This window comes from Coptis chinensis, chromosome 9 (genome assembly GCF_015680905.1).
Source record: "Coptis chinensis isolate HL-2020 chromosome 9, ASM1568090v1, whole genome shotgun sequence".
In the NCBI taxonomy this organism is placed as follows: Eukaryota; Viridiplantae; Streptophyta; class Magnoliopsida; order Ranunculales; family Ranunculaceae; genus Coptis; species Coptis chinensis.
The window spans coordinates 16,934,167-17,006,255 of NC_141464.1; the positions used below are offsets into that span (position 1 = coordinate 16,934,167).

Here is a 72,089-nt window from a genome sequence, read left to right on the forward strand (position 1 = left end):
AAGCCCAAACCTTAGAACCCGAAAGTCTAAACCAACTTATTATTCAACCTGACCCAATTAGATATATTTTAAATTATATGACCAACCCAAAAACCAAAATTGGAAACTGGCTCAAAACACCAATGGATTCGGCCCGGAGAATTTAACTGAAACCGGCCCAACAGTTAAACTAAAACTGGTCCACAACTTAAACTAAACTGGGCCCAAACTAAACCAAATAAACCGGCCCAAAACCAAAAACTAATATGGTTCGGCCCAACTTAATTAGACACAAGTCCAAACAATTATACACCGACCGGGAGCACTGGATCGCTCTCACTGTCATCCCCTCCGCAGCAACAGCCGCTTGCTTCCAGCCACCCCAACATCCTTCACACACCCCCCAATTTCAACAAACCGAAAATGGAGAGGGTACAAACCCCCACCAGTTTAACAAAAGCTAAAACCTCAAATCCTACAATCCAAACTTCCCCCAAAACTAGATCTACAAATTTCGGCCACCATTAATGGTGCTTCAAGCTCCACTCGACAGCCCACCCAACTCTCCAACATTTAAATCCGACATAACAACTTAACCTTAACCCAACAAAGCAAAACAACACACCCAATTAAACCAAATACAGCCCAACCACCGGCACCATTAACGCCTCCAAGCTCTTACAGCCTCGTCCAATCAGTACTCAAACCGATAGCCCGACCACCGTATTTCGTCCAACCACAACACACAACCCAATCGGCAGCCACCTTCCACCCACCATCAATAGCCACCGCCGATTCTACCCCGACAACCAACCAAAACAGTTCATAACAATATATCCATACCCACAGTATTACAGTAATGCATACCGGACAGAGGAGGATTCATTACTGTGGGGCTTTAGCCGCCAGTAACAACCCGATAAGCCTCCACAGTTAAATAACGGATTCCCACAGTTTTCAATAAAACTAAAAGGTATCGACAGAAAACACATAAGTAGAAAACTGATCGAAATCGGCAGTAAAGGTTTTTGTTCACGCGTAAAACTCTAGTTTCGATATAAAAATAAAAACGTAACTACTCACCTTTATGAACAGCTCGACGAATCCTCCTAGTCCGAATCGTCGCGCTCCACCCTCCAGCAAACAAGCTTCTAGCTCTGCCTCCATTTTTAATATTTTATTATTATTTTTAAAAACCCTATTCTCTATAACAATGTGTTTATATACTTGGGTTCAAAACCCAAGCCCAACACAGGTTCGGGCCCAAAAATCAGGCCCACATATCCCAAATCCAATCCAGCGAAATTTTAAATAAATAATTAAATTAATTAATTAATCAATAGATAAATACGTATTTTAAATACGGGCGTTACAGCTAGTATCTCGCCCGTTGTCTAAAGCTGTCTCTTCTAAGGTTATGGTGAATCACTTGGATTGCTTAAGTACCACTGCCCACAGACGATAATCCGTTTGTCAAGATTCAGACAAGAAACACTAGAATTTGATGTTTCGCTGTGTTGGCTTACAACTTCAATTGTTGAAAAGGTCCTAAATGCAATTATACTAGAAAGCAATAAAACTAAACTATGATGCAACTATACTAAGAATGAAGATTCGACTAACCTGGATGGTAGATCTTGTCTTCGAGATGTCCTTCAAGCTTCTCTCTTTCTTAAAAGGATGGATGATGCAGCTAAAAATTACCTCAAGATTCAAACTTCTAATCTTGAAAGAAAATGTTAAACATAAACAACTTAAAACGGGATCAGCGACACCATTTGACACTCCTTCCAGGGCTACAATTAATTATATCCCCGGCAGCGGCGCCATTTGACACTCGCTCCTTTTTGTGTGTAGATGGTGTATGGATGATATAGATAGATGATGGTCGTTGAACAAATAGAAACGTATCAAAACCTAATTATCCCCCAATAAGTAAAGGATGAGTAGGGTATCGTTCCACTTTTAAGTGTATGTTATGTGAAGGACAGGACTGGAAAGGGGGTTTAAGGGATTAAAAACTATGATTATAGAGATTTAGATTCTAATGCTAAACTAAACTAAATTAACTAAACTATTGGGAATTTATAAGAGAGGGAATTCAAGAGATTAGAATCCACCAATACTTTTAATCTATGACCTTCTGCTTCATGGTTGTTCTTATAAGTAGACTACAATTAGGCAATCGAGCAAGTGTCGATGCCCTCTTGGACGAAACATCGTTAACAATTAACTCTACTTAAGGTTGTTCCTATGTTTATGCTATTAATATCTTCTTTCCTTTTATGTAAGCTCGGGCAGCCATTCAATGTATTACCGAGAGCAACATCAAGGAGACTTCTTAATAGGGCGGTCATTCAATGAATCACCACTTAAGGCAAACACAAAGAATACTTCCCTAAAGTGACCACTCCCCCGACCTACCCCTTCTAAGGCAACACAAAGAATACTTCCCTAACTCTAAAGAACTATACTACTAGAAGAAAAATAAAGAACACTAGCATGATATTAATATTGCAAAACATAAACCCTGTTCTATACTTCCATCCCCTGGTGTGGGCAATGGAACTAATAACTAAAAACATAAAGAACTAACTTTGATTGAAGAACACCATGAACCCGGAAGAATCATTAAACCTTAAAGATCGGCTTTCATCTCCTCCCTTGAAGGAGAAGATTAGCCTTCCATAAAGAAGGAAGAACACGAAGAACGAGAAGAAGAAGAGTCGAAGAACATAAGACTAGAAAGACTAATTTATTAAGACTCAGCTAGTTAAAACCGATCTTTTATTATTAATCTCTCTCTACCTCAAGTTCTGGAGACAAAAATATAAGTGAATTGGCCTTTTACATGAGGCACTTAGGTTCTCTATTTATAGGGGTTATAATGAGCTCTAAAAGCATTCCAAACTGTCATTTGTTTCCTAATACAAATAGACTTCTTTCAGAGTCCAACTTCATCTCCAAAACTAAGAAGGAATTGGCTACAGTGTCGATTCATGCGTCTGGATGCACTATTCATGCGTCCCAGACTTAATCAATGCGTCTGGATGCTCGATCCATGCGTCCCAGACTTGATCAATGCGTCTGGACGCTCGATCCATGCGTCCCAGACGCGTAAGCCTATTTTCTCTCTTCTACTCTATCCTTCTATCCTCTTCTGCGGGCTTTGGTCCAAGCAACGAATCCTTTGTCCTTGGGCTTCCAAATAGACTTTAAAATTGGTCCAAGTCGCATCTTTAATAGCTCCAATTCCTTGGCCTTCTCCATGATTGTCCACGGGCCTCCCATGTGATCCTTAATGCTCCAAATTGCTCTGTTTTACCCCATTTTCTCTAATATTCTACAAAACTCTCTTTTTCACCTGTAGAATCTTAAAACACAACTTATAAACACTATTAGTCCACTAAGATGGCTAAACAAGAGGCATAACCGAGGGTTAAATAGCACTTTTTGAGCACTTATCATTAATCTTCTAAAGCTCCTTCTCAAGATAAAGAAGTTGCTTATTCTGATGTCGATGCTGGTCACTAGAAAAAGAAAAAAGTACATTTGATGCTGATAAAAACTCCACAATTCAAACACCTGCTTCTCGTTCTCCTCCCATTACCGACTGATAGGAAATTAAACCGACCTAAATAAATATACTAATTTAATCCTACTTTATAATACTCGCAAGCGCACAAGTTCTATTGTAGTAAGTATGGAAATACGAGGTCGATCCCACAGAGAATGCGTGTTGAGGACAATTGAGTGCTAAAATTCTACTTAACCTAATCCGAACAAAAATTGTTTATGGAGAATTAAATTAACTATTAACTAAACCTATTTAATTTAACTAAGAAAACAATAAATCTTAAACTAACAATTAGAGAGAAATACTAAGACATTCGAATCCACCCTAGACCTTTGTAGATTATCTTAGTTTAACTAATTTAAAGTTCTCTTTGTATTACGAGTAGCACGAGGGAAATGTAACCCTTGCTTGCTCAAAGATATGAACGTGAAGCTCTTATATAAATCTATATATTGGTATGATTGAATTTCAACAAACATACAAAAGTATAAACCCCTAGTAAAAGTTGTTTGTTTAAGGTACAACCTTTCACAGATTTAATTTACATAAAAATGATGCTTTGATAATAACATAATATTAATCCAACTATTAACTAGTCAAATCATGACATAACGTGCAAGATATAATTAATGAAGGTATTCTACTAATACCAATGAAATCAACCAAGTATTATGCTATAAAATCAAGTCAGAGAACAATGAACCAACTAAACAGATATGATCAAAACCTACGCAAGTAGAGGGTTTTATCTAAGCCCTAGCTTGTAACTTAGCTAGACATGGAAAACAGTACAATGAACATAAAATAAACATAACCCATAAGGCAAAACCGAAATTATGCTGTGAAGACTTCCCTTCTTGTCCACTTAGTCTGTTCCAATGCAATAATTGTGCTCCAGAGCTTCGCCTCCAAAGATATAACCTGTTTCGGCTTGTTGAGGCTCCTCCCCTGTTCTCTCCTTTCTACTCTCGGCCTTTCTTCTCTCTTTTCTCTTTACTGCGTTTCTTTGTTCTACTGGAAAGGTTCCTCCCCTCAATCTTGTTATTCCTTTGTTTATATAGAGTTGATTAGGGCATCCAAGAGTTGGAATCCAGTTTGGAAAGGTTTCCTTCGGTGTTCTAGTCCACTTAGAACTGTCTAATTCGAGTTCCAAGCGGTGAGCGCGAAGGGTTCTCGAAATTGGAAAAGAACTATAATTTTGGTAAATCAAAAAAGGGGGCGGGCGCCCTTGACTTTAGGCATACTAAGGGGCGGGCGCCCCTCGCGTTCTTGTTGCAGAGCTTCAGCATTTTACGTACAACACTCTTAGAATGTCTCATACATGTTATTTCCAACCTTGTATTGTGTATGCTCTATGTGATTAAGCCATGAGGATCTTACAACCCCGTAAAGTCCCCAGTCTTAGCCTGTTTCAATTCGTCGTATACGCATCGATTCCTGTAAAACCAATGAAACAGACTAATAAAAAAAAATGTCATATAACTAGACAATATAATATAAATATGGGCATAATTGTGTAGCATTTATGTGCTTATCAAATACCCCCAAACTTATATTTTGCTAGTCCTCGAGCAAACTAACTCTAAACTAATAACAAAAATAAAAATCCTAACTCACTTTCATAGGAATCACGATTACACTCAGCATATGTAACAAGCCTTTTAAACCACTAGGTTACCCCTAGTGGACGAGTTTAGTCTCGTGAGGGTTTTCAGCAATGGTACCCATAAACATTAACATTAACATATGGCGATATAATTTTCTCAAAGATAAAAACTTTTGCCAATTGATAAACAAGTTCAAAAATTATTAATTACCACAGTTTACATCGCCATTACCAAGACACATCGCTACTTCCAAAGATAGAAATCATTGACTACTTCTCCAAAACTAAAGTGTGTGTGTGTGTGTGTGTGTGTGTGTGTGTGTGTTTTAGTGATGTAATATGATATTTTGTGAGTATTGATTTGATGTGAGTTGAAGTTTTGTCCTAAATCTTAAGATGGGAGGAATGATTAATGAAAGAAAACAAACATTTTTTTAGTTCTTCTAATCATCTTTCTCATGCTAAATCTAAGGAGTGTTGAAAGACTAATATTGAGGGATTAAAAACATTGAAAACATGAAGTTGTGTGATTAAAACATGAAGAATGAAGAAGAAAAGGTGATGACTTTCTCACCAAGTTACACTCATTGATGACTTCAATAAGTGCAACTATTCTTGGTAGTGAATGACAAGATTGTAAGACAAGTGTTTGAAATGAGAGATTGAAAACAACAAGAATTGAAAACAAGATTGAATGAGAGATTGAAAACAACAAGTATTGAAAACATGATTGAATGAAAGATTGAAAACAAGTAACAATATAACAAGATAGATTGAAATAAGGAAATAACAATACAAGAAATTAAAATGCATTAAAATAAATCTACCTAAGAAAACATGATAAATTGATCTCAATTTTTGGGTTGTCAAACCAAAAATTGGATAATGCTTTCTCTCCCTACTTTTTGTTTTTATACTCCTACTTTTACAATGACTGATTTGCCCTCTCTCTCTACAATCAAGACACCTCACTATGTTGCTTTTTATTTTCCTTTATGCTTTGTTTTTTCTTCTATTTTCTCTATCTTCTTGAGCAAGCTAGGTCTTGAGCAAGTCTTCTTTTGTGACAAGGTCATCCATCTCCAGTCTTCTGAGTCAAGGACATGACTTTCAATCCTTTGGGTTTGAGTCCTTTGACTTTGACTTTGATTTTTGACTTTTTCAGCACTTTTTCATAGCAGCTTGAGTCTTCATAAGAAGCATTAATATGCATCTTTTATGATAAGTGGTCTGAAATGGATTGTAATCTGCAAAAGGCAGTAAAAACTATGAATTGTCTATTTATTATGCGTAAGAAGGGTTGTAATGCAATAATGTAAAGGTAATAAATCGCACATTTGAGAGCTGATCAACCACCCCCAAATAGCATTTTGCTTGTCCTCAACCAAAGATGAGAGAGAAAACTAAGATCACAAATGTGTGATTTATTATCCAAATCTCGTTTCGTGGAGTGTGACTGCATTGACCATATGCAATAAGGCCTTAAACCACTAAGAATTTCCTAATGGACGAGCTTAAGCCTCGTGAGAGTTTTCCAAAGAAGGTACTCACAAACTTTCTTTATCTAGTACAAAGGGTCTTGTCTCCTTATTTATTCTCAAAAGTCTATACATCTCATTAGCGGGGAATAAGGACAAACTCCTTTGAACTTAGAATAACATATATATGTACAATTATTAAATCATCTAAAGGTAAATGCGCAAACATGAGCAATGAAATGCAAAAGTAGAGTCGTTTCTGAAATTTTTGGAGAGCATCCTTAAGGTGGGTTCTCACAGGGATGTGTTAAAACACAAACTCTCTGATAGATTCACTCAAGTTTTGTTCTCTCAAATGCAGCGGGCATTTATATTCCTCACATACACGAATGACGTCCAAAGGAAACTGGGGTCGATTGATCACACTTGCCACTTACTATCACACCATCTTATTCCTAATCGAGCTAGAGGTCTTTTATTAGGAGTTACGGGGCTAGGGTGATGGTTTAGAAAGAAAAAGGAAGGGAAAACAAAATCTGATAAGTTGAGAAATTGGGTCTTCGTGATACTTGTAACTAGAGAAGAACCTCATTTTGTTCTTTGCTTCCGAATTGTGATTCATTCTTTTGCTCTTTGGTTTTGTGACTCCATATGATTTTGAATTTTGGGAGTTCTAACTTTGCTTTTGTTTCTTTTTGCCTTTGTTTCTTTTAATATCGACTCCTTTTGATTTTGAACTTTTGGGAGATTCGATTTTTGACTCCTTTGATTATTTATTTATTTATTTTGGCGTTTTGGTTTTTGATGGGTCTTTCTTTTCTTTTCTTTCTTTCTTTATTTTTGAAGCATTTAACTGATCTGTTTTTGTACAAGGCCTTCTCTTCTCTTTTTCTGATACTCATCCAATTCTCAACTCGTCAGCTGGGTAAGCTTTTTATTGTGTGTTGTAACGGGTTAGGGGATTGATGGCGAAGAATAAAAAGGAAAGAGGAAAAAGGGATTGATGGTTACATACCCCCAAACTTATTATAGACATTGTCCTTAGTGTTGACATAGTATAGATAAGTAAAAGTATATAAGGAAAGAGGTTACCAAGAGCTCTAAGAACAAAGAAAAAACATATCTGAGTCATCTGTAAAAATTAGTACCTCACAAAAGATGTAACAATGATAATATAGAAAAGGAACCAATTTACTAAGACGACTAAAATGTGTCACGTGTTTGATCCCATAGAGTTACACATCTCCAAAAATGCAGAGAAAAGGTGCTAGAGTGGAATGCATGAGATATGTGCACAAACGACTCTATAAAAATAGAACAAAAATATAAACATGGGTTGCCTCCCATAAGCGCTACAGTTAACGTCTCTAGCAGACGAATACTTCACACATCCAAACCTTGGATTTACACTACCTTATGAATTCATGCAATATTACACAGATAATCAAATAGTCCATTCTCAAACAAAAGATCATGTAATGCTCAATGTAGAAACAACCACCTCCAAACTTAACCAAAACAAACACTTAATTATACCATGTATCACCTAATAAGATATACAAATGCAATAAATTGTAGGCTAACATAAGACAATGCTCTTAACAAATTGTAATTATGCCATCAGATTTTCGCAAATCCGACAACACTTTCAAATCATCTTTTCGCACCCCAAACGACACGCACCTTAGCTAAATGGTGTCTAGGTTGTGTCTGCTTATATTTCACTTCCATTTTCTTACCACGATTCCTAGGAAAATTATAATCACATCTCATAAGTCTATTAGCTATATTAGATATAACAACATCTTTAACAATGTCATGAGATGGAGCATGTGATTGTAGAACCTAGTTCAAAAATGATAACGGGTGGTCATGACTATTAGATTTACGCCAAACTTGAAAATTGTTTTTTCGAACAAGACAATGATACTTAATATGACCTACACCTCCACAATAATAACAAATGATAGGCTGCTTAGTACGATCAACATGGGAGGTGGAAGGGACATTAGCTGGTATACACGTACCCCTAGTTTTAAAGAAGATGGAGCTAACTGAGAACACATAACAAGATTATCACAAACACTTGGACACTTCTCAATACGTACTCAAACTTTCATCACCCCTACAAAAACTAGAAAATTTTATATTGGGGTCCAAATTCTGCTTCAAAAGATCAGACACAGTTTCAATATCTTTTTGAGTTTCTTTAATTATGCTAAATTCACGTTATAAAGAAGTATTTTGATCTCTAAGAGATTCATTCTCTACCTGTAATTTATTAGCAACACACATATTTTCTTTAACTTTGGAACTCAAAACAGTGTTTTCACTTTCAAGAGATATTACCCTTTTAGCCAACCTCTCATTTTGTTCAAGCAATTCATGATTTTTCTTTAAAAGTGCAACATACATCTCATGAAAATTTTCATTTGAATCACTCAACAAACCATCAATGTTATTACTTATACAAGGAGTGCAATTAGTAGAAAGATGATCATTAAAAATAGGACATGAGGAAGTAACATCAAGAGGATCACTAAAAGACAAGTCATGAGATGGAGTAGTCACTACCTCTCTTAGTTCCTCATCATCACTATCACTAAAGTGGCCTAGAGGAACAACTAAAGACTCAGAAGAATCAGATAACCAAAAATCATCCTCAGCGTTATCATCATATCCTAAGAGTTGGTCATTATTCTCAAGCAAATTAATCTCACATATTCTCCGACTCTCCGAACTCGTTATGGAGCTCTCTTTCATTACTCTCTTCAAGAGAGTTGACTAACTGATTGACACAAGTTTCTAGTAGTAGGATAACCTCATAGGTAGCAATTGCCTATTTCTTGGTCTCTTGCATGTTCTAATTGAGCAAGATTGTGCATTAAAGAGGGTAATAGTGCAGAAGGATTGTATGTGTTCGAACATCCATATTCTAATTCCTCTAGGGTTCGATTTGTCGTACCCTTAAGGTTTTCAAAACTTTGCATAATATTGTCTCCAATCTGTGGTTGGAAAGTACTATAACCTCCTTTTATAGTACTCCATACTTGATTTCCAATGATTCGCTGACGCATGTCCATCTTTCTCCTCCGCCTTTCTTCCGGCTCTTTCCTACACCATTCAACTAAAGATTGATATTGACCTTTCTATCGATATCTCGATATAAAATGAAAAAAAGCACGGGCTGAAATATTAGTTAACGATATTTGCCCACGACAGAGTATACAAAGCAATCAGCATCCTACATGCCAAGTGTACAAGTTACCAGTTATTAAGAGAATGCCCATTCTATATCAACATGGAACACTGATACACAATCTTTTTGCTGGTAGAAAATGTGGATGTTCGTACCAGACACGCACTTCTGTTGGCACTAGAATGCCAAGTTAACAGTTTTTGTCACATGACATTGTTGTAATGAAGATACTTTGGGACATTTTTTCGTCCTACTTGAATTGAACATTTTCTAAAGTGATGAAACGGAAAAATAGCAGGCGGTTAGACTAATCCTCAGTCACATCTACTTTGGTCTAGCGCTGTTAGCCTAGTGTCCGTATGATTGTATGAAGTCAATCCACGGTAGAAGATGCTATGAAAGCACTTTTCTTCTGCTTGAACACATCTATATGAGGGGGAGAGCCCATAGCATTGCATCAAGGGTCCAACAGTATATTTATATTTGGACTTCAAATAATAGGCCCATAGGACAGAATTGGAGATTAATTTAGCTTATAGTTTAGGTCGGCAAATAATTATGGCTTAAGGACAAATCGGGTTGATCACTGTTGAAAGACGATATTACCATCGTTTAAGTTTTTATCAGTTAAATCAAAATCCTACGTGACTTTTTAATTCTGTTTTTGACCCTCAACACACTCACATTTTATGTTGACTAACATGAGAAATTTCATTTATTTAATGTTGTACACATGTATAGTGGTGTTTGCATGTTTATTGGACACATGCATACTGGTGTGTGCATGTATAGTAGTAGTGTTTGCATGTTTGTTACATACATGCATAATGGTGTGTGGTATACATTTGCATAATATTGTTATGCACATGTATACACATGTATAGTAGTGTTTGCATGTGTGTTATACACATACAAAATGGTGCGTGCATGTTGATATACACATATAGTGCATATCATACATGCATAATGGTGTTTGCATATTTGTTGGACACATACATACTGGTGTGTGCATGTGTGGTAGTAGTATTTGCATGTTTGTTGCACACATGCATAATAGTATGTATATGTGTGACATACACATGCATAATAGTATGTTGCATGTTTGTTATATACATGTATATACATGTATAGTAGTATTTGCATGTGTGTTATATATATGCATAATGGTGTGTGCATGTTGGTATACACATACAGTGCATACCATACATGCATAATGGTGTTTACATATATATCAGAGAAAGTCATAATTGGTAGTAACAAAAAATAACTTGCTGATATTAGCCCGAAAATATCCTTATAGCGAAATTATTAATGATAGATGTTGATATCAGCCCTAAAACTATAATTATTGGTTAACCAGCCCTAAAACCAAAATTATTGGTCAAGTTATGTGTTTGGGCCTAAATTTATGTTTAGAATTTCGACCCTGTTAAGAAACTTAAAAGACAAACGAAATCGAGGCCAAAAGCATATAAACAGTTACTACAAAACGATTTTACTGGGAAGAAAAGGTTGCTACGGACTAGCTAGATTTAAATATTCCTAACAAAGAGCCACCTATGGAAGTGGTTAATAGAAAAACTTGCAAATTCCAATATAATTAACTTACAGCTCCTCGCTCTCTAATTTATCCTCACTAATTAGAAGATACATTCCCTTGATATTGTGATCACATACATACCTACTTCAATCTATCCCTCAGTATTTATCATGGCGTAGATGGCATTGGGTCAGTACCTGAGACAAATGAAGCTGCGTCCTCTTTCGAGATGGAAACATAGTTCACAGGAGCTACGGGTCTCGTGTTATCCCTCTTTCCTTCTTTAGCCGTGGATTTGAAACCATTGCCAGTGCTCTGGTTAGTGTTCAGTGACAACCGGCGATTGGGAGTACCGTTTGCCCCACCTCCATTTGCACGAGGAGCAGCCACCTTCTTTGGACCAAGAGGTCTACTGGGACTTGGTCTTGCACTGAACTCTTGTTCTGTACTTAATTGCTCGGTGAATTTTTTCTGGTCCTGCACATGATACCATCGTCAGAAAGCTTGGTTACCTACAAAAGGCAACAATACAGAAGATATAATGGGCAATTAAACACTTGCCCTCATTCTCCGCTTCTCTTCCTCTCTTTCATGCCTTAACATGGCATATTCATCTAGCATTGCAAGTAAAGGTACACCATCATACACAAATGACACACAGCGATCCTCTTCCCACACCCGAGTCTTAGCCACCAATGTCTCAACAAGAGCTGCAGCCAAGAAATCACTTCGATAATCAACAGAAAGATCATGCTCACACACACAGTGATTTGACCAAGATAAATAAAATGGTGATAATTGCTTTGAGGTTGTTTACATTTTTCACGTAGGGTACAGTACTTGGGCATGCATTTACAAAAACACCGTACGCCATATAGAATGCACCCTTTGTATACGAGAAGTTTGCTGCTCAAATTAAGATTAACTTAGACATTTTGGGGGCTTTAGTGTCAGTAACTGGTACGCATACCACCTAAAACACCTCTATTGAAAATATTCAAAAGTGTGTGCGCATCTGTGTATGTGTCTGGGTCTGTTTTGTGTTAACTTTGCTTCCATTTGTAAACCTTCATCAATAGCATGACATTGTACTGGGTTTATATCGGTAACTGACCACAGTCTACCCCTACAAGCACACGTCTTGTCACAATAATACACATTTGCACTGCAAATTACAAGGTTTTGCTTCATACAAACCGGACCACTAATAGAGGCTTCTAAGTACTTAAGTTCATAAATCCCATACACGTTTAGCCACTGGAAAAAGAACAAGACAATGATCCACAATGTTCTCCCCAAGTTGAATGGGGATTAAAAAGTTTAGGAAAAGACTATACGTGGGAAGCAAATTTAAATGTATTGTATGAGTGTATGACATCAAGTGCTTATGTTGTCACTTTCAAGTTTGAACAACTATGTTTCCAACATGTGTTTAAATAACGAATACGTACACTAGCAGATCGACTTGCTAGATACGGTGATAGCTCTAACACTTAATCGAGATGGTTGATTCGACCTCTTAGGGTTTTAATTTTTTCTTCATATGGTTACAAGTATTAACAACATGGGAAGACAGACCAACGTCCACATGTAAGGTTTCTTGACAAAAAACAAATAAAAATACAAGTCAAATGGAAAAAAAATCATATTCCTCTATAAAACATGTAGGATAGACCAAAAAGGTCAAGTACTATTAAAAAAAAGGCAAAAGAAGGAACCACGTATAGCTCACACTATCTGATGTATACTCGAAGGCAGATACAATCTTCGATGATAAACACCAATGAAAGTTTATGGAAATACCCAAAAACTAGGGTTTGAATAGAAAAACGAATTCTCTTAATTCAATAATAATAATAAGTCTGAAAATCTTAAGGTTTATATCTTGCTTATAAAGAGAACTAGATGCTAAAAAGAACAAATCCTAATCATAATAGAACTTGGGAAACTAAAATAGAAGCTAGTCTAATTCTAATTAACTAAGGATTCAAAATAGAAATAGAATAAAAGATAAACTCTAGTTGTAGCATTATGCATGATGTGTTGTGCACATGATAATCTATTGCGTCCTCGCATCAATTCCCCCAGCTTGAGAAGAGCTCGTCCTCGAGATTAAGTCCTTGTACTTCGGTAGAAAGTAGGATCCATGAGTTGAAATGCAAAGATCGAAATCCATAAATTTTCGAGAATGGACGGTCACACCACTTCACCAAATAACGATCATAAGTACCTCGGGCGAAGTCGTAGTAGAAGAAACATCAATGACAGTTTCAATCCGATCTGTAGAAAAGATGGTGAACAACACTATGATCTATAGGTAGGGGAATAGGTGGAATACTATCGCCAACAAAAGGAGTGAGATCCGCTACATTATGAGTGCGAGATATACGCATCTCGGGAGGGAGGTCCAATTCATAAGCATTTTCTCCATGACGGACGACAATGGGAAATGGGCCAAATCGTCGCATCATTAACTTGTGAGATGAAGGCCGACGTTCTTTTATCAAATAAACCATCACCAAATCACCAACCTCGAAAGTCACCAAGCGCTTGTATTTGTCTGCATTAGTCTTGTACATGGCATAAGATTTCTCCAAACGCTTCTTGACATCCTCATGAACAAGGTGAATCCGGGAAGCAAATTCCTCTGCAGAAGCACAAACGGGAACAATCGATGGAATAAGAGCAAAATCAAGAATAGTAAGAGGAGTCATTCCAGTTACAATCATGAAAGGAGAAAAGAGTCAGTAGAACGGTTGTGAGTTATTATAAGCAGACTCTGCTTGTGCTAGAACAAACTCCCAAGATTTGGGATTATCATCAATCAAACACCTCAATAGGTCTCCCAAACTACGATTTACAACCTCAGTCTGCCCATCAGTCTGTGGGTGGAAAGCTGTAGAAAATTGGAACTTACTCTTAAAAAGCTTCCATAATGTTTTCCAAAAATAGCTAGTAAACTTGACATCTCGGTCAGAAGTGATAATGCGAGGTAAACCATGCAAACGAACTATCTCACGGAAGTATAAATGAACAACCTGTGCAGCATTTGTAGTACAAGTGCAGGGAATGAAATGAGCCATCTTGGAGAAACGATCCACAACCACAAAAATATAATCCTTTCCGTGTGTAGAACGTGGTAAACCCAACACAAAATCCATAGAGACATCAACCCAAGGTTTGTCGGGAATGGGAAGTGGGAGTATACAAACCAGCATTAGTGTGCTTACCTTTCACTGTCTGGCACACATAACATCACTCAATAAACCGGTTAATATCTCTACGCATAGTAGGCCAAAAGTATTTCTCCCTGATAGAGGCAATGGTCTTTATGATCCCAAAGTGACCACTCAACCCCCCAACATGCATTTCAATCATAATCTGATCACGGAGGGAAGAAACGGGAATACAAAGCTGTGAACCCCGAAATATGAAATCATCATGGAGAAAAAATTCACCAGATACACCATGATGTACTAAACAGTCGATATGAAAAGGACCAAAATAGGCATCCTGAGCATATAAGTCGCGTAACTCATCAAAACCAAACAAAGAGGTACAGAGAGTAACCAAGAGATGCGAACGACGACTCAAAGCATCAGCAACTCGATTATCCTTTCCAGCCTGAAACTGTAAGTGGAAAGTATATTTCTGCAAGAAAGAGTTCCACTTGATATGTCAAGTACAAACATTCTTCTGAGTATTAAGATAACAAAGAGCTTCATGGTCAAACTTTATGAGGAATTCACGATGAATAAAATAATGATGCCAATGTGGTACAGTTTGGACAACTGCATAGTACTCCAAGTCATATGTAGAATAATTCAATTTAGCACCAGTAAGTTTCTCACTATAGAAAGCAACCGGCTTGCCATTTTGGCTCAAAACAGCACCAATGCCGTACTTACAAGCATCACATGTCACCTCAAAGAGTTGAGTGAAATCTGGCAAAACTAAAACAGAAGCAAAAGTCATCTTCTTCTTAATCAAGTCAAATGCCTCATTAGCGTCAGGAGTCCATTTGAAAATTTTCTCACTCGTCAAAGTAGTTAAAGGAGCCATAATACTGCTGAAATTATGAAGGAATCGTCTATAGAAAGAAGCTAATCCATGAAAACTACGAACTTGAATCACTGTAGAAGGAATAGGCCACTCAATAATAGCCTGGACTTTGGAATCATCAACACGAATACCAACAGCAGAAACCACAAAACCCAAGAATACCAGAGTCAACCAGGAAAGAACATTTCTTAAGTTGTAAATAAAGCTTCTCAGTACGCAAAACACCCAAAAGAATCTCAATATGCTTCATATGTTCAGACTCAGAAGAACTGTAAATCAAAATATCATCAAAGTAGACAACACAAAATTTATTCAAATAAGGCTTCAAAACCTGAGTCATAAGACGCATGAAGGTAGAAAGCATTAGAAAGACCAAAGGGCATGACCAACCACTCATATAAACCGTCCTTTGTTTTAAAGGTAGTTTTCCATTCATCTCCAAGGCGGATACGAATGTGATGAAATCCAGATCGCAAATCAAGCTTGGAAAACACCTTAGCACCATGCAATGAATCAAGCATATCCTCAAGGTGTGGAATGGGAAAACGATATTTCACAGTGATTTTGTTAATAGCCCTGCAATCAACAAACATCCTCCAACTCCCATCTTTCTTAGGAGTAAGTAAAGCTGGCACAGCACAAGGGGCATACTCTCTCTGACAAATCTCTTAGCTAATAACTCAGTAACTTGCCTCTGTAACTCGGCATGTTCAGAAGGATCCATGCGATAATGTGGTAAGTTAGGGAGAGGAGCTCCAGGAATAAGATCAATAGCATGTTGGATATCTCGTAAAGGGGGCAATCCTCCATTAATAGGCTCAATACAAACATCAGAATATGAATCTAGCATTGGTTGTAACACAGGTGGTATAGTAGTAGGGCTTGCAAGAAATGACGTAGTAAGAGCAAGAAATATACCGCAATTACGTCCGTCTGCTAGAAAACCTGGTTTCACTAGTGCACGTGGATGAGAAGGTGGGCGGAATGGAGTCAGTGGTGCCAAAACAATTTTCTCACCACTAAAAGTGAAGGTATAAGTGTTCTCACGCCTATTATGAGTAACAATGAGATCATACTACCAAGGACAACCAAATAACAAGTGGCATGCATCCATAGGTGCAATAGAACACCAAACAACATTCTTGTATTTAGGACCAATGGAGAAAGAAACTAGACAACGGCGAGTAACCTTGACTGTGGCAACATCCTGTAACCAAGAAATAGTGTAAGGTTCAGGATGTGGCTCATCCTTGAAGTTTCGACTTTGTCCACCATATCTTTAGAAACAATATTATCACTGGAACCGCTGTCAATGATAACATTACACAACATGCCATTCGAAGTGCAGCGAGTATGGAAGATATTATGACGAAGCCATGACATAGGATCATGCTTAACAACTAGAGTAACTAAAAAACGGCGAACAATCAATTGGGGACAACCGGAATCTGCATAAGTCAAAAAGCCATCAATCTCAGTGCCGTCTTCTTCCGGATGGGTGAGATTTTCTTCATCCTGTGTTAAACCCACGCGTTTGTGCTTAGGACAGTCACTACGAACATGTCCAATTTCCTTACACTCATAGCATGTGATTGGACCCACTTTGGTAGGAGGAGGTTTGGATGACGAAGTAACATGGGTAGAAGTGGCACTAGCAATAGTTGAAGGGGATGAGCGAAACAAATCTTCAGCTTTGAGAGCATATTTAATGGCATCAGACATATCATAAACATCTTTGAAAGCTAATGCCTCTCGAAGTGGTTTGTGCAACCCATTCAAATAACACCCAACTTTTTTATCGACGGATTCAGACAAATCAGCCCGTGTGCACAACAAAAGGAACTCCTCAGTATACCCAGTCACACCTTGAAGCCGTTGTTTCAAGTTTTGGAAGCGCATGAATAAATCCCTTTCATAGTCATGAGGAATAAATTCTTTTTTTAACTCTCGGCACATCTTATCCCATGTAGTAATCTGGCGGTAGTGTTGTGCACGGGTTTGTTGCAATTCATCCCACCAAACGAGTGCATAACCCTTAAGTTTGGTGGCTACCAATTTAACACACGATCTTTCATATTCTTGTAATCAAAAAAATTCTCAATTTTGTTCAACCAATCCACAAAAGCATCGGGCTTCAATTGTCCTTCAAATTCTGGCACATCTAAGCGTATATCACCCATCTGAGTTTTTTCTAAAATTCGCAATAAACGATTTATATCAAAATTACCTGCAGTATCTTGCAAATTTTTCGGAAGCTCACGCTTTTGGTTGCGACCATTGTGGTTATTGCGCCGCGGTGGAGAAGGGCTAGAGGAAGAGTCAGAAGGATCTGGTGGGTCAGGGGCTAACCAAAGAGGTTGTCGACGATTTCCACGTAGTGACATAGGCGGAGAGTCAATGTACGGATCAAGGTCGTATGGTGCACCATTGGTAGTAGCAGGCCCATTGTGTTGGTGGCTATCACGACCATGCCTATTAGTTTGGTGCTCCTTGACTTTATGAATAGGCCCATATGGACGGGTTGGGGTACCTTGGGCCTGATAAGTAAAAGCCCGTGAGGGAATATCCAATTGAGCATGATGGCTGTGTAAAGGAAGGATGGGTCGTCTTCCTCTTTCATGAGGAGCTTGCTGGTAATAAACATTGTCTTCATGGCCAAGATTATCTTCATCTTCATCTCGAACTCTGTGTCGTCGTAGAGTCTGATGTGAATTTAGATCTACTGTGTGAAAAGTCATACCAGGTTGGTGGTGATGATCTGGGAAAGGTGGTAAAGCCTCAAAATTTCGAATTGGTTGTTGTTGGAGAAGTCGGGTCTGGTTTCTCCTTGGTGCACTTGCAACAACACATCTGTGGTGGCTGTGATTGGGTTTGAGTGGGGGTAACTTTGGCAGGGGTTGTGGGTCACACATCCATGCGGCAATGCGATGGTGGTGTAATTGATGTTGTTCTCTAGGTGCTTCAGGTAAAGAAAAGGCAGTGGGAAGGTACGGTGACGAGCTTTGTCGCGAAGAAGTGAGGCTGTCTACATCATAGTTTTGCTCCGATTCAAGAAGGATGGGAGTATGTTGCTGATGATGCGGGGTTGACACCTTCAATAGAATTTTGTCTAGTGCTTCTTCAATGCGGGTAACACGAGTCGTCAAAGTAGGTGGTTTCTCCTTGCTTTTTTTGTGATTTACCATTGTGAAAAACCCAAAATCTTAAAGAATCTAATACCAATTTGATGTATACTCGAAGGCGGAAGCAATCTTTGATGATAAACACCAATGAAAGTTTATGGAAATACCCAAAAACTAGGGTTTGAATAGAAAAACGAATTCTCTTAATTCAATAATAATAATCAAGTCTGAAAATCTTAAGGTTTACATCTACTTATAAAGAGAACTAGATGCTAAAAAGAACAAATCCTAATCATAATAGAACTTGAGAAACTAAAATAGAAGCTAGTCTAATTCTAATTAACTAAGGATTCAAAATAAAAATAGAATAAAAGATAAACTCTAGCTGTAGCATTATGCATGTGTTGTGCACATGATAGTCTATTGCGTCCTCGCATCACTATCACACTCAATTTCAAGCAGAAAATACCGGTTAAGAACCCAAATTGGTACTCTCCAGTAAAGAAAGGTTGAAGGGTTTCGTTTTTTTTTTTTTTTTAAGGGTTTTGACTTTAGACCACAATATCTATGACATAAAACTTCAATGGCAAGGGCAAATTACTGGGAGTTAAACAAGATTTATTTTCTCAGCTGGTGTGAAGTATGGACTGTTGGGATATTTGGCCTTTACAAAGCCAATAAACATTTATTATTTATACATTATGATTAAATACACAAATCTTATTATTATGCATATGGGTGTACTAATATCATATGATGAAACCATAAGTTCCATAAATAATAGAATTAGAACAATCAAGCATATGAAGAGTCATATACGGGAGATTTGATTGTATCTATTTACCTAGAATGCTCACAGTTAGGAGTGAAGTTGGACGCTTCACTTATAAGACTAATATACATAACTGCTATATGATAGGATGATGATATCTCATTCATTTGAGTATGACTCTAAGTTTGTATATTTGATGTAGTCACATGACAGACACTGAGGGGATCAAAATGAGAACATACTATAAATTCGATATTAAGGTTAGTGTGCAAATCTCACTCTACCAATTAATCCCTAGACTTAAGGAATTGTGGAAATTCATTGTGTTTCAAATTTATTACTTTGAGACGTTAATAAATAATGTCTATTCATAGACTAGACTTGACGTTTTGGGTAATGAATGTAGGACGTCTTGAATCACGAATTCTAATGTAAGACGTCTTGAATCTACCACTCTACGGAGTTACGTATTAGGAAATTGTGACATAACTAATTGAGCTCAAACCCGGCCGGTATAAGAAATAGTTTATTAATGCTCAATTGATGTTAAATGTCACATTGGGTCAATTAGACATGGGTGTGACAGCGAAGAACAAATTTTCAATTGTCTAATTGTGAATACAAATAAGGTGAAGAGACTTAGATATTATTAATGGTAGGATAGAACTTTCTTGAAAGTTCCAAGGGCCTTATTGTAAATATGGATTTGTTAATGAGCACTTTCCATATTAAAGAGATATATATTAAAAGTGTTTTAGTATATCAAGTACAAATACTTGCATGGCAAGGACTTGCCCTCTTAAGATAAGAGAGAATGACTTTTTGGAGAAAAGGACCATTAGTCTTTCCAGGAAAAGTACAACTAAAAATAGGAGAAAAACAAAAGTGTTTTGTGGTGTGTTGTGTGGTGAATACTACTAGAAAGCTGAAGACTAAGTGATTTGGATTCAGCTTTGAAAAGTTTATCTTTACTGTCAATCTCCAATTCTGGCTTTAAAGGTATTTTTCTTTTAATTCTTTTTTTTTTATCAATAATAGATTAGCATGTTAAAGATGTATAATTAAAGTAATTCCAACAATTGGTATCGGAGCGGGTCATACTATAATCTATTTTTGATTTGTTTTTAATAGAATAATCAGATTTGATTTTTTTTTTTATTGTACAAATATATATGATATAAAGTAATTTCATATTTGTATGTTCTAATTAATAAAGGTGTTTTTTTTTAGAGTATTGAGACATACAATAAAAGAAAAGAGGGTGACATATATCACATACTGAATAGTGCATGCAATATTTAGTAATATAAGATTGCTTCCGCTGGGTATTATTATTTTCATGCAATTCAGTTACGTGATAAAACGTTATTTTTATTATTGTTAAAGTGGTACTGTAGTTGGAATCTAGAGGATCAAAAGTCTGATTTGGATTGAAGTGCCAATTTACTTGTTGATGTAAAGCATATCATATTCACTAAAGGACAAAACTACTATTCACTAAAAGACAGATACCATTGTTTCATATAGTTAGTTTTGGGCCGTCAGTAATTGTAAACTATATGCCTAGTCTTGTTTTGTCCTGTTATAACACATAAAATCTTTGCACTAAATACAAAGATGATGCATAAGGACTTGACACGTGGCATGCAATGTTTCTTTTCCAGCACATGCATACAAAGTATACTAATTATTAGTAAAGGAATAAAGCAATAGTAAGTAATTACGTTTGTGTTTGTGAGGGAGAATTGACATGTAATAGTATTGACAAGGACCTCTTTTAAACTTTAAGCAAAAAGTTTTCATGCACTGTTTCATATGCATACAAAGTGTACTAATTCTTAGTAAAGGAAAAAACACAAGGACGGAAACAGTGATTAGTTAGTAGACTTTTTGGTCAACACCTTTTATCTACTGACACATGCAGGAGATGCTTATCAAGCTTCTAAGGTTTGTACAGTAAACATGGCTAACGTTTTTCTTGTTATTGACATAACTGAATATGCTTTTATCAATATATGACCGGTAAAGTAACAGTTGAAATTCATGTGCTATGGTATGCTACTATTAGCAATTTGAAGGTACATAATTTGCATGCTAATTAATCTGATGTTTCGGTTAGATGCATACACGACCTGTACCAGAGAATTTCAACATGTATATAATACTAGCGGTTAGCTTATCTACTATTAATTTAGTATCACTATGAAACATTTACTCTTTTTTATTGTTAGCATGAGATACATGGTCCATTAAAATAGGTAGTATATATATCATTGTTAATTAGTGGCATATGCATGGTCCAGTATAGAAAGGTTGAAGGGTTTCGTGTTTTTTATTTTTTTAAGGGTTTTGACTTTAGACCACAATATCTATAACATAAAACTTCAATGGCAATGGCAAATTACTGGGAGATAAACAAGATTTATTTTCTCAGCTGGTGTGGGAAGTATGGACATCCAATAACCTTGTGCAAGTGAGGTTGGAGATAAATTTGAACTTTAGCTTAAAGCCTCAAGGGAGTGAAGTATCAGGTCACCAGCTTCATATATGTCCAACAAGGCGGCAGACATTAAGATGTAAACGTGAGCCTGTAGCCTCGAGGGACACATCAATACAAACTAAATAAATGACAAATGTCAGATAAGGTATAAGCCCTGAGGCTAAGTTCACAACTTAGAAGATGACTCGAGTCACAGCTAAGAACTGCTAAGAAATGTAGACACGAATTTTAACAGGTAGAATTGATGCAGACCAATCAAATACTCAATTGATTGAGACAAAGAAAAACAAATACAGAAATGTGACACCACCAGTGAGAGAAAATTGCGTTGCTGCAACTATGCAGGATACTCTTGACCAAGGAGATTTACATCGAGTATAGGATGGTAAATCCAGTTTCTTTCTTGGGTACCCAGGTATAAGCTATCAAAAAGTAATGGCCAAACTCTTTACCAGTGATCACGTGTTTTAGGTAGCAATAACGTTACACAACAATCATCTAGAAGACATTAGGAAACACAGCCACACAAATCAAACCACCAAATATCCTGCAATATATGCTAAAAATAAAATATTGCAGGCCTAGGAGCACTTCATCTCAAATTCATAAGATGATAAGAGAACTTGAAAACCGTAAAAACAAAAACAGATACGTATTGCAGACTTTCGATCAATTAAAAGATCGCTCCATCGCTCCAACAAGTCAGGTAGTAAAACCCAACAATAGCCTCAATTTTCCATATGCACAGCAACGCATGCAGAATACCACAATAATATATTCTACGAAAAACGAAACATGTATATTTGGAGTATGCTGCACTAGTTTTAATAATGCCATGTCCATTTAATATTTGAGATAAACAATACCTGGAATTTTGTTCACCAGAACACGAGCTTTCTCCGCGCGCTTGAGGTTTATGTGTGCGCCTCTGCTGGAGTTATACCTGTTCTCGTCCTGTACAGAAGAGCTCAAATAAATACGAAAGACGTAATAAGATGTACCCCAAGAAAAAACAAACAAAACTGAAACAGAAACAGAAACAGAACAAACTTGGGAAGCTCTGTCCCTTTTCCCAAGTCTCTCAAAAAGTGATTCCTTCCATAACCCATAAAGTGAAAAAAATAATACATGTTCCCCTCCCTAAAAAACAAGCAAACACACAAGACAGACTAAACATCTGGCAGAGTCACATGTGGTAGCATCCAGCCCCGGGTCAGGTAGATCCAAGCCAAATTGCTTAAGTATAATTAGTAGAGTATTAGGAAATGCTAGTGGACAACTGTTCCCAATTAATTCTACTAGCTGAGTAGCATGTAAACCAAATAGAAATGGTAGTGGATCTTTGATGGTAAGGAACGAGCGCATCCTCCGACAAAGATGTAGAGGAAGACAGACAAATGTAGCCAAAGATGAAACCCTCATGGACTTCAAAACCTATTTTCACTCGGTATTACATATCTGCTAGTCATCTGATAGGAAGGGGGACATTGTTGACAATTTAAATAAATAGATGAGTACCCGATTGTAGTCTTCGAGCCAACTTTCTTCTTCACAAGCTGACATCCACTTTTCGACCTTATCCAAAATATCTTTTCTGCTGAGTGCCTCCTCTTTCGCTTTTACGATCTGATTGTCCATGTCAGCCAATAACTCGGAAGGTTCAATATTTGCAGAGTCAATCAGACTCATGATCTTATCGCGAGCAGCTTCGGGATCTATTTCTATGTGGGCATGGCCATATATCTCATCAAGCTCAGCTTGTTTCTTAAAAGCAATTTCTTTCATCCTGCTAGCTTTTAGCTGATCAAGTCGATCAACTTCAACCTCTGCCTACATGGCAAGAACAAGAAGAATCAAAGTACAACAACTGAATTTAATCAAAATGAGCAGTACATATCCACCAAAAGACTTGGCCAACCTGTTCAATCAAGTCAAGAGCAAGGGCCCCTGGGATGGTAACCTCGTCAACCGAAGCTGAGACATTACAAGTGACATGATCAAACAAGTTCCGCTCCTCAATAGGGGTATCCATCAAGTCCCATAAGTCCGAAAGTTGCACCGCAAGCTCTTGAAGCTGAATAGAAGTTAGTTACCGTAGTTATTCATACCAGAATTTAGACAACAACAATTTATGCACTAACAATTTTGTATCTCCAGAAGTGTATCCCTGACACTTTATGAATATGCATGAAGACTATGGATCATTGTGACTCTGGTTCATATTGCACATGGAAAAAATACATTAACCATAACATTTCTTTTTATCCACTCGCTGATTTGGTGAGTACATGCCTTAATGGTCTTCACTGGACTTTTCTCGGTCTAATGCGTTCTTCGGCATGAATGCAAGATAGAGCATCTACTTCTTCTCTTGGGATCAGTCCTAATCAATTATATGAACTGACAAGACTTGAAGCCAATCTTGGCTGCATCAAGATGTGAATGGAGTATGGACTATTTCAGTAAAGATATGCCCTAGTCACGAGGATTATCAAAACAAAGTACATCTACTTCTCCTTAGTCAGACCTAGGAGTTGTTTCTGGGCAACAAGTGATTTAACACCGCTTTCTTTCCCTTACCGCTTTCCCTACACATTTATGAGTTAGCAAAATTTGAATGTGAAGTAGAGGGTAACAATCATGTTAATAACAATTGATGCATGACGAAGGTTGGAAGTTTTTAGAATGGCTTTTTTATTAAGACCACCCTACACATTTACGAGTTAGCAAAATTTGAATGTGAAGTAGAGGGTAACAATCATGTTAATAACAATTGATGCATGACGAAGGTTGGAAGTTTTTAGAACGGCTTTTTTAGTAAGACCATTCTTACCAAGATAATATCCTCAACTTATTTCTACAACACGTATATATATTTGTCTAGTAGCATATAATTAATATGAAAAAAACTGTATATGGAGTATGTAAGGGTATACATTCATCTTTACTCCTCAGGCGACACGTGACATATCATATTTGTCTAATCTTCCAACATGACCTCAGCAGCATAATCTTAACTCCACTTGTTATGCATGCACCTGCTCCACCTACACCTACTCAACCAATCACAAGCCAACACCATAATAATTTCATTATGACAACATCATACCTCCACATCTATAAAAGTTAAACATTTAGAGCTACATTGGCTTGATTCCACACTCTTAAAGAGAGTGGATATGTAGGTATTTTCTCTCTCACAGGAACAACCATTACCAACACTCAAAAACCTTCCCCTCTCAATCTCAACCAACAAATACTCATTATTTTTAGAGTAATGCATATCACCTCATTTGGATGCCTACATATCCAGAAATAATGAGTACTTTGGTTGAGATTGAGAAGGTTTTTGGGTGTTAGTAATGGCTAGTCTTCTATGGGGGAGAAGATGCCTACATATCCACTCTTTTTAATAGTGTGGAATTAAAACAATGTAGTTTTAAGAGTTTGAATTTTATAAATGTGGAAGTATAGTGTTGTCATGATGAAAGTATGGTGGCGGGTTGTGATTGGTGAAGATATGCTTGAGTAGGTGCATGTGGAGCAAGTGCATGCATAGCAGGTGGTGGTATGGAGCAAATGCATGTGTAGCAAATGGAGTTAAGACCATACTACTGAGGTCATGCTAGAAGATTAGGCAAATATGATATGTCACGTGTCACCTGAGGAGTAAAGATGATAAGCACCTAAAGAACTTGTATACCTTTTACCATGGCTTTATTGCAGAAATATACAACGTACTACTGTCATTTTAACATACTGCAATTTTGAATTTTTCTTAATTTTTTATAGCACCTTATTACTTTGAATATCACCAGTTTAGCGAAAAATGAATGGACATCAGTTAACTTAACAGCTGATGTGTAATTATTTATTTGTTTTATAATTTTTTCCTTTTACACAATGCATTAAATTAGAACCTGATGTGTAATCAACCTCACACCTAAGCACCAATGCACTCTCGTGATTTCTTTTACCTCCCTCAGTTTTGTAACCTTCTCATTTTTCCCTCCTTTTATCTCTTTAAAACCATAAACCAACTTGGCGTTCTTCAAAAGAAAATCCCCATATTTTCAAGATTGTTCATTCACGAAATAGCTTTTGAAGATATTATTAATCACCAAATACTTCCTCCTTTTCTGTTTTTTGTTGGTCAATTTTTCCCAATCTCTTCAATGTCGTCAAATTCAGTGATTTCCCATACTATCTTTTGTGGAGAACCTGCGAATTAGGGTAAAATGCAGTTATTTGTCCAGCAATTCAACAAAGTGTTCGATTTGTCTCATTTCAACTAAATTCTTCTTCGATTAGTCCAATTTGAGTTTGATTCCAGATTTGGGGGTTTTTTTTCTTCGGATTACAGGTATTGGGGGATTAATCTGAAAAGGCATGAATATCTTAGGTGTGAGGTCATCTGACGAGCACCTTGGTGATGAGGTGTGAGGTTTCGTTTCATGTAAGGTTCTATTATAAAGCCATGTGTGAAAAAGGAAAAAAGCTAAATGAAAAAGAAAATAACACATCAGCACTTAACTGATATCCATCCACTTTTTGGTAAAATTGTGATATTCATGATAGTAGGTTGCTATAAATGTCATGAAAATTTCTACATTGTTGTTAAGTGTTAAAAAACCACAGTACATTGTATATTTCTGCAAGGAGGCCTTTTCCTCTTTTAACTTAATATGATGACTAACTTATCCACCAAAAAAGATTGTTTGAAAAAAAAAAAAAAAATCAGGAGGAAGTGTACAAGTGCTAAGGGTCAGCATATGCATATCATAATGAAAATCTGCAAGAGGGGGAGTCAAAAGATACCTGTTTCATTTTGTATCCATCAATGCATTATATTACAACTTTATCAAGATACTGAGACTAGTAGCAAGGCAATTGTAATTTGATTAAAAGATACTTATCTTAGCAAAATGTGAAAGGACATAGTGCACGAGTAGGAGTGTCCATGTGTGTACTAAAATGTCGGTTTGAATGTGTACCATCTAATGAACTATTACTTTAGATCAACTATCCACAACGAAATGGAGTGGTATTGGCCGATTGGATGGTGCGGAAAAATGGCACTCAAAATAATTCAAAGTACTCCAGAAAGACAGTTTGAGATTACACCACGAATGCAAGACCAACTGGAAACATATGTCATGTCTGGGCATCTTTAAGTTTACTAAAGATGCAGGACCATGAAGATTACCTTTTGCAGCCTCTGCTTCTTATCTTCTTCCAGTAGCAATACTGTACTAGCAAGATTGGATAGAGTGTCATTGCTAATGCTCTTGGATTGGATGCCAACAGAGTCATTTAAGCTAGGATGAACTTCGGTAACGGTACTAAAAAAATCCATCCCCAAGACAGCACAGAGATCATGTACAGTGCTTACGAAATCAAGAACTTTGTGCAATCTGTCGCTCTGTTAAAACAGAAAGGCAAAGTAGGTATCAGCTTAGAGGATGTAAAGTTTTTAAGGAAGATCACAAACATTAAAATCAAAATATCATAAAGAAACAAGGTTTAATGTATGACCTTCTCTCTCTGAAGTTCTTGAAGTTGAGAATGAAATTCATCTAATTTTTTGAGGGAAAGGTCAGCCTCATCAACAGTAAGTATTCCTGCTTCTTCACTAAGTTTCGAGCCAGCAATTTCTCCGCAAATCTTGTAAATCTGCGACTGTACATCAGCAAAATCCTTAACTCTGTCATCTTTCTGCTGCCACAGCTGTTCCAGTACAGGTGCAATAGCTTCAAGTTGGTCCTTGATTGTCCCCGTCGACTTGTCAGGCTATAAACAAAAGTATCAAGCAAACCACCCATAAGGAAATGTCAATAATGAGATTCATCAGGAATAAGGTGTTTACTCACAACAACATAGGACTTCTCTCCAAGAGCTACGACAAGAGCAGAGAGTTCAGCTTTAGCATCTGCCAAAGCTTGTAGAAGGTGTGCTCTAGAGTTTGCAGCCTGGTCAACATTTCTCTTGTAAACTTCCAAGCAATCCTGATCCAACTGAAGCAGCATCTTGTCTCGCACCTCGTCACTCTCACCCACTTCATCCCATATTTGCTGCAACAAAAGCAGTCATAATATTATCAGGTCTTCTTACAAAAACTACATTACAATTCATACAAAGTCCGCTGTGAGAGCGACTTCCACTACCTGTAACTGCCGCAGTAAAGACCCACAAGTGGTATCTCCATTAAGTGTATTCTGAGCATCCGTGATAGCCATTCCTACTAATTCAACTAGATTACACACTCACCTGCACAGAACTTGTAATTTATTCACATTGAAAACCCAAAATGTAACACAAATAGCCACAGAATCAAAAAACTAAGAGGAACACTAACATACTTCACTGGATATAATCAATTCGCAGACATAATTAAGCTAATATCTTACCAATAATAGACATCACATGCATACATATATTATATATAGCAGTGGATCTACATCATAAGTTCATTCTATCTGCATTACTAATAAAACCAATGCAACCGCAAATACGGAGTTTGAGTCACCGTAAATAATCAAACTATCATATAAGACAAATCTTGGTACCCAAAATCAAGATCTGGCAAGCTTACAACACAAAACAAGTAGACATTAACTTGTTTTTGAGTCAGGACCACTTATATATTAATCTAACACTCGTCATGTCAACATCACAAGTCACTCACTCACTCACTATAAGTGACACATACATGAGAACTAGATCACATAATAATATTAGAGTAGTATATATATAGTTATAATAAAACAGGTAAAAAAATGCAGCAGTGTGTTGTTGAAGAGAGAGTTTTTCGCTTACCAAGAAGAGTAGCTAGATCGTTGTATGAGATGAGGAGTTTTTGGTTTGGTTGGTTTTCGTGTTTTATGTTTAGCTTTTTAGATCTGTGGGTTTTGGCACTCTAGTGTGAGTAGTGAGAGAATTATTATTATTATTATTATTATTATGAGTGAGAGAGTGGACAAAGTTGTCGGATTTGGATACACAGTAAAAGTTACTTAGACTTGTGGGACCCGCTTTAGAAGCTTAACTTGTTTTTTTTTTTTTTTTTTCGGAAAATGCGTGGATCGGAGGTTGACTCGGAAATGAGGACAGAACAACCCCTTGAATCTGCCCGTACAAGTTTTATTATTGCCGGATGTGGCCCCCACTTGAAGATAGTGTGAAGTACTTCTAGTATCCTTCTATATATTAGTTATTTTTATTTGAAAAAAATAAAATTAACATAATAAGAATTTATATATAAATTCTTGAACATCTCCCACTCTCTAGTCACATTTCTTACATTAGAAGTTATTTTCTCTCTCATATTCTTACCCACACTGGACGTCTCTTTTTCTTCTCTCTCAATAATATTCACTCTTGAGTACACAGTCTCCAATGAAAACTTAATTTCTTCCCGCCCAATTTCCTTCCCCTCTCTTTTTTTCCTTCCATTTCTACTATGATAAGATACATTATCTTTCATTCTAGAGTTCTTCATCTAAGAAAATCATTCAGAAAAGCACTGCAGGTAACCGTGTGCTTGATAATAGGCTCAAATTAATTGTTTACATTTAAGTTTATTACGCTTATAAATATTTATGTTACATTCTAGTTAAATGTCAGTTTAATAGCAACATCCTAAATGTCCCAAGTCACTTTGATCATTGGATTCTTTCCGCATGTTGTAAAAGTAAAGCAAAATAGGAATGAAAATCGTATTAAGCGTGTATTTTCAGGTTATCCAAATTCAAATTTTATAGCACCATATATTGTTGTACATTTGAGATAAGATGTTTTACTATGATCATATTCAATTCAGTTAAACTATAGTACGCTCTCTAAAGTGAACTTATACAGTGGCGTACATATAAGATAAGATGTTTTAATATGATCATGTTTAGTTCAGGTAAACTGTAGTACACTCTCAAAAGTGAAATGATATAGTGTCGTATTTGAGAGATAAAATGTCTTAATTTAATTATGTTCAATTTAGGTAAACTGTAGCACGCTGTCTAAAGTGGACTTATATAGTGTTGTACTTGAGAGATAAGATGTCTTGATATGATCAAGTTCAGTTCAGGTAAACAACGGTGCGTTGTCTAAAGTGGACTTATATAGTGTCTTACTTGGGAGATAAGATGTCGTAATATGATCACGTTCAGTTCAGGTAAACTGTAGTACGCTGTCTAAACTGGACTTGTATAGTGTCGTACGTTGGAGATAAGATGTCTTAATTTGATCATGTTCAGTTCAGTTAAACTGTAGTACGCTCTCTAAAGTGAACTTATATAGGTTTGTTTTGGGTTTTTGTTTCAGCCATGCATGGTGACTAAAGCATATCAAAGTCCTTTTGAATTATATCATGATGGTGATTCTAAAAAGACTAAAGAGAGGAATTGTTGTAGAATGAAAGCTCACTATTAGTGGAAACGTCAAGTAGAGATGAGCACATTTGACGAGTATTGGATTATTTGCAAGAGACCAGAAGCAGTTGTGGCTATATGTAACAATGATGGATACTTTCATTTCCGTAGTTACCATCCCCAGACCCCTCACTATTCGGATCTAAAGACTTTAGCCCATTTGATGGAGATTTTCGTGGTGACAATTAACAAGTTGTACAACTTTGAGTTCAATATGGAGGCGGTGGTGAAACGAGAATTTCACAAGTTAATTAGTTTCGGACATAGACTTGCTTAGGAATTGGCGTTTCGATGTAAATTTCATAGCTAGGTATCTATATGAGATGGGATGCAACTGTAAAACCATGTTTTACACTAATGCAAAAAAGGCCAAAGAAATGAGGTTTATTTTATTCCCAAACGTGGTTTATGCGCTTAAGTTCTTGGGTGAATTCGAAAGTCCAAAAGACTGTGATGTTTCTAAAAGACCACCACGCCTGGAAGCACTGCCATTTCCACTACCATGCCAAGCATCCGTGGATAGCCAAGGAAAAAAGGTATAAATATGGTTTTGAAATATATAATAGTATTTGATATATAAGGAAATGAAAAGTTATTGTTGCCTGTTTGTGTTGTATGTTATGTGCAATAAATCTGTGTTCAAATCTTGTGTAGTTGAAAAGAAAATACGACAAGGGTATGACAGATTCTGAGGACATTGAATGGAAGGTGTATCTACTCTCAAAATGACCACGATTAGGAATGGGTGGAAGTGGTCGTAAGTGCTATGTGCCTGCAAAGCCAAAAAAACCCATGCATCACATATACTCTGCCATGTGGATCTCTTGAAATTGACTTCTACGATGAAGACGAATATGGTGATTTGGAGTAATTTGTATGAGGAATGTTTTGGAGTTTCAAACTTGTAATATATGGCCCTTTTGTTGTGATGAAAGTGAATACTTGTATTGATAAGTTTTAGTAAATTATATGGTAGAAGTTGATGGTTTTAATCTGTCGAAAGTGAGAACCCAAAACAGACTAAAATATGATGTTTTCCATATTTAAAGTACACCAAAATAAACAAACAAATCCACGATGTACCACATGAACAACTTCAATAAATGTCACTGAAATATGTAATGCAATGCGGATATAATCGAAGTCATCAGAGATCTACTATTATCTAATACACGTATGATGTCGCAAAGCGAGTTTCTGTTGTCTTAGTATGGATATTTTTGTCTCCCGGGCAACAGAGATCTATCTATTTTTCAAAGAAGACACGAAGTTTGAGTGGGAGTATATATTGTATTGCTCTAGGTAATGTTCTAACTGTACGCAAAAAGAAGACACTTCCAAAGCTAGGAAGGGCACAGCTGTTACTGATTGAGTAATAATCAGACAACCATCCTGCGTAAAAATTGTTCAGAACTTAGCAGGTAACTACAATGTTTTACAACAGTCACACAATGTCCTACTGAAGTAGCAGACTTTCAATCCAGAATTAGAGTATAAATTAGTGTTTGGAACATATTTAAACAACCATTTCCACCTCAGCAGCAGCAGTTGGTGCATTTTCAACTTCAGATATACCCTTGACTGTTGGAGTTTTTTCTCCCGCATCAAAGTCTAAAGACCGAGCAACTTTCCTTATACAGTACTCTTCGACGGTCATGCCACACTCCAACAAGTCCTTTGCTATTCTTTTTTCTAATATACGTTCGCCTGTTCGATTGAAAGCCGGGTGGCAAATTTCTGAGTAGGCAGTCAGCAAAGGAAAGTTTGTATGCACCACAGCTGGTGTCATCGTCCTGTTTGGCACATTCGGAAAACTCCAAATTCCACTAGCGACCCAGTTTTGCCATGTCTATACACTCACTATCTGAGCTCAGAAGTACGTAAGGGAGCACCGTCAACAACTTTGTCAAATGTGGTGCGGGGTCCAGAGCCCAGACGACACCATCTTTTGGCTTCTCCAATGAGTTGTAGATTTGAACAGTCCATGTGACAAAGTTTACGATGATGAGGATCCAATGCATTCTTTCAACATTGACCGTCATCATCAACCCACGACAGTTTTTCAAGTCTAGCCTCAAACTGTCACGCTGAACCAGTTCGATGATACAGGTCTTTAAATTACCTACAATTTGCAGTCTTGCTGCATAAAGCTTATCTTCTATGGGCATTTGCTAGTATTCTAAAATAGTGGCCAATCTATTGTACAAATCACACAAATAATGCTATCATTACAATAATAAAATAAATCATTATACTAAAAAATAAATAAGGAAAGAATAAATCATTATTTCGTAGAATAAAAGACATGAAACATGTGTAAAATTACCAAGAACCACGACTCAGCAACTAGATGTACAAATTCTCCATTCCACCGGGCTGTGCTACGGAAGTGTACCACCGGCCTAGTAAGCACATGTACGAGTCTAGTACCTTGAACCTAAAAACAATAATAATAATCAACATCAAGTATATGTAGAAGAAGTACTTTAATAGACAGAGACATGTAGGAACCGTTATTTTCAGAACGAATATTTCTACAAACCGCGAGAACCCACGCACAGCGGAATCAATGGGGTTCACGGTTTTGGATAGAAAACATACCTTTGAGAATCGGCTAAGATGTAATCTCTGAGAATCCAATAGCTATGAATCCGAATCAACAATCAACCTCTTGATCTTCTGTTGTATTCCTTTATAATAGATTGGACGTTGTGTGGGCAACGATCTACCAATTCCCTTCTTTCTCACAAAACTAGATTCAATTTTGGATCTATCTTTCCTTGCCTTTTTTTTTTTTTTTTTTTTTTTTGTTTCAGTGAATAGTGAATTTCGGCCAGAGAGAGAGTATTCTATTTATAGGCTACAACAGAGACCATGAGGAGAAATTAGGGTTGGGCCTCTTGACGGGCTTGTGCTTCCCATGTTCGCCCAAAACACACAGCCCAAGTCCGTTAACAAATGGCTTATTCCACTAAAGGTCATTGTTGCACTACTGCCTTAATCCCAAATTACATGTCAGCATTTATGGGCTCCATATTATATGCTCGTTGATCTCCCCGTGTTTAAGATATCGAATGTCCGTTGATTAGTTAAGTTACCGATAACTACATTAATCAACTTCTTATGTCCTTGAGTAAGTACCACTCAACCTCATTGTCATGTCGGAATAAATCCATCTCAAGTAGTGGTTTAAAATGACAATCTTTTGAGCTCCTCAAGGGGACATCATCAACCCGACTTCCTGCGGGTCACAGATTCCTTCTATAATCAACAACACACCTTACATACAATGTCATTACCCAATCCATCGAGTTTGTTGATTCACAAATGAATCTCACTCATTGATGATTTAAAGCAATGTACAATGCACGTAAGTGCCCGTTATTATATCCGGATTAAGAGGACAAGCATCCATAATAATAGAGGTGTTTGTTCTCTTATATAGTCAGTATAAAGAGAAACAACCTCACTTGGTCCTGTTCAATACACACAAAGTGTACTAGTGTAATCTTATAGTCAAGATAGACTAATACCAGATTATACTACAACCATACCAATGGTTTGTCCAAATCTATCTAGGTTGTGAATGATTACTTTATACTTTATAAGGTACTGATGATATGATCTTCTGTGTGTTCACACCATATCATCTACAACATAAAGTATTAGACACATGCATATAACTAATAACATATATAATATACATAACATTTGCCCATATGATTCTCATTCAAAAAATAAAGAATTAGAGTTAATACAAAAGTAATGCTTTTAGTATATAACCCTATCAAGACATACCATATCATTAAGCCATCCTCCCCCGAACAGTCCATAGAAGCTGCTGATGTCAATTTGAAACCCACTACCATACCATCTAACAATATTAAATTGACTGGTTTCATCATTGTCGTGCTTATTCCAGTAATACATCACTTGTACATTCGAGGTATGCAATTCCGTCAAGTCATCTCTAACACTTTTGCGACTAGCAACACCAGGAGCTCTTTTTAGCAATCCCACTCCCTAATTGAAAACACCAAGAATCAGATCTTGGCAAAAGTCAGCCACTTCAACCTCGAGTTCACTCCTTATATATTGAGTAAATATTTGTTGTCGCGATCCCTGCACCATATCTTCTTACATCACAGAAGTAGTGATAAGAGCCCAAAACTGTAGTTTTAACCCCTTAACAATATTACTTTTAGACCAATTATGTGATTAATAAATAAGAGTTAATGTTGTTTACGTGTTTTTGTGTATTTTAGACATTGGAGTCGAATATGTGAAGAAATATGTCCCTTTTACGAGATAAATGAGCAAAAGTTGGTTGCTAAGAAGTTCTATGATTAAAGGCCAAGATTCAAGAAGAAAAAGCCTTTTTAATGCCCGGTCAAAGCTGAAAAGTCAAAGTCAACGCGGGCAGAAATAGCGCATAAAAGTCAATAGAACTTCCGCAGGCCGTTCTTTGGACTCAGACATCAGAATTGGGCCTACCATATGTCAAAACGACCGGATCGGAACGATATTTCTAATGGTCCAGGCCTTGATCCAATCGGAGAAGTAAAAGTGGACAAAAATGTTGTTGAAATAATTTCCAATAGAGAACCCCTTTTTGGACCGATGTAATTAAGTTTTGGGCTCGATTTTATAGCCCAAAACATGGCTCCAAAGCCCATGCACGAATTTGTAGACCTAGCCCTCTCTTATATAAAGAGGACTAAGGCATAACTCTTAAGTACTTAGTTTATAATTCAGTACCTAGTTATATACTTAGATTTTAATTCATAGACTTAGTTTGTTATTCATAAATCTAGATTAGACTTAATTAATTAGTTAGTACTTAGTTTTTAATACAATTTTGAATCATTAGACTCTTTTCCATTAGATTAATAAAGTAATTTTATATTTCTTCAAGGATGATTTCTTTTTATTCTTCTATTAATGATTGTCTGATGAATCTGAGCTAAACCTCTATTAGAGGGGTTTGATGAAGCTTGGATGAAGACTTGATGTGTTAGTGTAGAAATAGTTGTAATAATCTATTCCACTCTAGAAGGTAGTTAATTCACCATGAGAATGGGTTTAAATTATCTCACATGCTAATTATTAGTTGGTAGAGATTGTCACGAATAATTAGGGATTAGAAATACTCAATCTTTATGTGTAAACATAAATATTAGGATTACAACAAATCTATGCTAATTTATTAAGTTGAAATCAAGGTGGAATCAAATCCCCCTAATTCTTTCTCATATTCACATCTTAGTATTGAATTGCCATAATATAAGTTAGAACATCTAAATTAGTTCAATCACCATCTTAGTATAATTTCAATCCATTACTCTCATCAATTTTGTTAGAATTAATTAAACTAGGGAATCTTATCGTTTAAAAGAACTAGGAGTGGAACGAATTATCTACTCCATTTATTTCATAATTCACTAGAGTAGAACTTTGATCACCTAATAAATTCACGTGTTTTACTTCTGCCTAAGTTTAATTAGTTAAGTAGGAGTAAACACTAGTTTTTATGTGTTATCAAGTAGCCACAGAATATTCTCTCTCTCCTTCATTAATAATCAGGAGGCAACCTTTCACCCCATTCTTAGAAAGCTAGTCCATCACCACGATCATCCATAATGGATGTCTCACAAGCATCATGTGTTAGAACGGAATGAAGTCAGAAGGCATCTATGATGTGACACAGCAGGAACATAATGTCCCACTAATATAACAACCTTTCAATCCATATTTAGAAGATAACTTAAGAGTAATTTGGGAGGTAATTAAAATAAAATAATGTACCTTGACTGCATTTTCCCCTTCTACAGGAGCAGTTGGTGCAATTTGAATTTCTGAAATAGCGTTCTCACAAACAGATTTTTGTTCTGAAATAGCACCTTCTACCGCATCAACGCCACCATCCTGAACACTCACAACAAGCATATGGCATATTTCTTCGGCTTGCATCCCCAATTCCTTGAAAATAGTAGCCTAAAAAAACATAATAATAACCTATAGACACAACAATATTTTAAAAAAGTAATTAATAGTGAAGCACAAGCATCAGTATTACCATATCAAATGCAAAATCATGAGTGTCTTGTTCGTTAGGATCAAGTTCTAGTTCCCCATCTTCTAAGTTGTCCTCACAATTTGGAAATAATTCAACTTCACCATCACTAGGAGTTATATAGACAACCTGCATAAAACTAGATAAAAGCTCAGAAAGTAGCTATGATGTCTCAAAGAAGCCACATAATGTCCCACTTATTTACAAAACATTTAATCCCCACTAAGAAGATAAATAAGTGATAAGGACACATTTAAATTTCCAATTACCTAGGACGCACTTACGATATCCACAGCTAAAATTCATGCAATTTCATTACATAAATTTTCCTCTTGATAAGCCTGCTCCCCATCGATACCCGCCGTCTCAATCTCAGGAAGAGTCTTCTCATTACCCACTGCCTCTATTTGCAATTGTTGATTCCTTGACACATACGATTCGTAGACTTCCATGTCACTCATGCTCCCCCTCAGGTGTTCACCTGCCCTAACAGCTGGCTCAGGTTGACTCTGCTTAGTATAACACTTGTTAAATTCTTCATCCGAAACATCTTTCAACAAGTCTTTTCCTCCACAATCAATAATATCAGGTTGACTCCCAGACAACTGCATGCTTAGATACTTGTCGAACAACCCATCCATTTGTTTAGGGGGGATAGGGTTAATATACTGCTCAGTCTCCACAACAAATAGGTGGGGCTCAATAACACTGGGGTTGTGAGTCTCTTGAAGGACCTACACAACACAACACGAGAGGGAGAGGGAGATAGAGTTGCAAATTTGTATCCTTACAATTTTGCAATAATTGTTGCCGTAACAAATGAACAAATACATACCAGTTCAGTAGGTACTTGGTTGTCGGTGCTATGACCCGCTTCAAACTCCTTCAAAATGGCATACAAATCCTGATTTAGATCAAACCCACAAAGTGAGGAGGTTATTTTTTCATACTCAGCCACCGACGCAGCTAAGGTGGGTGCAACTAAACCCAAAAAATGATCTATTTTTTTCATTGCAGCCACTAGGACTCGACTCACCACACATGCTGACGATGACATTCTCTTGTTTGCAGCAGCCTCCTCCTCCAATTGTTGATTGTTGATCAGTCTTGCCAGGTTAAGCGGACCTTCTACGTATTCAATAGGCTCTGGTTCATTCCCCCTAACACGCTGGGTAATAACCCCAGTTTCTCCAGCCCTGGGATTTAGTGCTACGTTTGTGTTTGGGGTACTTAGAAAGAGGCAAGCTGTCGGACACGGTATAGTTTGACGAATCCTAGAATTGTTTAGACACAACTTTTCTCTTCCTCCCATAAGTTGAGGGGAGCGCAACACTTACTCCAAGGGGGGCCGACGATCGTGTTGCCCTTCTAATGGCTCTGGTACCAGGCACTGTCTGTACTTCTCGGGTTATGGTAGTAGGATTATTTCTTGGAGGGGTACGTTCTTTCATCTTTGGAAGTTGGGGTGGTTTCTTAGTGGAAGGTCAGGGTGTTTTTTTTTTAATAATAACAACTTGTTTCTCTTTAACAGGGGTAGGTTGTTTCTTCCTAATAACTTTTACTTTGACAACCTTTCTTTAGGGAACAGACTCACGTCTTGTACGTTTTCTGGTTTGCACTTTTTTGGACTCACCTTCACTACTAACAACTTCTTCTCCGTCTTCATCTTCTTCCTCGTCACTATCTAGCTCCTCTTCCACCGGAGTCAATTATCTTCTCACATACCTTTTCGCTCGGCTGTGAGCAAGAGCGAAGATCTCCTCTGCCGTCTTCTTCATCACCTAAAATGAAACAACTTAGATGTCAAAATAGTAGACCAAAATATCTAATTCGTATTGAAAAACGAGTAGAATATAAAAACTCCTCATAGTTATACCAATAACATATCCTACTCCACATTTCTTCTTTGCACCAGGAGATAATAATCTTTAGACATATCTAGTAGCTCTCGCTGTCACAACAAAACATGAAAATTATAAAACAATATACTCTCGGAAAAGTACACATAACATAGTAGAACACCGTGAATGGTTAGGCAAAGAGATACAAACCTCCAAAGCAAATCTGACCACTTCCTTATTCCTAATGTCCTCTGGAATACCTAGGCAATCGAGAACCACAACATCCACTCTTCCTCTCTTAGTCAGCTTCGATTCCCACCTAATGGCCCGACAACTCCGTCCATAAATTTTCACCCACCCTTTAAACCACGGGAAGTCGAGAGGATCCAACCGTCTTGCCCCAACGACGGAATGTGGAAGAATACCTAGAGGTTGAACGCTAGGACACAACCGTGGAGGGTCCCAGTATAAGGGCGGGTAGGAAACGCTGCAAAGTGGGCATTCATCTTCTTATACAGCGACTCAACTTCCTTGTATACCAGTTCGTAGGCAAGATAACCCCAAGGAAAAGAATCAAACTTCTCCAAATCAGCAACAATGTCAACCCACTGGACTCTGACCCCTTTCGACCCAGTCGGGATCAGGAAAGCACCAAGACAGAAAAGCCTGTTAAGGCGGTGGATATCATCAGCCGTGTTTGGATTAGTTAGGGCATTATACTTGGCTATCTCTCTAGCCTTGAGAATATCTTCACATTTAATTTGACCACGTAGTGAAGCACGAGCTTCTGTTAAGGGAGAATACCTCGTCCAGAAATCACTCGGCTCGTTCTCGTTTATTTCATAATACCAGCTAGGTGGACGCTTTGTCGAAAAGCCCGTTAGCGATTGCCATATCCGGCGACTTGAATGAGATGTACTTGCCACCAACACTGAAAGTTCCTGGAGCGATTCTCATTTTCAACAACTCTGAAACCAATTTGGGGTGGCTAAAATGATTGTACGCGGTTTTTTCAGGATCCCTAGAGTCCACAGTCCCATCAACCTTCAGAAGAAAACCAAACAGAGAAGTCTGAAAATGTTCTCTTTCATTATTATCAAATAAATCAAACAGCTGCTCTCAAAGCTTTCTAGGACAGCAGCGGGAAGTAATCTTTACTTCAGGTCCCGCTGGATGTTCAACTTTCTTGCCCTTCCTCTTGGAACTGCTGCACACATCAAGACATTTTGTAAGCAAATTAAGACAACATCACTAATAAGTAGACAACAAACAACTTTGAAACATCCTAGAGAGCACATACGATTAATTCTACAGTTATTGCTAAAGCGTAACATCAGAACAAAGGAATTTCTTATCAACTGGTTACATTATCAAACACATTTCCCTTATTACAATATCGCTAATTGAAACTATATGAAATCCTGGAAAAGGCAACCAAATATTACCCTTATTTTAATCTTAAAATTTGTGCAATTTTCACTATGCAATAGTTCAACTCAACATTGTGAGGCATATTGAACCAATAAATTTTCGTATATAAAAAACACACCTTTTAGGGTTTGGCATTGTAGCGGGGATCCTAAAAAAAAGGGCGAAAAAAAAATGGAGCAAAGTGATGGCAATAGTAGATAGATTGCTCAAACCTTTGCTTAAATTGGGTGAAGGATTAAGGATGGGAAAGTAATGAAAAGGTCGAGTATTTCGTCTTAATTTTGATTGAGAACTTAGAGGTCAGAGTTTAGAAGGTGAGAAGTCAGAGGTGAGAAGTGAACATCAATTGAAATTGAGCTTAGTGAAATACACTTTAAATTCAACAGAGAAAATAAAAATAAGGGTTAAAAATAATAACCGAAAACATAACTAGTATACTGCATAGCAGTGGGGGCGTGAGCGGGGAATTAGAGAATTGGAGATGAAGGTTTGGAGATGGAGAATTGGAGAGGGAGGAGGGCGTGGAGAGGGAGAGAAGAAAAATGAGGACAGACAGACAGACATAAACCAACCAAATCATTTTTTTGGCCACATAACCCCCCTCGGCCCAGAACGTTTGCTCCGCTCACTTGATAAACAAAGTTCTGGCAAAGTCCCCATTAACCAAGTGTCCGCATCAGATTACAGTTCGAGGAATAACCAATAACAGTATGCTATGACAATATAACTAGGCTATATGACATTACTAGTTCCCCTCTTAGGTCAATATAGAAAATGAATTTTCTATTTATAAAGTAAGCGGTTAGATTGAAATCAGAGTTAGATGAAATGTACATGTCCATTCTATGACAAAATAACAAAATTATAAGCCATTATAGTTAGCATTAATAGGTCTAAATAGAAAATCTTTTTTTGTGTTCATTAAGCGGTTAGATTTAAATTTCAAATATATCAAACTATTTTTTATTTCTCTAAATGGGTATATTCAAGTTCAAATGCAGTTATCCAACTTATTTGGTAAGTTCAAACCTTCTCATGGAGACACCATTCAACAGTTATAAAACCTGAAACATAGTAAAGGATGTTATAAAAACTTCCTTGGAAACCGATTAAATACCAGCTGAAACCAGAAACATACAAAGGCGACATCCTCTTCAATAAGTGACACCAACAACAACAATAACAAAGGATATGACATTCCACTGGAAATGTATGAAATGATTGTCAAACGTACTCCACTTTATAAATAAGCAAGCGTTGAAAATGGGATCATTTCTTGGTTCCATTTATAATACGAAAAGAAATGGGAATCCACGATATCTTTTGCATCCAGCATTTGCAAACAATGCACCAATTCCAGGCAATACTATGCACTTCAAACAGTATGTCACGTCGGTCATGGCGTCTTCAAAATATGTAGATCTACTCTCAACAGACATTGGCATTGTTTTAAGTTGGAATAACAGGATCATATGGTGCGACTTCATAGACAGGAAAGTTCTATTAGAATATCAAATCCCAACAAGTGGCCTTCACTCTGTTTACCATTCAAGTCCGATTTCACCGCAACTCAATTAACTACTAATTCGTGTGTCTGTTATTTATTTCGACTAAATTAATGTGTTGTCATAGAATGAATACATATAGTTTTATGAATAAATATCTATCAACTGCATTTGATTGTTTTATGAATACATTTAGTTTTATGAATAAATATGTATCAACTGCATTTCATTGACCAAATGGGCAAATCCCTGGGCTGACATGGGGAATCACTTGTCGTCTCTTCATTGACCAAATGGGCAAATCACATTCCAGGTACCACCCAATAAAAAATGTTAAAATAGGTATGTGTAACCTTATATCTAACACATCAAGCGTTTATGCGTTAAAAATGGTTACCAATTTGTTTAGTGAAAAGAATAATGGTTGTTCTATTTTGTTATTCCATGCCATATATATTGTCTTTAGGGCCTTATATGATGTCTTATATGGGTTATGTGTATCAGTCGGTTTTGATTGTGACACATGGCTAACGTCGACCGTGATAACAATTTCTCTGTAATAGGTCCCGGTGTACCAGATCAGTTACTTAAATTTTTTGGGGGAAACACGTTTGGGAACTGGAATGGGAGCCCTCTCAGTTTTACCTCAACTTCTACTTCCTCTTCTCCCATCTATAATCTGACAATATCTCCCCCTCATTTTAGTCATTACATATCACTGTGACCAAATTTCATTGTCAATTTTGATGTCCACATATTTATTAAGATTCCTGTATATCATGAGAAACCCTAAAAGGTATGTTTCTTATATACATATGAAATTGGTGAGTATTATTACAGTACTTTAGTTGGATTTAAGTAATCCGATAATATTAACCCTAATATTTATTTATTGCATAACCAATTGTTTGGTAAGTTATATTTGCTGAGAATATTTTCCTTTGTTTCTGTCTGATATTATTTAGTCACTGTCGGATTGCATTGTTGTGATATTAAAGTGCAATAACTGTCTTAGTTGTTATGAAATATGTAGAATATATGTGGTTACGATTAAAGGGTATTAGTATGCTTACATATTGGCTTGTTCTGTTCTGAGTAGTGGTAAGAAGAAGTCGCCCTAAGCTACTGTTGGGCCAGCCACAAAGATAACTTCCCATTGCTGTCCAAAAATGCTTTGTGAGAAGCTGTTCTTAGTGTTTGTTGCCAAGGAAAAGGAAAGGTTTAAGTCATCTCCGTTTGGGTTTCTGTGGAGTGTCGTTGGAAATGCGGACGCTTCAGATCCAAATAGCACGTCCTACACTCATTTTACCCACCCCTAACCGGTTGTGGAGGTTCTGAAAAAGTGAATAGCTCCCGTTACTACCAAACTGGAGACAAATTCTTAAGCTTCAAGATGTCCGATGTGGCACTACTCATTGAGCTTTCCACAAACTCTCCACCGGAATGGTATTATAGAATGAAGCCTAAGAACATCAGTGATTTCAAAAAGAGATATTTTACGGGCACTCGTGGTTCCGTACGTGGTCAAATTCGACTAACAGATATTATGCGAGCTAGGGAGGAGGCGAAGGCAAATGCATTACTTGATGCAAATATGGCTGATGATATCCATCGCCTCAATAGGCTATACGTGCTTGGAGCTTTTTTCTTACCAACCGGGTAGAAAGGAGTCGATGTCATATGGGTTAACATTGCCGAAAATTTGAACAAGTTTGATAGTTTTCCTTGGGGATATCTTGTGATAAGAGCCCAAAACTGTAGTTTTAACCCCTTAATAATATTACATTTAGACCAATTATGTGATTATTAAATAAGAGTTAGTACTGTTTACATGCTTTTGTGTATTTCACGCATTGGAGTCAAATATGTGAAGAAATGTGTCCCTTTTGCAAGAGAAAGGAGCAAAGGTTGGTTGCTAAGAAGTTCTATGGTTAAAGCCCAAGTTTCAAGGAGAAAAAACCTAGTTAAAGCCCAGTCAACGCTGAAAAGTCAAAGTCAACGCGAGCAGAAATAAGCGATAAAAGTCAGTAGAACTTCCGCAGGTCGTATCTTTGGACTCAAACCTCGGAATTGGGCCTACCATATGTCAAAACGACCGGCTCGGAAAGAGATTTCTAATGGTCTAAGCCTTGACCTAATTAGAGGAGCAAAAGTAGACAAAAAGGCTATTGTAGTAATTTTTAGCAGAGAAACCCTTTTGGACTGAAGTAATTAGGTTTTGGGCTCGATTTTATAGCAAAAAACATGGCTCCAAAGCCCATGCACGAATTTGTAGACCTAGCCTCTTCTATATAAAAAGGACTAAGGCCAAACTCTTAGGCTCTCCTAGATTTAATTCATAATATAGATTAGACTTAATTAATAAGTCAGTACTTAGTTTTTAATACAGTTTTGAATCATTAGACTCTTTTCCATTAGATTAATAAACTAATTTTATATTCTTTCAAGGATGTCTTCTTCTTATTCTTCTATTAATGGCAGTTTGATGAATTTGAGCTAAACCTCTATTAGAGGGGTTTGAGGAAGCTTTGATGAAAACTTGATTGTGTTAGTGTAGAAATAGTTGTAATAATCTATTCCACTCTAGAAGGTAGTTAATTCACCATGAGAATGAGTTAAAATTGCCTCACATGCTAATTATTAGTTGGTAGATATTGCCATGAATAATTAGGGATTAAAAAGACCCAATCTTTATGTGAAAACATAAAGATTAGGATTACAACAAATCTATACTAGTTTATTAAGTTGAAATCAAGGTGGAATCAAATCCCCCTAATTCCTTCTCTATATTCACTTCTTAGTATTGAATTGCCATAGTATACATTATAACATTTTAATTAGTTCAATCATCATATTAGTATAATTTCAATTCATTACTCTCATTTGATTTTAGGTAGAATTGATTAAACTAGTGAAGCTTAAGTCTAAAGAATTAGGAGTGGAACGAATTCTCTACTCCATACATTGCATGATTCACGAGAGTAGAACTTTGATCATCAAGTAGAAAATTTCTTTTACTTCTACCTAGCATAAATAGTTAAGTAGGAGTAAACTATAGTTTTTACGTTTATCAAATGGTGCCGCTGCCATCTTAGTTCTGTTTAGATTTGTTTCCTTTCATATTTTTAGTCCTACCATAATCCTATTAAACCCACCCACCCTTGTTTGGTTCTAACTGTGTTTGTTTGGTTCAGAAAGTAATTTTTTTCGCAGAAATACCTTGAGCGCGCCCGCCCTCAAGGTACCCTATATTTGGAGCGCGCCCACCCTCAAAGTACTGGAGTTCGTGACAAGCAAGAGCACGCATGCGCCCTTTTTAGCCTGATTCCAAGCGCGCCCATGCCCTCTTCTGAATAAGCCTAATTTTCACAGGTTAGTTCAAGCTCTCATTTGTTCAAGTTATTTAGTGTTTCTAACTTCTTACATACATTGAGATTGCGTATACAAGACATTATTTAAACGCGTAGCAAGGAGACATTCAGGTACTCCTTCTTCCACTCCTCGCCTCTTCTGTCAGAGGAGTTTTTATTCTAGCATATCAGGGTTGTTTTGACTGTTGTTCGTGTTTCTTTAATATTGGACTTAGCCTTGCATGAGATTAAGGTATAGTAAGAGAAAACCGTCTAACGTGATTTATTGTAAACATCAACGCACATGCCTATCTAGAATTCCACACACTACACCTCCATCAATGGTTGAAGAAAGAGAGACTCCTCTCTCTGATTTTTACAAAGCCCTGATCGATAGCCCTAAGTCATGCATCATTCTTATAGACCCAGTGGGGGATTTTTGAATTCCCCCGAATATTTTTAATTTGTTACCAGTTTTTCATGGGTTAGACCATGAGAAGCCTTATCATCATATGCATAGGATAGAACAAGTTCTTATAACATTCCATCATCCTACTGTAGGTGCAGAACAAATTAAACTGAGGGCGTTTCCTTTCACCCTAGCCGATAAGGTGGCATCTTGGTTAATTGCCCAAGCGTCTAATTCTGTGGACTCATGGGCCAAACTTGTTCAATTGTTTATGGAACATTTTTACCCACTACTGAAGATAGATGAAATGCTTTACAAGATTCATTTCTTCCGCCAGAATCCTCATAAATCCTTTTCAAAGGCCTAGAATCGTTTCACTGATTTTCTTATAGAGTGTCCACGTCATAACCTTGCGAAAGACACGTTAGTTCGTGCTTTTTTCAAGGGGCTTTTACACCATCATAAAGATGTTCTTGATATAATGAATGGGAGTAGTTTCCTTAGTAAAGGAGCCTCAGAGGCTTATAGGTTTTTAGAAGATCAAACAAAGCGTAATAATAACTTGGGGGGGGGGGGGGGATAACGATATCCCCTGCTCCGTTAGTTCTTCTTTAACAATTAAGGCTGCCAGTATGTTTGAGGTTAAATATGATCCTAAGCTTAAAACTCTAATTGAATCCCTCACAAAAAAGGTAGAAGCCATTTCTATTCAACAAAAGCCTATCCCTGTCATGAACGTCAACTCTATTCCATGTAATTTCTGTTTGAGTCCTGAACATCCCGACTCCTATTGTCCTCTCGCCTATGAACAACCACCCGCACAGCCAGATAATGTTTGCTCCATAAATAGCTACCCTATTCCTAACGCCCCTTGGAGACAAAATCCCAACTTCAGTTGGAGAAATAATCAATAAGTTACACCACCAGGGTATAATAATCACAATGTTAGGCCAACAAACAATTACAACCAAGCTCTACCGCGACAAGGACAAGGAAATTATAATAATTATAATAATAATAATTACAATGCTAATAGAGGTATCGTTCTGGTTAATAATAACTATCACAACCCACCCGTTAATAATCAACGTGAGATAGTTCATGTCAAACTACCTGTGACCAATACACATCTACAACCGGATCGTTTCGAAGCCTTCATGCAAACTTAACAACAGATTTTACAGTCCATACAACAATCCTTACAGCAACCCAATAGAAAGTGCAACCAAAAGGTGTGTTTCCAGGTCAAGCTATACATAATCCTAAAACGCCAAACACAGCCTTTGAAGTCGGCAATACTAGTAATGAAAATGTAAACGTAGGTGAGTTAAATGCCATCACAACTCTTTGTTCTGGCAAAGTGGTTGATACTACTGTAACTATGCCTGTTGTTACACCACCAGTGGTCATTACAAATGAAAACTTACTAGATACCGAAATAGAATATGAAGATCCTACACCTGTAAAGGTACCAGTTAAACCACAACCCAAGAAAAAAACAGCCAAGGTTAAACATCCGGTTGATCAATATGCTAAATATAGAGAGAAACCACCATTTCCCCAGAGACTAACCATATTAAACAAGGATACAAATTTTGATGAGATTAGGGAAATTTTTAAAATTCTAATGATAAACCTACTTTTTATTGAAGCTATTAAAAAGTTACCACAACATGCTAAGTTTCTAAAAGAGTTGTGCACTACTAGGCGTAAAACAAATATTCTAAAAGACGCCTTTTTAATTAAACAATTTCCAATATTATCTGAACATAATGGAATCGTTAAGTACAAGGACCCTGGTCGTCCTACTGTACAATGCACCTTAGGGGATACCCACACGACAACTGCTCTATTAGACCTGGGGCGAGTGTTAACTTACTCCCTTATTATCTATATAAATAAATAGGTCTACAAGGGATGCAACCAACTAAAATGAAGTTGCAATTAGTTGATCGTTCTATTAAGTATCCTAAGGGTGTGGTTGAAAACGTGCTTGTTAAGGTTCAAAATTTTTACTATCCAGCTGATTTCGTTATCCTCGATACAGAAGTCGCTAACGACTCTGTTCCTATCATCTTAGGGCGTCCTTCTTGGCAACTGCCAACGCGCTCATAAACTGCAGCGATGGTTCGATGTCCATATCTTTTGGCCATCTTTCTGTTGAGGTAAATGTTTTTAAAATGATGTAACAGTTATCCGATATGACTATTGATGGGGAAGTTAGCATGATCAAGAGCTTAGCTCAAGATTATTTCAACAAGAAGTTTCCAGAAAATCAGATGCATCAATTCCTTTCCTTCGGAAGTTCAGATTTTGACGATGACTCCTACGTAGAGGAAGTCAATGCTTTTTTCGACTTTACTCCTATCTTAGATCCTTCTGTAGCTCCATCCATCTATAGAGTTTGAAGATCTTCTACTTAAACAAGTCTTCACTATTAAAGATAAGGACCCTCCAGAACCCTTTATCAACATTCCTCCCACCCCTGTGCTCAAACCTCTTCCTTCTGAGTTGAAGTATATTCAACTTGATCCGGATGGTAGTCATCCGGTGATTATATCTTCTCTGTTGTCTGCTGATGAAGAGACACGTTTGATTAGGGTGATTCGGGAACATCGTTTCTCGATTGGGTGGTCCCTAGACGACATTAAGAGGATTGACCCTATGCACACATCGTATGCATTTAGAGGATAATGCAAAGACTTCATGGGAACCTCAGTATCGCTTGAACCCTACCATGAAAGAGGTGGTCAGGGAAGAAGTCTTACAGTTACTCGATGCGGGTATCATATATCCTATCTCCGATAGCGAATGGGTAAGTCCTATTCACGTAGTTCCTAAGAAATTGGGGGTTACAATTGTGCATAATGCTGCGGGTGAATATGTTTCCACACGAGTTCTTATGAAATGGATGATCTGTATTGACTACAGACGCTTAAATGCCATGACACGAAATGATCACTTTCCTTTACCCTTTATAGATCAGATGCTCAAACGTCTAGCTAGTCATGCTTATTATTATTTTTTAGATGGCTACTTTGGCTATTTTCAGATCATTATTGATCTTGATGACCAAGACAAGACTACCTTCACATGTCCTTTTGGAACATATGCCTATAAAGGAATGCCTTTCGGCCTTTATAATGCTCCTGGTACCTTCCAGCGGTGTATGCTTCATATCTTTAGTGACATGGTGGAGCACTTCATGGAAATTTTCATGGATGATTTTTCTATCTATGGAGACTCTTTCAGTGACTGCCTATCTAACCTGTCTAAGGTGTTGACATGGTGTGAGGAGAAGAATCTGGTTTTAAATTAGGAAAAATGTCATTTTATGGTTAAAAAAGGAATAGTGCTAGGTCATATTGTATCTAGTGACGACATAGAAGTAGATAAGGCCAAATTAGATAAGATGGCGTCTCTACCTATACCACGGACTGTCCGTGACATTAGAGCCTTCTTAAGCCATGCAAGTTTCTATACTCGTTTTATCAAGGATTTTTCAAAAATAGCTAGGCCTTTAACTAATCTGCTTTTAAAAGATGTCATCTTTGATTTAAATTATGACTGTAAACAGGCTTTTGAAACTTTAAAATCCGCCTTAACATCTGCACTGATTATATAGCCTCCCGATTGGTCTAAACCTTTCGAACTTATGTGTGACGCTAGCGATTATGTTGTTGGTGCTGTGTTAGGCCAAAAACTAGATGATAAGTTCACTATTATTTATTACGCTAGTAAAACTTTAAATGATGCTCAAAGAAATTATACTACTACAGAAAAGGAATTTTTAGCTGTGGTTTATGCTTTAGATAAGTTCCATCTTTATTTGGTTGGTACACAGACCATGCAGCTCTTAGGTACCTTCTTGCCAAGAAGGATGCTAAACAGAGATTGATCCTATGGATTCTTCTCCTGCAAGAGTTCACCTTAGAAATTAAGGATAAAAGAGGGGTCGAAAATGTACTTGTCGACCACTTATCTAGACTAACCAATGACAATGATAGTGATTCTAAGTCCATACCTGACTCATATCCTGATGATCATCTTGTTACTATTTTTTCTGCACCATGGTATGCCGACATTGTGAACTGTAGCTTCTGATATTATTCATGATATTTGGTTAAGAAATAAACGTAAGAAGTTTCTGGCCAGAGTTAAGCTATACTACTGGATGAGCCCTACCTTTTTAAGTATTGTGTGGATTAGATTATTCATCGTTGTATTCCCTAGTGGGAGTATAATGAGGTTTTGTCCTTTTGCTATGACAAAGAGTGTGGTGGCCATTTTAGTGGTATGAAAACGGCAGCTAAAGTTCTTCAATGTGGTTTTTATTGGCCTACCATTTTTAAAGATGCCCAAGTGCATTGCAAGACGTGTGTCCGTTGCCAACAACTGGGGAGTATCACTAAACGTAATATGATGCCTTTAAATCCTATTATGGTAGTAGATTTTTTTGATGTATGAGGCATTGATTTCATGGGTCCTTTTCTTGTTTCCCACGATTTTATTTATATTCTTGTTGTCGTGGACTACATGTCTAAATGGATAGAGGCCATGGCTTGTCGTAGCAATGACCATAAGACAGTTGTGTTTTTTGTTAATGAATACATTTTCTGTCGGTTTAGCATTCCTAAATCTATCATTAGTGATGGCGGAACACATTTTTGAAACAAAGTTGTTGCTTAAAAAGTACAGAGTTATCCATAAGGTGACAACTCCTTATCATCCACAAACTACTGGCCAAGTAGAAGTCTTTAATACGGAAATTAAAAAAATATTAGAAACGACAATAAATCCTGATTGGAAAGATTGGTCTAAGCGTCTAATTGATGCCTTATGGCCATATCGGACTGCTTTTAAAACTCCTATAGGTATGTCTCCCTTTAGACTTGTGTTTGGAAAACCTTGTCACTTGCCCGTTGAATTGGAGCACCGTGCTATGTGGGCTATAAAAAGCCTAACTTCAATTTTGATAAGGCGGGTGTCAAGCGCAAATTGCAATTAAATGAGCTTGAAGAAATCCGTAGCGATTTTTATGATCTCGCAAAGGATTATAAAGCTAACATGAAACGTGTTAATGATAAACAGATTTTGCGTAAAGAGTTTGTAGTTAATGTCTTGCTTTACAACTCCCGTTTGTATATTTGCCTAGGGAAATTAAAAACCTATTGGTATGGTCCTTTTCTGGTTACTGAAGTTACCCCATAAGGGGTAATCACCTTGGTAAATCCCAATGACAATAATACCTTTCAAGTCAATAGCTAACGTTTAAAACATTTTCATGAGTTAATGTCCCCAGATGTGGAGGATGTCCTTTTAGAGGACCTTGTTTATGAAGACTGACCTTTGATGTTTGGTGTACTTCCTCTCATCTCCATATATTGGTAAGTGCACTATTAAGGTAACCGAGCTTTCCTATTGGAGTGTGTGGCTGTAAGTATTGGATCATAAGTCCACGTTTAACGTAATTCACGCTTTCCACTCTTGCATGTTTTCTCCATTTTTGAGTCATGTTTATCTATGGAGTGATTTACGTCTTTATTGTTTTTTTGTTTTTCTTTATATTAAACCTTATTCATAAAAAGTAAAAAATATTAAAAACCATCAAAATAGTAATCTAGCAAGTCTCGGGAATCTGACTTTAAAAGACCCACGTTTTAAAACAAAATTTCTAAACTCTGTTGTCTAAAAATTTGTTTGGGGGTGGGGTATTTGGTCTTTACATTCTTGATCACTTAACTTTTTATTCTTGTTGTTTATGCCGTTTAGTCGTATTTTGATTCGGGTTGACACAATCTATGAATTTAGATTCTTTTGCTCACATAACTTATGTTATGCACGTACTTTGAGGCATTTTCCATTTTCTTATATGTCGTTGCATGGTTAGATTTGAGTTTTTTTATAGATCATTGGATTGTACTCTCTGTACTGATCGTTTTCATAGCTCATTCACAAAAATCGGACCATTAAATAATCGAGAATTTTAGTTTTAATTTTACGAGGCATAGGACAGGATCGGTATTTCGGAATTTGTATTGGGCTTGGGCCCAAAAGGGTTACTGCACATGTCTCACACGTGATGATCCAAACACCAAAAGGGGGAGAAAAACCCTTCACGAGTCATCTTCTCCACGCCTCCACGCCTCAATTAAACCACCGAAAAACCAAAAAAATTCAAAAATCGGCCCCTTCCACACAAACCTTTCTAGATTTGAACCTTGCATCAATTTACTCTTCCCAACCTTACCTTCACCCCAAATTCGAATTCAAAATTCAATGGCTCAAAACCAAAAAATTCTTCCGGAACAAGCTTTCACTTCACACCAGTTTTCACCCTTTTATGATACAGAGATGATTAGTAGGAGGTGGCAGAAGTTGTGGTATTCGACGAATGATTTTTATCACACCGATTTGGTGTTGAGTTTTTATAAGAAGAGCGAGATTGAGGGTCGAAAGATTTTTGTGAAAGTGAATAATAGGAGGAGAGAATTGTGTACAGATGTGTTGTCTAGGATTCTTGGCATTGAGGCAAGAGATCTCATAGTTACTTTGCAGGAATCTCAGTGGGGTGGAATTGAGACTTTGATGAGGGAGACTGTATTGGAAGGGCAGTACAATGCAAAGTCGCATTGTGTTCGACAATCATCTCTGAGAAGCAACCAGCTGGCTATAGCTCAGTGGATTGGTTGGAATGTCATTTGCACCACGAAGGTTACTGACATCAATTCGAACTGTCTACACTTTCTCTGGGTCTTGCAGGAGAAGAGGTATGATTTTTGCATCATCGACTTTTTACTAGCTGAGATTAGAGGCGTTGGTATAAATAATGCACCCTTCCTTACCTTGATTACTAAGATTATGATACATTGAGGCTGTGTTTCGAAAACTGATAGAATTATGTTGAAGTTGCACGACAATGCCCGGATTTATAAGGAATGTATTCAGAGGAAGTGGGTGTTGCCTGAGGATAGGGGTGCTGAGCAGGTAACGGATGATGATGATGAGGACGATACCACATGTTTTGATGTCGATGCTTTGGAGAGGGCTACTTCTGATATAGAATGCATCTCCTTATTGCATCGTGGTATGCGTTCTCTTAATAACATTTGTGAGGATCTTCAGACTAGGCAAGTTACCATTCATCAGAATTTTGAGAAGATCAGTGTTAATCACCAGGAGCTCCATGCTAACATGGAGACTCTAGCCCAGCGTGAGAATGAGCGTTGGGAAACCATGACTGCATTTATGGAGGTGCAGCAAAATTTCCAAGTAGAAGTTCTCCGACGCTTGCCACCGCATGAGGGTTCTTCTTCGGATGAATCTGTGAGGCATGAGCGTTGACGACGCAGGACGGATGACTCTGGCCCGTCATCATCTTGTGGCCCGACATCATCTCGTGGCCTGTCATAATCTTGTGGCTAGTAGTTTTATTGGATTGTGGTTGTGATGTATTTTCTTGTTTTTAGTAGATTTTGATTTCGAGTTGTTTAGTTAAGTAGTTAATATTGGATTATGTATTTGTTTTGGTTAGTTAATCGTTATTTGAATTTTAAGTTAATTTAATATTTGTCCAAGCATGCTATCTATTTTTCATGAATCCCACCTTCCCGATTTGTTTGGGGGTGACATTAATTGTTTTGCATTGTATTTTACTCTATCCACCGTTTTGGAAGTTTATTGCGAGATTGTGAGAATATGGGTTATGTGAGAATGTTGCTAATTTGATGTAGCTAGGATTAGATAGTGTTGTTTGGTGCAACTTCAAGGAGTGGAATTTGGAAAGTTGCTATTTTAGTTTCAAGCCAAAAAGCTATTGGTTTGTTTTTGGAATATGCAGATGGTCTGTTTTTGTTTTGTTTTTAGAATTTTCTGTTTTCATCAAGTTACCTTAAACAATTTGGGCAACTTGTGGAATTTAGATTAAGAAACTAATCCTCTATAAATACAAGGTTCATTCTCAACTCAACACCACACCTATCACTTTGTACCTCTAATTTTTATCTCTCACTTTTATCTTCAGAGCACTTCTAATACACGGAGCGCGCTCGCCCCCAAATCACTGGAACTCTCGCCAAGCAAGAGCGTGCCCGCGCCCTTCCATGGCCAATTTTGAGCGCACCCGCCCTCGAAGTACTAGAAGTCATGTCAAGCAAGGCTCGCGCCCTTCCATAGGCAATCTTGAGCGTGCCCGCCCCTTGGCCTCCGCAGTCATTTCCACTTCTGATTTTTTATGGGTTCTTCCGAGGTTGTTTCCAGCAGTTCTAGAGTGTGTTTGTTTGATATGAAGTCTCCTACACTCATCCCGTAGCAGTCTTTTGAAGATTTGTTCTCGAGTAACACGTATGGATCTTGGTTTCGCGAAGTGATTATACAAGCAGGATGACAGTCTCTAATGGTAAGTTCCGATGAACTATATTCTCCTGCATTTACAGCTTATTTTTATGAACATTGTAAGTTCTTTGATCGGCCGGATAGAGAACACATGTTCTCTATCACAATTGATGATGAAACAATGGACATAACTAAGTTCTTGTTGGCCTTTCCTATTGACCTTCCTATGCCTGCTGAAATCCAAGACTCATGGGGCTATTTGGTAGACAATATGTACACCTACGACTATTAGTTTTTGCATGAGACCTATGGGGTCGGAATTTTTCGTGTAGAGGACCAAGGGTAATATAACGTAGCCCTTGGTAGCTTGTCCCTTAACGTGGGCACTGTTATGTTTTTTATCATGCTAAATATCTTAGGGGAATGGCGTCTTTCTTCTGCGAATGATGCCACTTGTGACGTTTTCCTTGCTCTAGTTGGGGTACATATGCACTATGACCTTCCCAAGAAATTAGTGTCTAGTTTAGAACGAGCCCAGAGTATGAGGCATAAGTACCTTCTTATGTCTGTCTTAGTTTGCCGCATAATGTTATGTTTCTTTCTCGCATTTTGTACCCGTTTTACGGATTGGGTTGGGGTTGACATTGTAAGACCCACCAATTGCATTATATGCTCATTCCATGCAATAACTTGGTGGGAGTGGAGGCTACAACCTAATTGGGTTGCCCCTTATACCCCATCCGACCAAGTGGCGCTTAACAGGTTATCAAATGTAGATGATAAATGGCGTGAGGCCTATCAAATCATCATGGCGTGGCAGGATGCAAATGAACCTCACTTCATTATAGAAGAGGAGGACAACGCCTAAATGCTGGATATGAGGTAAGTTTTACTTTTGTGTTCGTATCTGCTTATGTCCCAAGCAATTTAATTTTTGTTATCCCGATAATGGGTGGAACTCATATAGAGTTGCATATGTTTTTATTTATCTATATTAGTATGTTTTAACTTTGTTTTACAGATGTTCTAAATTCTCACGCGTTTCCATGGTATTTCCTACCGTTCTTATTTCTATACTTTGAGGACAAAGCAACTTTTGTTTGGGGGTGTGGCATAGAAACACGCGTAATTTAAGGCACCTATTAGGATATATATATATAATATGCACTTGTTTTCTAGTAAAAAATTCAAAAATATAAATAAAAAGTTTATGTTATACACTTAGAAATATTAGTATTGTTTCTTTTTCTATGATGATAATAGTCTAGAAGTTTCATGTTAGCTCTTAAATTAGAATAGTTTTTAGAAACTTAGATTAATATGTAGGTAATAATTATTGCATTTTTCTATAAATATATTGCATGAGCATCTATGTTTGTATTGGCAGTAAGTTTATGAAATCTAGGCTAGTATACTTATTCTACAAATCCTGTGAGAATATAGCCTAAAAGCTTTATGAGTGAAATATTTGAGTAATGACACAAAGGAGAAGTAAATTCCGAATAGAGAAATCACACGTCCACTTGCTTGATCACTATGTCATACCCTAAGAGAGAATTTAGGCCCTTTTTGGATCAATATAGCTAGAAATTCAAACCTATATGAAATTATTTTCCGCTAGTCGCCCCTCTGAGCCTTTCTTTAGCCTTTCATAAACCACAATTCCTTTACCCTTTTACAAAAACAAAACAAAATAAAAATCAGCCTACCCATATTTGAATGAGTCTGAGAATAGAGATGAAGAAAAGAAAAGAGAAAGACTTGTGAAACCAAGAATTTGTTAGTTACTTCAAATAAGAAAAGAAAAGAAAGTTTCCATCCAAAGAAAAGAAAAAAAAAAAAAAAGTTAGAACTCCAAAAACAGAATTGAAGGAGTCAAAAGCCAAAGAAAAAGAAAAAAAATGGCTAAGGATTGAAACAAAGTATAGAAGCAAAGTAAGAACAAGGTTTTCTCTAGTTACATAATATGAAAACTCTATTATCTCAGACTTGTTCTTTTTGAATATCCATTTCCTTCCTTCTTAAACCATCACCTAATCCCTGCAACACCTAATAAAGACCTCTAGCTCAATTAGGAATAGGTTAGTGTGATAGTAAGTGGGAGATGTGTTTGATCGACTTCGGCTTCCTTGTGTGTAATGAGATTGTAAGGTAAAGTGTGCCCATTGCACACTGGAGTGAGCAAAACTTGAGTGGAAAAATCAGAGTGGCTTTTGTCTTGATATATTTGTGAGGACCTACTTAAGGACGCTATTCCAAAGTTTCAGAAACGGACCTGTTATTGCATTACATAACATAGTTCATTATATATATATGTTTATCCGTAAATGATTGATTATTATGCACATATTAGCTTAGGTTTCACTTGATTATTTTGTATTCATTGCTAGTGAGATGGATAGATATCTGAGAATAAATAAGAAAACAGTTGTTTTATTTCTTAGTCGTTGTAGTATAGATGAAGTTTATGAGTACCTTCTCTGGAAAACTCTCACGAGGCTATAACTCGTCCACTAGGGAATTCCTAGTGGTTTAAGGCCTTGTTGCATATGGTCAATGCAATCGCACTCGGCAAAACGAGATTAGTTAGAACTTCATTTTTGGTCACTTATTTTAATTTCTCATATTTGCTTGAGGACAAACAAAATGTTGTTTGGGGGTGGTTTGATAAGAGCCCAAAACTGTAGTTTTAACCCCTTAATAATATTACATTTAGACCAATTATGTGATTATTAAATAAGAGTTAGTACTGTTTACGTACTTTTGTGTATTTCAGGCATTGGAGTCAAATATGTGAAGAAATGTGTTCCTTTTGCAAGAGAAAGGAGCAAAGGTTGGTTGCTAAGAAGTTCTGTGGTTAAAGCTCAAGTTTCAAGGAGAAAAAACCTTGTTAAAGCCCAGTTAACGCTGAAAAGTCAAAGTAAACGCGGCCAGAAATAGCGTATAAAAGTCAGCAGAACTTCTGCAAACCGTATATCTTTGGACTCAGACCTCGGAATTGGGCCTACCATATGTCAAAACGACCAGCTCGGAAAGATCTTTCTAATGGTGCAAGACTTTCCCAATCAGAGTAGCAGAAGTGGACAAAAAGGCTGTTATAGTAATTTACAGCAGAGAAACCCTTTTTGGACTTAAGTAATTAGGTTTTGGGCTCTATTTTATGGCCCAAAACATGGCTCTAAAGCCCATGCACGAATTTGTAGACCTAGCATTTTCTATATAAAGAGGACTAAGGCCAAACTCTTAGGCTCTCCTAGATTTAATTCATAATATAGATTATACTTAATTAATTAGTCAGTACTTAGCTTTTAATATAGTTTTGAATCATGAACTCTTTTCCATTAGATTAATAAACTAATTTTATATTCTTTCAAGGATGTCTTATTCTTCTTCTTATATTAATGATAGTTTGATGAATCTGAGCTAAACCTCTATTAGAGGGGTTTGAGAAAGCTTTGATGAAAACTTGATTGTGTTAGTGTAGAAATAGTTGTAATAATCTATTCCACTCTAGAAGGTAGTTAATTCACCATGAGAATGGGTTTAAATTGCCTCACATGCTAATTATTAGTTGGTAGAGATTGTCATGAATAATTAGGGATTAAAAAGACCCAATCTTTATGTGAAAACATAAAGATTAGGATTACAACAAATCTATGCTAGTTTATTTAGTTGAAATCAAGGTGGAATCAAATCCCCCTAATTCCTTCTCCATATTCACATCTTAGTATTGAATTGCCGTAGTATACATTAGAACATTTTAATTAGTTTAATCATCATATTAGTATAATTTCAATTCATTACTCTAATTTGATTTTAGGTAGAATTGATTAAATTAGTGAAGCTTAAGTCTAAAGAACTAGAAGTGGAACGAATTCTCTACTCCATACATTGTATGATTCACGAGAGTAGAACTTTGATCATCAAGTAGAAAATAGCTTTTACTTCTGCCTAGCATAATTAGTTAAGTAGGAGTAAACTATAGTTTTTACGTTTAACATCTTGCGTATGAGCTGCTTAAGCAGAAGTTGGAGTCGCTATATGACGCCATCGGTAAACATAATGAGTATAAGGCTGGCCACCCATATACTGACACCTTTCATGTTGTTCCATAGCATTCACCCTGTGGATATTCCTCCATGTGCCGTCTTTAGAAGCGACAAGGTTAGAACCAAACAACTTCCCATGGTTCACAGGGGGTGAAAGTTCCCAGAAAAAGTTCTCGGGGTAGTACGTGGGAGAAAAGGTTGAGTGACTTGAAGAAACTACAAGTTGTCACTCCTTTACGTATTCCCCATGAGGTTAGGGAGAAAGTCGTGGTCAGAGATGCTTTGGAGGTTCGTATTTATGAGGTAGTTACTGCTTGTACATTTTTTTTTGTATATTATTGACAAATTTCCTATTTTTTTATGTGCTTATTATGACAGCGGGAGAGGAACGATCCTAGTCAGCCATATAATATCATCACGGAAAATCAACTTGTAGCCCGGGAGACAGTAGCGATATAATTTTCACGGTTTTGAGTTTTCTCGCCAAGGTTGTCTCTTTAACAAATGGGCAATTTAATTTGTTAGTTCTAATTTATGTCTGGGAAATGTTATGTCATTTCAGGTGATCATGCAGGCCACCCAGGACTTCCTTCTTCATGGTCCCAGGGGAGGCAAAATAGATTTAAGAAGATATTTGAAGAGAAAACTCAAACTTAGTGCCATGGAAGACGATATTGGAGAAGAAGAATAGCACAAAGAGGAACACGAGCATAGCAGTGAAGATGAGTCTCAACAAGCCCCTGCGAAAAGGGTGTGACGTTCCTCTGCGCTGCAAATTAAGTCCCCCATAGGCAAGGATGTCTGTAGCAAACGAGCACCACCATTGAAGAACAAAGCAGCCCCACTATCCAAGAACAAACCAACCCCACAGTTGAAGAACAAACCATCCCAACCATCGAAGATCAAACCACCACCTTTGAATAACAAAGTACCACATTCGACGAAAAAAGCAGCAGCTTCTAAAAACAAAACAACCCCATCTCCCCCTTCACAAACAAATTGTGGAACTGAGGACCCAGTACTAGAGAGTGTCTGCTACTGCTGCAATTAGGAGGTCACCATGGTCGACAACTTCAAAAGAAACCACCAAGTCCGACACCTTACATATTTCTACCTGCCGAGAAAGCAAAAGTAAAGTAAAGTTGAAAGTAGCCAAAATTGATAATAAGACTCAGAGGGTTGGGGGTATTGAACCAGACCCTCTATCGAGTTGTCACGAACTTGAATGCCCCGAACTGGATAACTATATGGGCCTAGCAAAGCTGGTAGGACTGGTCAACCAACCTACTAGAGGAAGAGGCTGCTGCAGAAGAGAGACTGTCAGCGTCCGGATGGGCGGTGAGTCAAGTGCAAAATGCTGCGAGGATAATGGGAGATAAATTATGGAGACCCTCTTTCAAGAGTTTAAAGGCACAGTACGAAAAAAGAAAGTTGGTTTCTATGTTTGTGATAAATCAAGATCGGGATTTGAATTAAATTCCCATGGAGTCTAAAGACCCAGTACCGGCCACTGATCACCAATCACCCGTTGAAGAGACTCATATTGTCCTATCTGATATAGAGGCCCAAAAAACTGTTATGGACACTGCTCTGGCCATTAATTCGAGCACTAGTGATCAAAGTTAACCCGAGTCAACTATTAGGGCAGGTGAACGGTTGAGGGGGGAAATGACAGACCAAGAAGTCTACAAAACATTTTTGTCAAGGAATCATCGCTTGCAAAAAATGTTACCCAATATCAATGGGGACGAGGTAAATTTGAATACTTGACAAACATTTAGTTATGGTCTTAATATGGATTAAAAGTTTGTGATATGAGGGGGACATTGTTTGTACGCTCTGAGACATTATAGAAACGTGTTTCGTTCTTATCAATTTTGATGCAGTATGTGTGTCGGATTACAAGTAGTCCAGTCAAATTTCTTCCTATTTTTTTATGGGGAACTACATGAAGAGGAAGTCCAATAAGTCTATTTTGTAAAAACCACAACAAGACTAACCTTTTCTGAAGTATCTTCGTAAGATATTATGTTCAAGTTGTGAGCCATTATAGTTAGTTTCCGAGTTCTATTAAATTTGTACACAGGATGCTTGTGGGATTGCTAGTGATACTGTTAAATCTTTATCAATTTCAGATAAGGAAGTCCAACCTTACCATAAGGTACACTTCTGTCACCGACACCATGTTCATACTGTAATTGGACTGAGACATTAATTGCCTCTATTGCAAATTCATTCTAAATTGCTCATACAACATGATTTTTGAATCAGCCTACCGAAAGCATAGATGTTACCCAAGGTGGTCAAAATATTGATAGGGGCCCAATTCTGTTGCTACATCTGTTATGCAGATGTAGTGATTGACGATGCAGAAGAGGGGCCCAATTCTGTTGCTACATCTGTTATGCAAGATGATATGGTAAGAAGATACAAAACATTTGTTTCTGTAATCAATCTAATCAATTGGAGGATGAAGTGGCTGCTGTTTGCCAAGACTTAATTCTTGTTGTTTTAAATAAGAAAGAAAATGGATTGCTAGAAAGAGAGCCTGGTATTGTAAGTTTCCAAAAGGTTGGGGTTGACCTAACTAAGATGACTACCTCAAATTTCCAAGTTTCGTATTACTGGAAGAAGCACGATGTTGAGGAATCTAGTCACTGTGACATTCTTAGGCACTATGGAAATGGTATTCATATTGACATGAGCAGCTTCTATAGATTGTATAAGGGAGGCTGGGTGAATGATGTGGTTTGTCTCTTTCAATTATACATTTTCTTGACACTAATATATATACGGAATATATATATAGATATCCTTTAGCATTTGATTGTTTTATGTTTTTGGATTCCAAGGTACTAGATTCGTACATGTACTTACTCAGTCAGTGGTACACTGTTGTAGGACATGTCAACACTGTAATGGAGGATATGTATGTTGTAGTTGAAGAATCAAGCTTCTCAGTAAAGTCGCGCATCCGTATATATTATCTTTCATTATTTTTTAGGTTTATTTCTTCTTCCCTTGTTTCTTATTATTTAGTTTTTGTGACAGTGTTACTTGTATGATATATACGGAATATTAGGAGCAATATTAAAAGAGGATAACATGATTGTTGAAGAGAAGCTTCATCAAGCAAAACATCAAGTTGCGGGTTCATTAAAATGTCGAATCATAGAATTGGTTGGGCATGATAGTTCGAGACCAGACTTGAGTAACTTCTGTGGTTTGATGATGACGGTCAATGTTGAAGGAGTACATTGGATCTCATCGTTGTCAATTTTGTGACGTGGAGTGTTCAAATCTATGACTCGTTGGAGAATCCGAACGATGGTCGCCCCTGGCCTCTTGACCCAACACGGTGAAAAAGTTGTTGACAATGCTCCCTTACGCATTGTTGAGCTAGGATGGAGAATGCATAAACATTGCCAAATTGGGTCATCAGTGGAGTGTTGAGTTTCTAGTTTGTGGCAAACAAGACGATGCCAACAGCTGTGGTGCATTTACACTTGTCTTTGCTGACAGCCTACCACAAAATCTGTCACCAGTCTTCCCAGCGAAAAGGCGACAGTATATAAGGCAAAGAATAGCAAAGGACTTGTTGGAGTGTGGCATATCTGACGAAGAGTATTGTCAGAGGAAAATTGGCCGACGTTTGAACTTTGATGCGAGAGAAGAAGCTGGTGGTGGGCGAGCAGTTGCTGAAGTTCAAAGTGCACCAATTGGTGTCATGGAGGTGGATCCTGCAGACTCTGGCTAAAACTTTATTACAACTCAACGACATTGTCACTGTTCAAAGTCATCATAGGTGTTTTGGGAGTTCTAATCTATTCTTCTGCAGGGTGCTTTTGGGGTTAGGACGTGATCATATATAAATATAAAGTAGGGCCAAATATGGACAAATTAAAATAATGGACCCTTAAAATAATATGTCCCAGATGCAAATGTCGTAGAAAATTTGGACAGGGGCATTAGGTTCCCCTATTGGGACGTCATAGTTACTAATTAATACAATTGTGATCTTCGGCGTAGGTTACCAATGACAATGTTAGTACTGAGCCCACTATTGACCTGAATTTTGTGGTTGATGTTTTGCAGCTAGACACCATGGAAGTGGAGCTCGATAATGTGCAAATAAAGACGCTTGACAATCAACTGGAAGTTGAGCAGTTGAAGGACTGTAATAAATTAAGTGCTAGGTAGGAGAGGGCCACTGAAGTGTGTCTTGATAAGCGTATGGAAGTTATGTTGGTGGGTTTTCCATTAATAAAGTGGAATCCCACCGTCACTCCAAGATATAGTCTGCCTCCGAATCCCACACAAAACACAGAGTCAAAAGTCCTTGCACAGGTGTATTGGTGATTGTATGACCAAACTCTCAAGACTAGGCATGCTGCTGATCTAACCGTCAGGGTCTATGGTCGGGGGTTGTCCATAAACTTGAGCACCTACTAGTTGCTTAGACAGTACCAGTGGCTAAATCATGAGGTTTGTAGAATGCTACTTGCTACATTTGGCCTTTCCCACAATATTTAACTTACCGTATTGTCTAACTAGTCAATTTGTCTTGTTTTTTTACCCTTTTTTTTTTCCTGGTCAAGGTTATTTCGGTGAACAAGACCCTTCTGGACAGGCGGTATAATAGACTTGCACGGTATGAGGATTTCGTGACAATACATGAACCTTCGGAATACTACGCTATCATCCCAGATACACAGATGCTGGTAATGTCTCCCAAAACCCACTTCTTTTCTCCGACTTATTCTGAGATTTGTCAACAATGCTCCGAATAATTATGGTTTCAAAAACTATGTAGGTTTTGTATGCCACATTGCCACTGTTAGGGAGACTCTCACTGATCGGAGCCTGACTACAGAAGAAAAGATTTTTGTACTTGCTTCTAACATGTCATGGTCCCTAAGGTTGACCTTCAAAGAATTGCTCGAAGAAAACACACGCATCCCGTACATCACCAGGTCCAAGGGGTTGATGATGGCCTTCGATCTCTCAAACCACCTTTGGATACTGGTCGTCTTCTTCTTTCGCACTTGGATTTGCCTGATTTACGATTCGTTGGCGGACGTTATTGCCGACCCTACACCCCGGTTGGAAAATTTTGTATCCTACTTCCGTACACACTCTTAATGCACAACAAAGATGGTGTACCTCAATTGCAGCTACAGAGAAAGTGGATTATCAAATACCAAGACTGTAAGAAGCAGAAGGATCCTAGGGACACTGGGTTTTTGTACTGGCTTATGCCGATCAGTTACTCCGAGATGATGCCCCAACATTCAGCCGGTCTGGGGCCATGTTAAGAAATAGGGTTGCCAAAGACCATATAGAATGTGGGTTGACCCAATCCCAATTTGAGAATGTGGAGAAAAAACACTGGTAGAATGTGTGTTCACCATGCGCGAATTTTAACAACAACCATTGGCTAGTGTACTGTTAGGGATGGACAAAATAATTCCATTGTACTAGACTGTCATCAGTTACTTTTGCTTTGCCTATACTTCTATAATTATCTTGTTTAAGACAACTTATTATCCCTTTCAGACATCAACAACATTTCAAAGTAGTTACATATATCATGATCTACCATACATATTATAAACAAAAGACATGGACTACGAACTTATAACAAGACATCCTTCAACTAATAACTCTATAATGGAAGCCTCTTCTTTGGAAGGAGAGCACAAGAACAATAAGTACCTTCCAACATAAACGGTTCGAAACATTCTTACTCTTGCTCCACTATCCTTTCATCACAAGTCCAAGAAACTATGTCGTCAATGGGCAAGTCTTGCGAATACACATCGGACCCAATAAACATTTGTTTCTAGCTAAGTACGCCTTGAATAGCATATCTTGGTTACTTGACAACGAGTAATGGGCTTGAAAATATCATAACTTTTTGCAGCCATCATTTATGTAGTATTATACCCTCTCCAAACTTTGTTCACTTAATTTCCAAAGACATTGCTGTTTTTAATAGTGATAGGAACATCATGCAGTTCAATTTAGGTACTAGGGAGATGATACTAGACAAAGAAATCCCAACACTAGGCACGCAAGATATTCTTACGATTATGTCCGACAGGGAGATGCCGCTACCAATTGCTCCACAGAGAACCCTCATTTGATTGGAGGAAAACTTAGGCAGAATGGGAATCACTTGCCATCTCTTCATAGCGTGTCACCAGTCTTGCTTATGTGGATTTTCATTTCGTTTTTGTACTGTGGCATCTCTTATTTGTAATGGATAATTTCCTTACAACATCTTATGGAAGTAGTCAGACATTCTAAAGTGTCACTAGATTACAATGCATGCTGTGGAGTGGTGAGATTCCCTGTTTCACTACATTGGACTACAATAGTAACATATTCAACGCCTAGTGCTTGTTGACAAATGAAATGAACTCCTACATAGAAATTAAAGATTATTCCATTGCATTCAACCTTAAACACATGCATAAATTCCGAAGCACTCATTTACATTATGGAAAACATTAGGGAAAAACATTACGGACCCAAAACATTAACACTGGCATAAACTCATAAGATGATAACGACAGTAACCATCACATCTACAAATATCCCAACATTAAACAAACAAGCAACAAAACCCCACAACTAAATTGAATTCTTTTCTTCCCAATGGCACCGAAGAGGCTGCCATGTTACACATTTTCAAGACGAACTATCTGATGAAGTGCCGTCTGATGAATCTAGCATAACATTTTTTAGTTGTTTTAATTTGCACTTCCGTTTATGAGAGAGCAAAACCACCAGCCTCATTCTTTGGCGCTATTGTATAAGGGCCAACTCTGCCACCACCTCTATTATTTTTAGCATTATATCGTATTCACAGACAAATATATCCAGCTTGCCATAGAGAATATCTAACTCCATCCTGCCTTCCAGACTCATTTCCTTCTTCAACTTAGTGATGGACAACAATATTTCTTCTAAAGTTTGCACACACCGATTTGGTTGAAGAGATGACCCGGAAGTACTTGAATTTCCGTTGTGTTATCAAACCTAAATTTATGCTTCAAACTATGAGACAAACTTCTACTGGAGTAGAGAAAGATAGTATCATATATATCTTGTAATTGTACGGTGTGTCATGCAAGATTCTGAATGACACCACCAAAACTTATTGCAAAAGACTGGTCTGAATCTTCAGGAGCACGATTCAACTTTATCATCCCACATCCCAAGATAAGATAGTAAAATAGATATGAATAAGGTAGCTAACTTGTATTTACACTTGCATTACAGGCACAACCAGTACACCACATAGGACAAACAACACTAAAGATTACAACTTTGTCTGAAAACCTAAACATTTGCAGTTAGTTTGAACCAATGAATGTTTCCTCTTTGTCAATTTGTTCTCCTCTGAAATTGTCATCATTTCCACTTCCCTAAGCCGATGAGCACTTCGTTTCTATCTCGTACTGCAGTTAGTCGATTCGTTGAATTAGAGTCCCTTCTTGATGGACAAACCCAGCACAAAAACAACTACACTTTGCTCCAGTTTGGGGTTTGGAACTTCCTCAACCAATCAACCTTCTATCATAATTCATGATTAGTTTCGGTTTGTTAGGGATTAGGAGGAAGAATGCTGCATTGCATCCAATTGGGGATTCAGATCCCTTGGGGATTTAGGGTTAGGGAAAACTGTTTTCAAAAGAAAAGAATGACCACTCAAAACTCACCCCAAAATTCAATATGTGATTATGCCTTCAAAATATGTTTTCAGATCATGTTGTAGGCATAGTCAAAACAAATACAATGATGCAGTTCAGTTTTGGCTGATTTTTTGCGTGACAACAGAAATAGTGAAACCCAAAATATAGTCTGTGCTACTCGAAACTCAGATATTGAACCATTTGTCGACAGTCTCCTGGTTTGTAGGATGTTTACTAGCCCCCCTGTCATTAACGAAGTACTTGCAAATGCTTCTGTTGTGGCCATGTTGGTTGCATAGCGTGCAACACCTCCTCTGTTTTGGACCCTTTCACGGTGGTGGGATCCTGATTCTCTCCATTGGGAGACAACCTAGTTTGCGCCTCAGTTCAAGAGGAAGAATGTAGTCATCCTCTTTGTTTATTTCCCACTGTTCCTTGCTAGGAATACCAATCTAAACCTCCTAATATGTACGTAATCAGTTCTTTGTTATGTAGTACTCATTAATATATGAAATGTGGCGCAGGCTAGCAACGCTAATGGCCAAGCATGCATGGGGACACTATATACCCAAGTGTTGGAACCACATACACGTATAATCCCTACTCTCCAGATTCACGGAGTGGCTGCCCCCCTCCTTGGTCATAATCATAAAACATGTCCTTAAAGACCGCAGCTCGTACATTTCCCTCGACTTCTTCATGTTATACATGATAGGGTTATATACTAAAAGCATTACTTTTGTATTAACTCTAATTCTTTATATTTTGAATGAGAATCATATGGGCATATGTTATGCATATTATATATGTTATTAGTTATATACATGTGTCTAATACTTTATGTTATAGATGATATGGTGTGGACACACAGAATATCATATTATAAGTACCTTATAAAGTATAAGTAATCATTCACAACCTAGATGGATTTGGACAAACCATTGGTATGGTTGTAGTATAATCTGGTATTAGTCTATCTTGACTATATGATTACACTAGTACACTTTGTGTGTATTGAACATAACCAAGTGAGGTTGTTTCTCTTTATACTGACTATATAAGAGAACAAACGCCTTTGTTATTATGAATGCTTGTCCTCTTAATCTGGATATAATAACGGGCACTTACGTGCATGGTACATTACTTTAAATCATCAATGAGTGAGATTCATTTGTGAATCAACAAACTCGATGGATTGGGTAATGACATTGTATGTAAGGTGTGTTGTTGATCATAGAAGGAATCTGTGACTTGCAGGAAGTCGGGTTGATGATGTCCCTTTGAGGAGCTCAAAAAGATTGTCATGTAAACCTTGTAGGTGGATTTATTCCAACATGACAATGAGGTTGAGTGGTACTACTAAAGGACATAAGAAGTTGATTAATGTAGTTGTTAGTAACTTGACTTAATCAACGGACATTCAATATCTTAAACACGGGGAGATCCACAAGCATATAATATGGAGCCCATAAACGCTGCCACGTAATTTGGGATTAGGGCGGTAGTGCAATAATGGTCTTTAGTGGAATAATCCATTTGTTGACAGACTTGGGCCGTGTGTTCTGGGCGAACATGGGAAGCCCAAGCCCATCAAGAGGCCAAACCCTAATTTCTCCTCATGGTCCCTGTTATAGCCTATATAAAGGAAACCTCTTTCTCTAGCCGTTTTCTACACAAGAAAAATCAAGGTTTTGCTCAAGAAAAATAGATCCAAAATCGGTTCCATTTTTTAGAGTGATAGAGGCAAAGTGAGAAAGGAGAGGTTAGTAGATCGTTGCCCACACAATGTCCAGTCTGTGCATAAGAATACAACAGAAGATCAAGAGGTGGTTGCTGATTTCATAGCTATTGGATTCTCAGAGTTATCTTAGCCAGATTTACAGGTATGTTTTCCAATCCAAAATTGTGAGAACCATTAATTCCGCTGCGCATGGTTTTCACGATTTGTAGAAATATTCATAAATTTCTAACCAAACCGTGACTCCCCTTATTCCGCTGCGCATGGGTGTTTCGCGGTTCGTAGTAAATCATTCGGCGAAACCATAATGGTTCCTACAATACATACGCCAACGTCTCAGCTGCAAAAGGTACTAGCAGCTGACCCCTCAGAGCCCACTCACTCACAATATCTCTGTACTTGCAGAAATGTACAGTCAAATTTCGCCTGATTTCCTCCACCATAGCTTGTACGGGCCACGACCGTACTTCCTTAATCATTTTGTTCCAAATCTTAACGTGGTTGGTGTAAATGATACCGTACCTCTTCACATTTGAGGTTGAACAAGACCACTTCTCTATCGGAATATCCGACAACAAAGTGTGCGTTGTGGGACTAATTTTCAGGATATCTCTCATCACTTCCTTGAAATGCCATCGCTGAAGGGAAGAAGCTGCTGTTTTCACCTTCTCGAACACATGTTGTGGTGCTCTTTTCAAGTTCTTACACACGTGGTTCATGCTAACACGTGTCTTGCTCTCGGAAACACCACGGGGACCTTGGAGATCAGACTTTGGTGCCTATCAATAATGAGGATAAGCGGCTGGTCATAACTAATGACGTGGTCCCCAAGACAATGGAGAAACCACTCCCAATTTTCATTGTCCTTTACACTAACAACACCGAAGGCAACGGGAAATACATGACCTTCTGTGTCTAATGCAATGGCAGATAGAAGGCACCCGCTTGATATACCCTTCAGTTGTGCCGTCAAGCTCTATCAGAGGTCTGCATGTGTTACGGAAGCTCCTAATTGTAATCCCGTAAGCCCAAAAGTAGGACTTGAACCGATCGGTACGTCCTTCTCTTTTTATCTTAGTGTAAGAACCTGGATCAACTTTCTTCAGCTTGTTAGAATAACTTGATAGTAGCTGGTATGACTGCCCATAACTCCCATGGATCTGCACATCCATATTGCACTGTTTAGTTGGGGACAAGAAAGTATATATATGTGGGCACTCGTTATAATGTCGTATACATATATCACCTTGTCTTATCTCTCATATGGCATTTAGGATGCCCCAGGAGATTATATGCAAGTATGGGTATTACCTATATATGTATTGTACGACATATATATCACCTTGTCTTATACAGTATTATTTATTCAGGTCACCATAACAGAGTATATGCACGTACTTGTAATCATTGTAATGGCTCACACAATTAAATTGTTGTGGTAGAGCTAAATGTTATTGGGTTATTCGGTTCACCTGTGCCAGTGCCTTTTCCCTTCCCCTCCACACAACTTTGTACGATACTTTAACGTGTTTCCAGTTTTTAACAATGGCCTTCACCTTGCTTGCATTTATAGTTTTGTCGTCCTGCAACATCCCTCTACAAATCATGGCGGCATAGTCACTGTTCGCCTCGCAATTATACACTCTCGCCGTATTGCGACCGCATTTGTGACCGTCAAATAGTGTCTTAATAGTCCAATCATAAGATCCTTTAGTCGTGCTGCAGTATATATGAACTGGACAACCTGACCCAAGGCTACTCAAATCAGAACCTTTGCATCCGTATTGGTTCCTCTCCCAATCTTTTTTCACCTTCAGCAGTTCAAAGTTATTTTGAATCGCGTAGTTCTTCATGTGGAGCACGAAAAAATCCCGTTTGGGGAATGTCATGCCCACGGAAAGCGGAATGTTCTCTTCCAATTCTGTTTGACCAGCGTACTCCACATGGCCTTCCTCAACTACATTCTTTTATACCTTGGCCCCCGCTGCCTTTTTCCCATTGTCGGTATTCTTTCTCCTGCACCATCAGTGGTGTAAAGGTATGGTTTAGCTTTCCCTTACAAACAGTCGAATGGGGATTGGAATGGGTTATTGGATGGACCGAGTTCGTCTTGAGAGCGAACTGCCTGCGTATCTTGCTTTTGGTTTTTGTGGGGGAGAGCAGAATCCGGTCTGGCGTAGCTCATAGGAGAGGTATTTATAGATATTGAGAGTGTATCCTTGCCCATCACGTGTAAAGGGTATCCCAAACGAGGGGTGGAAATCGATAACATGTGAGAACCGCCCTCATAGGTCCGGCCAGAATGATGTGGAGTGTCGGTCAGATAAGTAGCTTTGCGGCCGCGGACCCGAAAGAGTCGACGCCAAGATATGTGCAAATACACCTTTAGTCATGATTGCTTCCGAAGCGGGTATCCGAAGTCACTTTCCTAGCGTAATTCACGGATACCGCGACTGCCCCAGATCGTTCTATTAGCTCATGGATGCGACTGGATCCATAAGTCGATGTGTCATTTCCACCATGTTATGCGGCGTCTTTGGATAGAGAATATCACTCCCCCACGGCCCCCCTCTCGAGGGTTGTGAAAATGACCCGGAGAGAGATCGGTCGCGACGCGGGAGCATGCTAGAGGTGGAAATTTCCAACGATCGCGTGAGGAGCTGCTCGTTAACCATGTGAGCCGGTGGGTGCAACGCTTTGACGCGTGTTCAAAGACGTGGCGTGATCCGAAAGTAGTTGCAGAGAAAACGCGTCACCTCGCCGTTTTTGGGATGTGAAAAGATAGACACGGTTGGTTGAAGTCGGGGCAGCTGGGGGGTGTAATCATGATGCCTTGAAACCGGAGGGGCGTTGCTTAAAAATTTCGCTGGCTCTTTGAAACTTCATTTGGTCGCCGATCACGGTAGAGACACTACTTCATTACCGCATCATCCTTCAGGTTAGTTCTCTGCCATTATTGAACCTCTGCTTCTTGTTTTGTGCTTAGCCTATGTTCTAGAGTTGTTAGGATACCCTGTTAGTTACTAGTAGCTAGACCTGTTAGGGTTAGAAGAAAAATGTCTGACTCCGATGACACTCGATCTAATGAGGTCCGTGAAGTTTCTCTTGGCTGGGATGATGAAGATGATGAGAAAGATGAGTCTGTGTGTGGGGTGGTTGAGGGTGATGATGAAGATGAGGCGGTTGAGGGGGCTAGTAGTGAGGAAGATGCGGCTCGATCTGCGTCAGAAATGGCCGAAGCTAGTACTTCGTGTCACCGCGTGAGAGGTCGTCTTAGAGCGGCTGCCAGCCCTGGCTATGGACGTATTATGCTTTGAGGGCGCCCCCATATCCGGTAGAGAAATATGGGATAACCATAAGCGGTCCGGAGATCCATGAGCCCCACGTAACGCCTCGGTTTATAGCGATAGGTACACCCCACCAAATCATGGGGTGATCATCTGTGAGGGGCAGCTGAGGGCGTTCATGACGATACCGCTCTCCAAGCTGGTTTGTGAGTTCCCCGAACCGCGGGCAAGGCTACTTAGTTTAGTTTGTGGGTAACACGTGGCGATTGTTCAAGGTTTTGACCTATTGAACGCCAGCCGAGTAATCGAATCGAGGTCACCGATGTTATCGAAAGCACTACCGTGAAATCTAGGTCGCTGAACTTTAGTTTGCAAACTCGAAGCATTCGCCGGTCGAGCATTCCGATGGTAAGAGTAACGAAGTCGTGGGACAAACAACCGCCGCTCCTTGTAGGAAGCTACCGCGGCTAGCGGGTTCGGGGGGATAATAAAATATGCGACTTTGATCGGGTGGGTACCAGGTCGTTGTCCGATGATATCAAATTTGCTTTGGTTGAACTTATAATCAAACCGTTGTCTTGTTGTCTATCACGGATATCCACTTGGAAAGGGGGTCGAGCCGACAGGTGATCGAGAAGTTCGCTAGGCTGACGCGAGCTGAGAAACAAGCAAAGCCACCGGAAGTTGCTCATTTCTTTGAAGAGTGCGGAAGACCCGCAATTAGGGAGAAAAGGCACTAGCAAAAGGCCAGAGCGCGGGATAAGGTGAGTGGGAAGACGTCGAAGAAACCTGTGATGGAGAAGCGTAGGAGTGATCTAGTTACGAGGGAAGACAGGCATCGAGGCGTGTCTTGGGTGAAGCGACCACCGGAGGTGCTTTGGGGCCTCCTGGTCCGAGAGCTGGGGAAGAAGCCGGTGAGGACGCCCATTCGATGTGGATGACGCTCTCTTTGAAGTCTCGAGTCTCGACCGAAGGTTCATGAGGGTGGTGAGAGCACACCGGGTAAAAGTGCGAATCGGGGAAGGGTCGCCGCAACTCGAGGCGCCCGACCGATGCCCGACTTCGGCCCTAGGTGAGGACGCCCGAGGTTGCCCCGAGGTCGCCAACCTGTGGTTGTTGGAGATCCCTCTGGCAAGATGAAGGGAAAGGTTGGTGCGAGAGAGACTGGTAAGGGGCACTCCAGTACTGGAAAAGACGAGCTGGAGTGCAACCTGATGTACATAGATGAGGTGACTGGGAAGAAGCGCTATGTGAGGAGGTCGGACTGCAGCTACAAGTCCGCACCCATAGCTGCTTGTTTGCTGGAGGGTATGACCCTGGACGGTGATAGGAAGGACTTAGATGCCAAGGAGCTGGAGTCGAATCTGAGGGGGATGGATAAGGCGATGTGTCTGGTAAGTCACCTTTGCGCTCAACTTGACTGTGTTATCGCGTTAGATGCTGTTGTTTGATAATAATGTGATATGTTGTGCGAGTTGTCGCAGTTGATCGCTGGGTACCAGAAGCTGAAGATGGCCGCGCTGATCGCTGACCTGGAGAAGGCGGAGGTTGAGTCATTGAGGGACGAAATATCGAATCCGCGGAGTCGGGCAACAGCCGAGAAGACAGAATCGATGTGTGAGGCCCCAGCCTTACGCCTCGACTCGAGAAGACCTCTGCAGTGAATGAGTCGATCGGGCTGAAGCATGAGGTGGAGGTGTTGAGGGGCCAGCTAGTCACGACGAACACTTATGATGAACGATGTAAGACTTCCACCCTGCAAGTGAAAGAGGCCTATCTCACCATCCGTGCTGAGGTGGAGGAACTGGAGAAAAAGCTGGACGACTGCGGAGCAGCGAACGCCGAACCGAGAACTCGGCGCGAATCGCCTCAAGATGCCGGGTTGTTTCTTTCGCGGGTCGCTTCTCCCCTTACTAGTGTGGTGAGTGAGCAGCTTCAGGGGTCTGGCGAGCTCAACGTGGCTGCTGTTGAGGTAGTTGTGGGCGCCTTCGGTGATCCAACTCGCCTCGTGTTGAATGTCGCCTTGGAGAAGATCTTGATGATATTGTCTAGGAAGTTTTGTTGTTTGTGTTTGTAATGGGCCTTTGGCCGTAAACAAAAGAGCTGGTTTCCTG

The 72,089-nt window shown here is 38.2% G+C and overlaps 2 protein-coding genes across 2 annotated transcripts; both read right to left on the minus strand.

The window, feature by feature from the left end:
• Positions 1-11,311: 11,311 nt before the first annotated feature.
• Positions 11,312-28,846, minus strand: LOC147475047 (65-kDa microtubule-associated protein 1-like). The gene is made up of 10 exons (XM_086582247.1): positions 28,652-28,846; positions 28,000-28,102; positions 27,706-27,906; positions 27,371-27,625; positions 27,042-27,257; positions 23,754-23,909; positions 23,354-23,665; positions 22,702-22,789; positions 11,941-12,089; positions 11,312-11,856 (listed from the first exon to the last, which is right to left on the minus strand). The coding sequence occupies exons 2-10, from the start codon at positions 28,069-28,071 to the stop codon at positions 11,548-11,550; spliced, it is 1,758 nt and encodes a 585-aa protein (XP_086438373.1). The 5' UTR covers positions 28,072-28,102; positions 28,652-28,846; the 3' UTR covers positions 11,312-11,547.
• Positions 28,847-67,002: 38,156 nt separating this feature from the next.
• On the minus strand, positions 67,003-68,541 carry LOC147475048 (uncharacterized). Its single transcript, XM_086585253.1, has 3 exons — positions 68,161-68,541; positions 67,630-67,848; positions 67,003-67,467 (listed from the first exon to the last, which is right to left on the minus strand). The coding sequence occupies exons 1-3, from the start codon at positions 68,539-68,541 to the stop codon at positions 67,003-67,005; spliced, it is 1,065 nt and encodes a 354-aa protein (XP_086441379.1).
• Between the last annotated feature and the right edge of the window lie 3,548 nt (positions 68,542-72,089).

Bases quoted from the DNA above. Each gene is read 5' to 3' on its own strand.
- LOC147475048 (XM_086585253.1), bottom strand. From the start codon at position 68,541: ATGAAGAACTACGCGATTCAAAATAACTTTGAACTGCTGAAGGTGAAA. The intron at 67,849-68,160 runs GTGAACCGAATA...ATGGATGTGCAG, and splicing joins GGGAAAAGGCACTGGCACAG to ATCCATGGGAGTTATGGGCA. The intron at 67,468-67,629 runs GTGCCTTCTATC...CATTATTGATAG, and splicing joins CTGAAGGGTATATCAAGCGG to GCACCAAAGTCTGATCTCCA.
- LOC147475047 (XM_086582247.1), bottom strand. From the start codon at position 28,071: ATGGCTATCACGGATGCTCAGAATACACTTAATGGAGATACCACTTGT. The intron at 27,907-27,999 runs GTAGTGGAAGTC...CTTTTGTTGCAG, and splicing joins CTTTACTGCGGCAGTTACAG to CAAATATGGGATGAAGTGGG. The intron at 22,790-23,353 runs GTACTCATCTAT...TCTTCTGTACAG, and splicing joins GGCTCGAAGACTACAATCGG to GACGAGAACAGGTATAACTC.